At 35.7% G+C, this 72,089-nt stretch overlaps 2 protein-coding genes across 2 annotated transcripts; one reads left to right on the top strand and one right to left on the bottom strand.

Annotated features, from left to right (window-relative positions):
• Positions 1–8,399: 8,399 nt before the first annotated feature.
• LOC123523631 (uncharacterized) lies at positions 8,400–10,104 on the bottom strand. Its single transcript, XM_045301287.2, has 3 exons — positions 9,973–10,104; positions 9,471–9,657; positions 8,400–8,972 (listed from the first exon to the last, which is right to left on the bottom strand). Exons 1-3 carry the CDS (start codon positions 10,082–10,084, stop codon positions 8,492–8,494), a joined length of 780 nt encoding a protein of 259 aa, XP_045157222.2. The 5' UTR covers positions 10,085–10,104; the 3' UTR covers positions 8,400–8,491.
• A 6,475-nt stretch (positions 10,105–16,579) lies between these two features.
• LOC123525343 (transmembrane protein 214-B-like) lies at positions 16,580–48,749 on the top strand. The gene is made up of 15 exons (XM_053539615.1): positions 16,580–16,778; positions 21,868–22,088; positions 23,032–23,155; positions 24,236–24,450; positions 26,337–26,442; positions 29,547–29,628; positions 30,138–30,276; positions 32,058–32,159; positions 32,440–32,531; positions 35,663–35,822; positions 36,229–36,346; positions 38,742–38,838; positions 41,718–41,853; positions 42,309–42,460; positions 44,867–48,749. The coding sequence occupies exons 1-15, from the start codon at positions 16,655–16,657 to the stop codon at positions 44,973–44,975; spliced, it is 1,977 nt and encodes a 658-aa protein (XP_053395590.1). The 5' UTR covers positions 16,580–16,654; the 3' UTR covers positions 44,976–48,749.
• Positions 48,750–72,089: the final 23,340 nt, after the last annotated feature.

Here is a 72,089-nt window from a genome sequence, read left to right as displayed (position 1 = left end):
CGAAATTTTTTTCTACAGTGTCGAATTTGATTAGACTCTGACTTTTCAAAACTTCAGAATATACTTAATAAATTCAGCAAATAAAATGATAGGGTCGTGAGCTTGATTTTTTGCCTGACTGATTTGAAAAAGTTGGACCTCACGCAATTTTTCATAATGAGCGTCTATGGGAAAATCATAACTTTCATAACATTTTCGCGAATAGAATTTTTTTCTACAATGTAGATTTTTTTTATTAAACTTCTCACATTTGTAAATAAACATACGGCCTATACTGTGGTGAAATAAATTGTACAGATCTATGTGCTTATTTTTGAGATATTTGACAATGATTAAAGTTAACCGAACATTTCACACTAATTTTAAGACATTATTTTGATTATTAACGTGTCAGATGTTTTAATATCATATTTAATTTAAGAAAGATAGCAACAGTGCAATTGTAATAAATTTACTCACAGGTTGTCATTAATCTATAAAATGATTTTCATTTCCGTACGCCGAACCCAGGCTTTATTTTACGTTTTCCGGATAAATGACGTTACGCCATCACTTCCTGTTTATCAAACGTGCAGAACTACCTTAACTTAAGGAATCGACAGTGGAAACAATCAAATAAATCTATGGTTGTAATTATCGTGAACACTGACCAAACAGCTGCCATAAATCATAGCAATAGCTATCTTTAAAACTATCTTGAAATACCAAGGAACAAAATCCTTACCTAGTTTTAACCAATGGCCGATGGTCATAATTTAGAATAATAGATCATTGATATATGCAATCATGCTTTAAAAATCTAAAAATATTTGTCCAGTACTATATTAGAAACAAAGGAAAAGCAACAATTCGGATGTATATTACTGTATCCCGGGTAATTGACCTACACTCTATTTTTGTAATAGTCCCAGCAAGCATATCCATTAATTTTCATAGATTTAAGAATCAACAAGAGTTGCTTGATATATAGCATCTTTCAAAATTCAGTTTCAAACTGCTATGGGCTACAACAGTGATCTCACTTCCCGATTGGCACATCGCTGCGTGGGGTCTTTTCACAAATTCTATTAAGTCGAAATACAAATACACCTGCAGCAGGTACTAATCAAATACTCCTATTACTTCCTGGTATTGATAAGTGTACTCTCATATTTGTAAGTGATTAACATAGTATTAAATGTTCTATAACCTTACCTTAAAGTTTTGACCGTTTAGCTTTCTGTGCGATATTGAAAATAGTACTTCTATAACCATATAAATATGCATATTTTCAATTTGGACAAAATATATCGGTGATTAATGAAGAGATTTTCTAATCTCCTTAATTACAGGTATTTAAACACCATGCAAACTCATTGCGTGATGATAACTGACCTTTGTTTTAAACAGTCCATGTTGGTTTTGGCTTTGTAAAATGTATTTTTGTGTGTGTACGTATAATTAAAAACAAATACTTAAAATAAAGAACAAGCAAAATCCACGATCACCAAATCCGTGATCTAGCTATTGTTGTAATTACCCTTTTATTATATACCTTCACCTTTTTGTTTGTTGTTTTGTTAACGAACGAAGTATTTAATGTATGTCGATGTTAAAATAGAAATGAGTGAAGTTTGTGAGTGAACTTTTTATAGAACTGTGCAAGGTCATGCATATTAAATGAAAGTAGTTCGGAAAGGTACACTAAGGAATTTTTTTCTGCCTGTTCATATTTACTGGTGAAATACAAGCCGTATTTTTGACAGAATTTATTTAAGGAAGAAAACAGCTTTTCTGTACATTTTGTACACTTAAAGTGTTTACTATATCACACTGGGTATTCGGCTACCTACTCGTGTGAGCGATACCGTCCTCGTGTGATTTATATACATGTAGGTGTACTGGATATTCACACCTAAAACGTGTATTTATTCCGTATTTTACTGAAGATTTGAAAAGTTTTAGTATTGAATGCGTAAGATCATACCTTAACTATATCCATGTCAAATTTCTATTTCATATATGAATAACTGTGAAAAAATACATTTTTTTTGTCGCGAAAATGAAGACATTTTAAGGCGATGCTGTCTATTATTATAAATAATGGTATTATTTAGGATCAAATTAGGAAATTTTTGTTAAGAAAATGAAAAGCAGGCATTCTGTGTGTTGGCCATTGCTTTCGTTTCACAAAAAAATGGAAGCACAGTATAACTAGAGCGTTTCTTTTGGAAGACGGGATACCTCTGACGATGTACTAGGATACCATCCTCGTTGTTTCTGTCAATCGAGCGGATACCGTCCTCGTTATTGAAATGAATATTACATTGACGCAGACCCCTTTTCTAAAATTTAGCGATAATATGCAAACACCAACCAAGATAAAGATAAAATTTGGGTCTTCTATACCCTTCAGCTACTGGAAGCAGCCTATCCGAAGAAAACTTCTTCTCGCATAATTTTCTTCAAATTTGCTACCAAGATCCATCCACATAGACCCATTCTTGTGTGTACTTACCAATTGAATTGCGACTTCAGAAGCAGCAAAGTCTGTCAGTACGTGTTGTCTTGTCTTGTTTAAAATATTCACGCATCAAGAAGATATGAATTCGGCTGCTCCACTAATATTTTATTGCAGCGGTGTCTACAGATAGAAGTATTGTCTATAGACATGGTGACGCTCCCTTACTGGAGATGTAAATTTGCCTTCCCCTTTGTTAATGTCTGCTACTCGAATTTTGGCCAGGCACATGCACCCTTGCCTCCGCCCCCCATTCCTACGCATCTATAAACCAAAGAGACCCAGGACCGAATTGAAATGGAGACTGACAGTAACAACAATGTTTCATTGTTACCCCCCTCTAGTAGGTTTGCAGGTTTGTCGGAAAAATTCAAGCCTCAAGAAATTTACTAATTCTCAAAATGTTGAAAATCGGACCTAAAATAGTGGGAAATGAAAAAAGTGAAAACGACGAAAACCTTTGGCGAAACTATATACTTTTTGCAGTTTGGCGGGCCCCATTGATAAAAATCCTTGATCCATCCTATATGCTTGTTCTATGTAACCATTTGTATATTATTTCAAAGTTATTACAGCTCGTCTGATACTTAAACTTTATAAAAATAGTATCTTACCTGTTTTGGCGTCTGTCGTCATGTTGTGAATTCATGTATTGCAAATGGTGCTTATGAATCTGAAGTTGGGGAGTAAGTTGAAGTATGAACAAAGCCGAAGCATCTCCCTATACGCATACATGCGCAGATCAGGAGAGGGGGTCCAAATTCCCTTTCAGCAAGGAAAGGGTCTTACCATATGCACAGGTGCACGGTACGTCCACAAGTTTTGTCGTTTTTAGAAAGAAACTGAAGTAGAAAAAGAAGAACTTCAAGAAGACGAGAGAATAGAATGGCGGCTGTTAGGAAAAGCTTAATATTGGTGAAATACTGTCAACACGGTCCACGCTCACTTCTTTACATCGTAAAAGTTAACATTCTGATCATATAGATCTACTAAAGATCGGGCTTCACATGATGTACTTCATCATCTAATTCTTATAAATTACCACGCTCCTCACAGCGGTACCTCCCATTGCGTTCATTTTGTGTACCGTATTGGGAAGTAATCGCTGCGGGGAATTTTATAAATGTTCATTGACATAACGAGGACGGTATCTATGTGCAAACGGGTAGGTATCTTCGTTTATTTTCATCCATCGTCAGAGGTATCATCAAATACAGCGACAGGGTGCATATAACTGAAATTTTATCAACAAAAATAAATTGCAGGTATATAATCAATACGTTTTGTAGTTGAGTATGTATAGTTCTACCAAGGAGAGTGGCATATTCAGTTATCTGAACTTTGAATAGTTGCACGACATAACACATAACAATAAATGTGCATCAATTGATTACACACAAAACTATTTGAAACCTTTGTTTCATAATAATGATCATCAAACAAAGTATTATAAAAGCGAGCTTCTATCTGATTATAAGATAGTAGACATTATTTTTGCAAAGTGATTATTACATGTTATAATAATGTATTAGTTGAGATTACCGTTGTAAAGGTTCTCTGATTATATTTAGGTTCCAATTAGTTCCAGTTTATGTTCAATAACTGTAGATTAGACTTGACAATATTTCTTTAATCCATATGATCAAAAGTATTAATGTAACGTATACATTGGCGAAGAAGGAATCGGCCTAAAATAACGGAGTAGACCGAAAGCTACCGAACAGTGTCGACGGCCAAACTTATAGTGCGGGGGCCAATAACGTCTAACATGCACCCCCTCCCTAGACTTTTTTTATAGGTACCAAAGAAACAACTCTTTCAAAATAAAGAAGTTCCCATGAAAAAACTCTTTTGAACTTTATATGATTTCACTGTTTCCATGGCAACCGTTCAGTTTTGGAAAGGACAACCAGATAGATGATAATCAGTCATGTCTTGGTCAGTTTTGGTGATAAAACAATAAAAATGGTGCCAAAATAGAGCTAAGACATTGGCCTTAAAATAGTAGCATATTTTTTGTTAATTAACTAATTAACATATTCATGAATAGTAATGAGAATGTTACAAAATGACAAAATTTTATTAAAAAATAACATTTTCTAAGTTTCAAATCAAGGGTATAATTGTTCCCATATATAAGAAGGGAGATAATTCAGACCATTCAAATTATAGGCCAGTTTCTCTCATTTGCACAATAGGAAAGATACCTTGTCTTGTTTTACGAAATTGATTCAAAATGAATGGTTTGAAGATGAAAAATGCTTTACGGATACTCAATATGGACTGAGAAATAATAGGAGTACTGTTCAAAGTATATTTCTTTTACATATCATTCAAAAAGTGATTGATAACGGAAATACTCAATACTGTGCGTTTGTTGACTATGGAAAAACTTTCAACACTATTGTATGAGAAGCTCTATGGTACAAACTGTTAGAAATTGGAGTCAGTTCTAGAATGGTTACAATTCTGAAGGCTACTTGCAAGCAAGTATCCGCACCGTATGTGTTACGGTCTCCTTTGACATCTCTGCATTTTTCCGTCCGGGCTGTTATATTTCGATCTTCTCAGATCGTTCAGCACGACTTTTATGTCGTGAAATTGGTATGTTTAGTTCTAAGCTAGACATTTCGCCTGGGTGGGTTCCAATACTCCGCTTCATAGCTTTGGTTATTGTTATTATCACCCCGTTGATATGGTGCCTGCTTTTTAATTTTGTCTTTTGGCAGTTCCTGTGATATGCAGGCTCCGTAACCTCAGGTCCCCTTTCTAAATTCCAGTTTATTTAGTTCTGCTCATTGTTTTCTCGTTTAGGGCAAACCCATTATTTTAACTGGGGACCATATGCCGCTTTTCATGGAATTACATGAAAGCATATCATCGAAGGTTCCATGTGCACCGCCGTATGAACACGTCTGCGGATGTCTAAATTATTTTTGTACTTGTAGCATGTGTAAATGTTGAGTTCTGCTCAACCCGGGGCTAGAGGGCGTGGACGGTAGCATGCATTTCCACTACCGTCCATGAACAGGCTCAATCAAACCGAGCCTGCAACATTTTCGTTTTTGTCGTGTTGAGCGACCTGTGGAGTTTCCACTTTTTCTATTTTAAAAATTCCACAGGTTTTCGAATGGAAATAGATAATGTTTTCTTAAGAGGTGTACATGTGCTCTGAGCTGTATTATTAGACAGTATAATGCAATATTCTTGTGGAAATAGCTTACGTCATAAACCTGAATCACCTGCCAACTCTGCCACTCTGATACGGAGTGATCTCCCGTAAACGATTTACAGTCAACTCGTCCCCTGGGCAACTCGTTCCCTAGTCTACTCGTCCCCATTTTGGTCATTTCGTATCCCTTGACGATTTCAAAAATGTTCATTTCGTTCCAAACTTTTCGGCCCCTTCTTTTTAGTCTTAGTTTTTTGTCAAAGTTTCCTAGATTATGAGTAATATAATTATGATGTAAAATATGTGTCCTGTAAATTTTATCTTAAAAACTACATTTTGTTTTGCTTTATAAATACTCGATCATATGTAAAAGTACAGACTGCATGCAGGTGCATTGACGAATGTGGCCGTACAAGATACTTCTTGTTTAATGTGTAAAAAAAGATACACGGCCGCATTAGTCCATGAGAGTGACTTCAATCAGTTGTGCATATATATGTTATTATTTGCCGATGATATGGTACTATTTACAACAGATCAAGCACAGTTAGATAGTTTGTACGCTTTCTCAATTAAATGGGTATTAAAGATTAACATTAAAAATCGAAAGTCTGTATTGTTCAAGAAAAGAAGGCAAAACGTAAATTTTCAGTGATACATCAATAGTCAACCGTTAGAATTAAACTGTTGACTTGTGTTGATATTTAGGAGTAAAATTCTATTGTGAAATTGTACAAAGAAACCACGCTGTCGAGTGAATGTTTTATGATTCAAGACACGAGTTATTTTTCCCTTTTTTAGCTCTTAGCATTGATAACTCGTAATAAATCAGATTTATTCTTTTACAGAGAGATTAGAATCTTGAAAACGTGTTCTAGCTTAGTTTAATAGCAGTAATTTGCAATTTCATATTATATATGAATCAAACCAGTCTGACTTAGTGTGTTATGAAAATGTCATTTTCTTCTGCAAATATTTTTTCTCTTTTTTTTTTTTTGTTTACTAAGATGGCTGACGAAAAGACACATGTCACAGTGAAAGATTCTGCTAGCAGTGTCGATTCTACGGCAAAAGAGAAGAGTTTTCGACGTCTTCTTACCAGATTTGCAGAGAAAATATCGATGGTAGGTGTATGTCATATATCAGCAGTGCTAAGTTTTGGTGGGCAAAACTGATTTTGAGTTTCATGTTGTTGTAAGTACATGTATTTTGGTATCTAGTGGACTAGTGCCTTGAATGGCCAGTGCAGACACAAAATTCACTGGGATTTAAAACATTTAAATTTCCAGAGGTAACCATAAGCAAAATAAATGAAGCACGGGGGACGTTTTGACAAATATAATCGCGACGTAAAAGACGTTTAAGAGATTTACGTCCCAACACCTCGTACCAGATCAGTATGTGGAATGCGCTACTACACGTATGCAACCAAACCTGTACCACCACCTGATGATGACCAAACGTAAGTTTCCCGCTGATGCATACCAGTTTGCATTAATCTTGTGACCCCAAAGGCAAATAACTGCAAAAGTCAAAACGCTCTGATGGCTACAACAGTTTACATATATCACGTCAAATAAATTTATATGACAGAAAGAAAAACAAACTAAGCTGAAAGGACATAAGGGTATAAGTGTGTGGATACCGCTTCAGTCGAATATAGAAACACATATACTAGCATCACTTATATCACTAACAATGAAATAATGTTAGCGGTTTAGTGACGCGATGATCGTAATACATGTACCAGTGAGTGTATTTTTCTATCTGTAATTTTCAACATCTTGTATCGTGAAATTTGCAGTTTGTTTCTCAATATTGGATGCGGTCGTTATTTGAAGGTTCTAAGTCAAATGGTTCTCCAGTTTTTGATCGGACATGAAATGTGACGGAAGGACGGACGAATGGGACAAAAACAATATGATGTCTCCACCAGGTGTGTGTGTGTGTGTGGCATGGGGGGGGGGGGGGGGGGGGGGGGGGGGGTTGAGATATAACTATCGCATCTGGTGTATCTCGATCTTACACTGAAACAATCAATGCATCGTTACAAAGTATCAAATTGCAAAGTATCTTAACATTTTGAAGTCCCGACTTCTGTTTCCATGTAGGATAAGACCGACACTGTAGACTGTCAGTTAGCTCAAACAGCTTGCTAATCAATGACTCACCAGTGCTGATACATGCTGAATCTAACCCTGTTGAACTTAAATAATTGATAACTATTCTTCATAAATATCATCTACGTTTTGTAAATAAATATCTGAATCAAGGTTAGTTAGCATTCCTCACAACCTATTAATGAAAACTGAACAGTCAAACTTCAAAATCAAGCGCACATATTTAGCCCTTCTAACACTGCCATTTACTGAGATAATCTAACACTGAATATAGTTTCCTTCTACAAAAGTCGGGACACTAAAATAAGAATGTGGAATCTACACAGGTCACTCGACACGACAAAAATGACAATATTGCAGGTTTGGGTTGATTGAGCCTATTCATGGACTAAAGTGGAAGTTCTAGTTTATATGCTAAGCAGAAAGACAGTAACGTATTGCGGGAAGTTGTACGACCAGAAGCGGTTTTAATGATTTAACTATAGCTTCTCATTTATCTTGTTTAAAATATTATTTTCACAAAACTACTAGAACAATCAGTGAATATAAAGATAGTCAAATACTGGCTTATGAACTAATAAAGGTCGATAGAAATGAAGTTGCTAAATGAACTTTCAGATGTATTTCGTATCTGATATTTTATAAGTGTATACAAACACATAATGCTATGACAAACTAATGTCACTTAAATGATAGTGCTTACGCGGTGAAAATTAAACATCCCATGAAGCTTGAAAGGCCATCTCCATATAGGGTACCATCATCATGAACCACATGTTGAACCCAAACCCTGTCGCCAACTCCTAATAACATACTTATGGTGACTGAGCCCTGTTCAGGCGGGCCGCCAATATCATTTACATAGGCCCCGGCCTGGTACACGCCATTTTTCATTATGCCCGCGTGTAACTCTCCATTGGGATTCCAAAAACTCATAATTGACGTTGAGAAAACATAAACACCAGCCTGTGGAGCAACAAACACGCTTGATGTGTTCTGGTATCCTCCACCAATGTTCAGTTTCACATCTGGGAAGGGAATTGTCGAGCCGACACGAACATGTTGTAAACCTGTATAGTGGTCAAGGGTTGCATGGAAAGCAGTTGTTTCTAAGCCATTAGTTAAAAAGCGTTTCCTTTTTTCTCTATCAGCGTATTGACTTTGGTATTGGTTAATCAATCTATAATAGGAATAAAAAATTAATTACCCGCTACATTAGTTCATACGCAAACTGTGTCAACAGTAAATCGTATATCAAGAATATCTGTTTGCACAACATTTATTTATTTCTCCGTCATCTGACTCTAAAGCGATGCCGTACATTAAGAAAAAGCGTACGCTATACAACGACAATCTTCAGTGTATATCAATATATGTATAACATTGATATAATCATTATTCATGCAATGTTAAATTTTCATACGACAAAGTACTAAATTCGTTTTAATAAAACTGTAAATTGAATTTATCACACTGTATTTCAGGATTAGGTGATATTTCTACTTTTAAATGAATAGAATTTATATTGGGACTTCTGGCAAGTGCGTGAAAGACAGAAACAATCCATGGATAATTGACAAGAAGACTGTGTATGGTAAGTAAAAACAACATTCAATCCTATGAGTATGTTGATATAATCATGGGTTTTACTGTTTACTTCTGTAATATGGGTTTTTACCGTTCGATATGTCCATCTTGGTCATCGATACAGCGTTCTAGCTTATCATTTCGTTGCGTTAGTTGGTTGATCCTATTCTCTAATTTAGCCTGTGTGTCTAGACGTTGTGTTCGTTCTTTTTGCAGTTCAAGCTGAAGCCGGCGTATTCGGTTTTCTTGTTCCTCTATAACAACATTTCGTTTTCTAACTACAAAATAAATTTTTCGCGAAGAATTTAATATCAGGTGGATGATGGTTATGGTTCATTAATTATGGTTACCATTATTGGTAATCATGTTCTCTTTTTCTTTTACTTAGTACATTTTATCATAAAAAAACAGCGCAACGATTTTGCTTGTGTCCATGGTGTATGTTGTCTGTTTAACCATTCGTATTCGCATTGTTGACAAATGGAGCATCTTTAACAAGTTTATTAAGAGTTAGATATTTTTTTCTACTCTTTAAAGATATTTGGTATATTGAACTAATTTAAAGCGTGTACTTTAATTAATGTAAAAGTTACCCGCATTTTCTACATTTTCCACTCGCGACAACAACTGTGATATTTGGTTGGTTCCATTTGTTGTAGAAATCCGCCAAATGCTGCAAATGACCAATGCTGTTAATATCCGCATGTTGACTGTTATCAAGTGCAAACTATGTATAATTATAAAAGTCTTATCTAACATTGTCTTATCTATGTCACTATATTAATCTGATTATACTCTTGAAGGATACTAAGGACATAAGCCGATAAAAAATCACAGAAACATGTTGGGGTACAGTTCAGTACAGTACTGGTTTCTTGATTTCGCTTGTGATATGGATATGCTGAAGCAAAACCATGGCATACGTGCTTTCTGCAACATAGCTGCGCCTCGAACTACATAATTTTAAAGCTCGACATAGATAAACAGAAAGAGACAGTTGTCCATTATAATCATGGAGTCCATTCAGATATCTGCATTTTAGTTTTCAACTGAAGCAGTTGCTAGTGGGCGCTAGGGCTGTTCCATTACCTCTCAATATATAATCTGTCAATCTGTGTATGTTATCATTCTTCTTGGTTGTGTTCTATGCTCCAACAAATCTCCTTATAGAAATTTTATTCACTGCCACAACAGCAGTCTTTAATTGCCGTGTGGTATCCCCGTACTTTGACTTGATGCTGTTTAAACATGTATATATTTTGGTCTTTGGGATCAAGGGGACCATTCAGGTAGCTGTTAATATAATTCCGTCAAAGCCGGTGCTCTATGTCTCCAAAATCATTTTGAAAATGATCTACTTGTATAATTTGTTTACTACTACAGTCTTTAAATGCAGTTTCAGGAAGTAAATACGCCTTCACGTGCTTCAACTCAGTGTTGTTATAGAAGTTATTTTGACTTTCTAGATAATACCGATACTATACCATCTTATCCTATTCGGCGCAGTGTCTGTCTTACCTTTCGTATACCGAAACGATAGAAGTAAATACGTGTAGCAACGAAATAGAAATGGGATAGACAATAGAAATAAAATATTTACTTACTTACTTAGGGCTTACTTACTTATATTATAAACCGCCATCGAATTTTCATAAGCTTTATTTCCACCAGACAAAACCATTTCTACGACAAAGAAGTAGAAATATTGTAATATATCCTTAAATGACTCCATGATATATTCAAACAACAGTAATCGTTATAGTTCAAACATACAATATCATCAATATTATCCAGTGGCAACAAACAAAAGACCAACTTAATTTCATATTATATCATAACGGAAACATTTGATCCACTGATTCATGAAGTGGTACAAAAATAATGGAAAGTCATATAGCTCTCCTACTACGGATCACGCACAACCAAGGTGGTGGAGTACCTGTCAAAACTACAGGAACGACTCATTTGGAAATCAAAACAACGGAACAAGTTTGGCACAAGAAGATATAAGGATCATATTTATTTTATTTTTGAAGTTCGAGACAGACAGAATATTTCATTGACGTAAACTGTACAGTTTTTTGTTATACAATATAAACATATACACTTAAATATTGTCATGTGATACAAATAACGTAAACAGTAAGCATATTTGAATGAAATAATTATTTTCATGAAACATAGATTGTTATGGAGGATGAGTCTCATATATTTAACAACTATTCACGGAAGTATCATTTAGATACGTAGAGCTAAAAGTATACCACTATTTACAATAAAGATGTTCTCAGTATGAATACATGATAAATGAATTTAGATAAGTTTCTAATAACAACTTGTTTATCACTATTGAGAAGATCAATAAATTTCATTACATTTGGCTTTCTTTTAAATATGTTTTTTCTTATATTCTCGTACAATGGACACACTATGATAAAATGATATTCGTCTTCTATATCCCTATTCTGATAAGTTTTACTTTTTTCACCCTTTATCACCTCCGCGATCTAAATATTATCGACACAGCAATTTTGAATAGTCCACTACTTCAGTTAGCATAAATCATGTATGACAAATACATTTCAGTATAAAACATTACAATACATGAATGTCACAGAACCCCAATAACTTCATACAGTTAAATGAGATCTTTTCACATACAATTAAAAGCGTGAGTACCCATGTTTAAAGGCTAATATATACATTTTACCATACCAGTCTAATTGTGCTTCCACTATGAGTGGTGGGGCATATAGATTTGGTCTTGCCCGTGCGTACGTGCGTACGTCCGTCCGAAAAATTTGAGACGCGCCTAACTCAAAAATTATTTGATATAAATTAATGAAACCTTGCATGAGTCTTTAGCATGATATGAACATGCGCTTCTCGTATTTTTCGTCTGGCTCCGCCCCTATATTTCCAGAGTTATGGTCCCTGAATGTGCACATTTTCACTTTATGAGGCACCTAGCTCAAAAAGTATTTCATATAAATCTGTTAAACCTAGCATGAGTCTTAATCGTGATATTTTTCATGAACTTGCGCACCTCCTATTTTTCGTCTGGCTCCGTCCCCTACTTCCAGAGTTATGGCCCTTGAAATGGTAAAAAATGCACATTTTCACCTTGTGACGCGCCTACCTCAAAGAGTATTTCATATAAATTAATGAAACCTTGCGTGAGTCTTTATCATGATATGAACTTGTGCACCTCTTATTTTCGTCTGGCTCCACTCCCTATTTCCAGTGTTATGGCCCCTGAAATAGTCGAAAATGCACACTTTCACCTTGTGACGCGAAAAAAGTATTTGATAGAAATTGATGAAAACTGCATGAGTCTTTATCATGATACAAACTTGTGCATTTCCTATTTTTCGTCTGGCTCCATCCCTATTTCTAAAGTTATGGCCCCTGAAATAGTCAAAAAATGCATATTTTCCCCTAATGATGTGCCGAGCTCAGGAAGTATTTGATGTAAATTCATTAAACCTTGCATGAGTCTTTATCATGATATGACCTTGCATAGTTGGCATTCTTCTTGAGATTTTAGCTTTAATTACAGAGTTACGGCCCTTGAAATAGCCAAAATAGTGGATTTCTTGTTTGTAATGCTCATAGCTCAAAAAGTATATATCCTAGAATACTGAATCCTTTATATAAAATGTTTGTTGAGGCTATACCTCTTTAAGACTGCAAGCATTTGAATTTTGTCCCTTGTTTGTGAAAATGTACTAGTGGAGGCACAACCTGTGTCCTACAGACTCATTCTAGTAATATGACTAAGTACTTATATATATTTAGATCACTGAATTAATGTGTATGTTAGACTGTTATATACTGACTGAACAAGTTATGCCAGGAAAGCCCATGGACTCCATCACGAGACTAGACTACATTTTAACAATGTCAAAAAAAAAAAACAACAACAACAAGGTAACAGACAAACTAATAACAAAATGGTGAAGGTCAAGGTCGAGACGGCAGCTAAACATTAATATGATAATGGAAAAGTCATGCACATTTTTCAGTTTCCATTTACTGCCAAAAAGAATGCAATCAGTCCTTCCCAGACGTAGTGAGAGTTTATTATCAATTTGCCATTTGTTACATTTGTTCCGTGCCTAGCTTTCTACCGATCTCACTCAGATTCATATTTGCAAATAGTGATGGAACTATCATCTGCATACTGTAATAGTTTACACTCATTACTAATACGGATCGAGATATCATTTACATAGCATGAAAATAAAAGGGGACCAAGGCGCTATTTTGAGGCACCCTACAAGTTATTTTTAAAAGTACTGTTGACATGCACTTACTGTTTTCTACCAGTTAAATATGAAGTAAACCATTCTACAGATTCTACAGCTATTTTATTCTTTGACATTTTTGAAACTTATGTCATTGTATACAGTATAGAGATATTTTTGTATCACCCCTTCTTCAGATAATTTTATCAGTATGTTGTATTTCATGCAAAGTATGATTTTTCTATTTTTGGCAGGAACATTTTGCTATATGTATCAATATATATTGAATTTTCTCCATATACTTTTGCCAGATCTACAGACGCTCAAGGTAACTTTTACCTGTTGTCGCCAAACTGGTCATTTCTCCCTTTATCCTTCTTTCCTCTCACTAAATTTATAATTCGATCATAATATATTTTTGAGTGTATTCCAATAATTATCATTGATAAAGTGCATTCTAACACGATCGCAGCAATTGCTATATAAACATATAGCGAAATCGCCTATACATGAATCTACGAAATATAGTTGGCTGTTACATTTCACCCCCCTCTGATTGTAACATAAGAGATTCTACTTCAGTATTGTAACATAAGAGATTCTACTTCAGTTCCATTACATACGAATTATTTCAGGGCCAAACGGTTGAATTATTTCAGGGCCAAACGGTTGAAAACAGCATTTCAAAAACATAAATATAATAAAAAGTCACACTGACTTATGCGTAGGTCCGTAACGAGCAAATTCAATTAGCTTAATTATGATTCAGCGGTGACGTCATAAATGTATGACATAAAGTATGACGTCATAATGATGTGACGTCATATAAATGTTATGCTAGTCACTCGTAACACAGGGTCAACTCGCCTAATTTGATGATTCTGTTCATAATTAGTTTGCGAGCTGTTAGATTACTAATTGATGAATACTTCTCAAAATTCTGAAACAAATATCTATACGTTCCATTGGCTAGGCAACACTTTCTAACCATATGGGGGTAAATTGTAACAGCATGTGACCCGAATGGTGTATTACGCTGAAAATGTAGTACTGTAAAATGCGAATTATTTGCGATGTTAGAATCGAAAAAAATAAATATGTTCCGTGATATGCTTCGTGATTTTGGATGTCTGTAAATTAAAGTGAGAGATAATGTTTGTTTATTCTTTAGAAAATTTAAACAGCTGATACATGTAAACTTCTGATGTCAGTTGTAAAACTAACTGCTGCTAGCTTTGTATGAATCGATGAGTCACCTTGGCGTGGGAAATTCAAATCATAGAAGGGTTCCATGCTTGCTGGTTGATACTCCGGAACATTTTTGCTATTTTGTGAAAAAAACGAGATGGATGGGCCCCCATTCCATTATTATCCTGTAGTTCAGTAGGGACTATTACATTGAGAAATGCAATAAAATTGGACATTGTTGTTCCTGCAACGGGATCATTTTAGGTTGTTCAAAAGGTGCAAATTGATGATTTTGGCATGTTATTTTTAATGGATGGTGGAAAACTTTCGTTTTGATAACTTTCTGTATTCTTAACAATTGTATGGGAGTCCTTGTCATTAATTCTAACACGATCCGCAGCAATTGCTATATAAGCATATAGCGAAATCGCCTATACATGAATCTACGATAAAATATGGTTGTCTGTTACATTTCACCCCCTATGATTGTAACATAAGAGATTCTACTTCAGTTCTATTACATACGAATTATTTCAGGGCCAAACGGTTGAAAACAGCATTTCAAAAACGTAAATATAATAAAAAGTCATAATGACTTATGTGTAGGTCCGTAAAACACGTTCTGATCTCTACGAGCGAATTCAATTAGCTTAATTTTGATTCAGCGGTGACGTCATAAATGTATGACATAAAGTGTGACGTCATAATGATGTGACGTCATATAAAAGTTAAGCTCGTCATTCATAACACAGGATCAACTCGCCTAATTTGATGATTCTGTTCATACTTAGTTTGCGAGCTGTTAGATTACTTATTTATGAATACTACTCAAAATTCTGATAAAAAAGAAACAAATATCTATACGTTCCATTGGCTATGCAACACTCTCTAACCATAGGGGGTAAATTGTAACAGCATATGACCCGAATGACGTATTACGCTGAAAATGTAGTACTGTAAAATGCGAATTATTTGCGTTGTTAGAATCGAAATAATAAATATGTTCCAATAATTTTATCAATTAATAAAACATGGGCAGTCGTTTGGATGCGAATAATTAAATCACTCGTGCTACGCACTCGTGATTTAATATTACGCATCCAAACTCCTGCCCATATTTTATTAACTGATAAAATATAGGAACAGATTTATTATTTCTTAATTAAAAGCACAAAACATGCACACAATTTATAAATTGCCACCCAGATTCTGCTCATTAGGGATGTGCACTATTACGAATTGCTACTGGCCGTGCCCAAATTTTTCGAATCTAAGTGTACCCTGCTACCTTTATGCACCTTATGTACCAGTCACTTTATGTACCAGACACTTTATGTACCACTTTGACATTTAATTGTATCTCATTTTGTAGCACTGTCAATATGTGATAATTACCTGTGACAACAACTTTGATTTAATCAGCTTATGTCCATAGAATGTTGTTAACATTTTTGTGTGCATATAATTTACCTTATTAATTATAACAATTAACATTTAAATTTAGTAAAAAAACATTTCAAGTAAAACAAAACAAAACATTTTCATCAAATCAAAACAAAAATGATCATCCACTATATATCATATATTATGTGGTACATAAGGTGTCCAAAGTGGTACATAAAGTGCTGGTACATAAAGTGTCTGGTACATAAAGTGACACATTTAACATATTGTAGGCCCTTTCCGATCATGTTCAGTTCTTTTCGCGGAAAAGGCCCTTTCCGGTAGCCTGGCACCAGTCTAGTCAAACACGTTATCAAACCATCGAGCGTTTTGAAGATCCGGATGAAAACGTAGTCGTCACTTCCTGAAAGAACTTTTGAAAAAAACAAAATTCAACATGGCAAGTGCCGGTAACTGGTCAGTTGTTGGTAAAACAAAGAAAACCAAGGGTCAGAATCAAAATCTGACCAAGGCTCAGAGGAAGCAATTCGTCGATAACATGCCAAGGATTGCTCCACTTGGTAAACTGATTTCATTTTGTTGCGCAACAATGCTACATCTGGATAAGAATGGGTGGGGTTCAGGCCAAGATTATAATAATTAATAAGCTTACTTTGGTCTCTAACTGATCAGTTCATGTAACTAATTCTTTTTTTGTAACCCAGGTTTGAATCCGTATCTAGTCTAAATGAAATTTTCTGATCCCTAGCAGTTCTTGAACAGGTCCCAGAAAAGTCACAAATTAGCTATAATCTAGCTATATATAGCTAGAAATGGCTATAAAACTAATTACAATTGTTCAGAATATGTGAATATCAAATACAAAATAGTTATTATCCCATCCAAATGGTTTATGAGACAAAAGACAATCACAAAGAATGGAGATCTATGCAGTTTCAGTTTCAATACATGTTGCGAATTTCTGCGATTAGTCGCTTATAAATTCGTCATATACACGATGATTGTCACAAGTGATAAATTCAGTGATGATTTATCGCAAAAAATTGCTGCAGTTATTGAAAATGTAACTACAAAGATCTTGGTTTTGTGTTATTGTCTTTCATCTTACAAACCTTTTGGATGTGATTATGACCATTTTACATCTTATTTTGTCCTATTGGTATTGGTTTCATAGCTACTTCTAGCTATATATAGCTAGATTTAGCTATATAGCTAATTTGTGACTTTTCAGGGACCTGTTGAACAGTGTAGTTATAATAGGTTTATAGGCCTAGCTGTACAGTGTAGTAAAAAGTCACTTGCACACAAGTTTTATTTTAAAAAAACGCATTTACAATGCATGTGTAAAAAATCTGACACAAAATACATTGTTTGTCCATAAGGAGCCGAAATTCAAGCAACCTAACTTTATTTTTGATCCACACATGCACGCAAGTTTTAGAAATCTGCGTTTACAATGCATGCATAAAAGTCTGTTGTTCATCCATAAGGTGCCGAAATTCAAGCAACCCAACTTTATTTTTTGATCCACACAATCAGCTGTTAACATTTTGCTAGGTGTCAGAACGAGTCGATATGATAATTTAAGCTCAGCTTACTTCAGGTACTTGTGAGATTTTCGCGAGAACTGAGACAGTGAATAAAAATTATTCGTAAAACTAAATGCGATAGTATTCAGCCAGCGATAGTATTCAGCCAATCAGTGACACGGTTACATCTTTGACACTTTCCGATAATTGTAAACATGTGTAAGTGCAAGAAGACAACATTTTTGAACGTTTTTTCAACAAGTTGTAAGTAAGTAAGTTAGTAACGACTTAATTTATAGTGGATGACATATTTGGCAGAGCCAATTTATAATATGGTCCACTGTATTTAAGCGGTCAGCTGCATCTACTACACAATTATTTGGTCTCCATTGTAAAAGAAAGATTCGTAAGTTGCTTGTTTATAAATACTTACAAAATGACTGGTTGCAGACAGACTTTCAGCTGGCAGTTTTCTACAAATTACATTTCATTTTTATTAGAGGCCGATACTGATTGTGCTCAATTGATGACTATATGCAAATTGCAAAGAGCTATAAAAATAAAAAATGTATTTTATACTTCGTTGCTATATGTAAAATATAGCAGCCAAAAAATGTTGTAAAATCTCTGCGCGTACTACTTACCAGCATTGCCTGAAAATTTTGAAAACAGTTTTTTTTTCAGAATTATGGATTGAAGTAATACTCATTGCATGGGAAATGATGTATATATCTAACAAAATGAATGGTCACATCAATAGTTTTATCCATAAACAAGAACATGATAGCCATCTTTTCAAATCACTTCACAAGTTTGCTTGCAGTTGGGGGTTTTATGCTGAGTGACAGTTAGAAATTATAAATTTGTAGGAAACATTTTCTTCACCTAGAAGTTTCCACACTTTTCTACTTTTATTGGAGGATAAGTGACCTCTAAATTAATATAAGCTCTAGCTGTACCCTGTGGTGCATGTGTACAACAAACAACTTTCATTAACACAGGCTGAATAAAAGTGTCTTTTCTCATATATACTTCTTAATAATTTGTTTCAGTTGGAACATTTTTTTAAAAATTTGTATGGTTTGTACCCAACTTTTTTTTATCTTGTACCAACATTTACTGAAGTATGTGGGTACATGTACCCACTTTTCAAAATGTCAGTGGGAATGCAGACCTTGTTATTTTCTCTCCCAGGGTTTATTTTGAGGCAGTGGCTTACGTTACTAGCCTCCAATTCTAGGACTACGGAAGTTCCTATCCTAGCCACTGCCTTATTTTAATGGCAATGATGTTTGACGATAGGGCTCTTGTTTGCTTTTTGGGACTGGGACCAGGGTCCATTTGACAGTCTGGCACTCTTGTTATGCTTAAAAAAATTTGTGGATTTGTTTCATGCATAAAATTTTTGCTCTGTCTCTGTTATAATTACTTAATGTATTAGGCCACATTAAAAAAAGTCTTTGTTTGCTGTCTCCCGACCCTACTTTTTAAAGTTGGGTAGGTCCATATAGGTAGGCAATTCTTTCTTTTTTTTAGCTCACCTGTCACAAAGTGACAAGGTGAGCTTTTGTGATCGCGCAGTGTCCGTCGTCCGTGCGTGTGTGCGTCCGTCCGTAAACTTTTTGCTTGTGACCACTCTAGAGGTCACATTTTTCATGGGATCTTTATGAAAATTGGTCAGAATGTTCATCTTGATGATATCTAGGTCAAGTTCGAAACTGGGTCACGTGCGGTCAAAAACTAGGTCAGTAGGTCTAAAAATAGAAAAACCTTGTGACCACTCTAGAGGTCACATTTTTCATGGGATCTTCATGAAAGTTGGTCAGAATGTTCATTTTGATGATATCTAGGCCAAGTTCAAAACTGGGTCACGTGCGGTCAAAAACTAGGTCAGTAGGTCTAAAAATAGAAAAACCTTGTGACCACTCTAGAGGTCACATTTTTCATGGGATCTTTATGAAAGTTGGTCAGAATGTTCATCTTGATGATATCTAGGTCAATTTTGAAACTGGGTCACGTGCCTTCAAATAAATCAAAAACTAGGTCAGTAGGTCTAAAAATAGAAAAACCTTGTGACCTCTCTTGAGGCCATATATTTCAAAAGATCTTCATGAAAATTGGTCAGAACGTTCACCTTGATGATATCTAGGCCAAGTTCGAAACTCGGTCACGTGCCGTCAAAAACTAGGTCAGTAGGTCAAATAATAGAAAAACCTTGTGACCTCTCTAAAGGCCATATTTTTCATGGGATCTGTATGAAAGTTGGTCTGAATGTTCATCTTGATGATATCTAGGTCAAGTTCGAAACTGGGTCACGTGCTGTCAAAAACTAGGTCAGTAGGTCTAAAAATAGAAAAACCTTGTGACCTCTCTAGAGGCCATATTTTTCATGACATCTTCATGAAAATTGGTCAGAACGTTCACCTAGATGATGTTTAGGTCAAGTTCGAAAGTGGGTCACGTGCCATCAAAAACTAGGTCAGTAGGTCAAATAATAGAAAAACCTTGTGACCACTCTAGAGGCCAAATTTTTCATGGGATCTGTATGAAAGTTAATCTGAATGTTCATCTTGATGATATCTAGATCAGGTTCGAAAGTGGGTCACGTGCCATCAAAAACTAGGTCAGTAGGTCAGATAATAGAAAAACCTTGTGACCTCTGTAAAGGCCATATTTTTCATTGGATCTGTATGAAAATTGGTCTGAATGTTCATCTTAATAATATCTAGGTCAAGTTCGAAACAGGGTCATGTGCGGTCAAAAACTAGGTCAGTAGGTCTAAAAATAGAAAAACCTTGTGACCTCTCTAGAGGCCATACTTATGAATGGATCTCCATAAAAATTGGTCAGAATGTTCACCTTGATGTTATCTAGTTCAAGTTTGAAACTGGGTCACGTGCCATAAAAAACTAGGTCAGTAGGTCAAATAATAAAAAACCTTGTGACCTCTCTAGAGGCCATACTTTTCATGGGATCTGTATGAAAGTTGGTCTGAATGTTCATCTTGATGATATCTAGCAAGTCAAGTTTGAAACTGAATCAACTGCGGTCAAAAACCAGGTCAGTAGGTCTAAAATTATTAAAATCTTTTGACCTCTCTAGAGGCCATATTTTTCAATGGATCTTCATGAAAATTGATCTGAATGTTCACCTTGATGATATCTAGGTCAGTTTCGAAACTGGGTCATGTGCGGTCAAAAACTAGGCCAGTAGGTATAAAAATAGAAAAACCTTGTGACCTCTCTAGAGGCCATATTTTTCATGAGATCTTCATGAAAATTAGTGAGAATGTTCACCTTGATGATATCTAGGTAAAGTTCAAAACAGGGTCACGTACCTTCGAAAACTAGGTCAATAGGTGAAATAATAGAAAAACCTAGAGACCATATTTTTCAGTGGATCTTCATGAAAATTGGTCAGAATTTTTATCTTGATAATATCTAGGTCAAGTTCAAAACTGGGTCACATGAGCTCAAAAACTAGGTCACTATGTCAAATAATAGAAAAAAACAATGTCATACTCAAAACTGGATCATGTGGGAAGAGGTGAGCGATTCAGGACCATCATGGTCCTCTTGTTTGGTGGGGGGATTATACTTTTACCAGTAGATATATGATCGTTTCTTACAGAATTATTTCTTCTGTAAAAATAAGACAAATCTGTAAATGGTGTATAAAAGGATGAAATTAAATAATACAATTTAAACTTTCTTACTCATTAGTTTGCTTACTTGAAATATATGAGGCAATTTTCATATCGCAACTTTAATAAAATTTGACCAGCATTGCCCATTAAAAACTTTCGGGGCGCATCATTTTAAGCGGGTAGGTAGGGAGACAGCAAACAAACATATTTTTAATTTTGGCCTTAGATTCAAATAAACCATTGCCCCACATCATCATCTACATCATGGTGTTAATCAGTCCAGCAATAGCTCTTGTTTCTTCAGATATTCCCATGTTTACTATCTAACATTCAAATAGTCACATGTGTCAGCTTTGCTGACAGTTTTTGCCGCTTTTGGTGTCAATAGATCTCATAGAAATTGGAATGCATCTGCTGTAAATAATTTTTATGTAAGATTTTGAAGTGTAGACTTTATATTGTTATTATTTTCAGATCCTGTTAAAGAAGATTCTACTATCTACGATGCATTTGTCATCAGAGAGCAACAGCGTTATGAAAGGAAACAGCAGGAAAAGTTTGCAGATAAAATAGAAGCTGGCAAAGAGCCAAATGGCAAGGGCATTTCTGATGGTGCTATGAAAAAGAAGAATGTGCAGAAAAAGAAGACAGAACAAACACCAAAGAAAAAGCCATTTGAAGATGGAATTAAAGAGGTTTGTTCAATATTAATAAGTTTTGTTTTTGGATGGTTATTTCATTTTGGGGATGTAAAACCTTCAAGCTTTTTGAAACTGGTATTGTTAAAGTTGTAACTGAATTTTGTGCAAATACATTGTTAAAAAAATGCAGTAATTAGATCCTTTTAATTATGAACAACATATATACACTGTTACAAATAAGATATTATTTTAGATGGATGTAAAATATTGACCTGTCTGGTATAAGGTTTATAAAAGGAGTGGATTAATCATATCGTTTAGCAGCAGCTTGATATTTATCTGAGTTTTTTTTTCTCTTGAAAAATAGAATACTATTTCAAACAGTTAATTTTAATATTTGATATTGGAGGATAAGAAGGTGTGTAGATGTTTACAGTCTACATACTGATACACCCCTCCTAGAGGAACTTGTAAATAGAACAGTCTTCCTAACTGAGAGATTTTCTGGGAAGTCTACTTGTTTACACACATTATGAATAAGATAATATTTTATGTACAAAAGCTCTTTCATGTACACAGTGCACTAGTCATTCTGTATTGCACATTGCTATGCTAGGATGTTCATTTTCTGTTGGGTACTAAAAGATGCTGCAGAACAGAACAAGGCAGATTCACTGTCATGTTCAGATTTATATATTGCAGGATATTAAGAGCTTGTATTTCAGAAAATACAACTGTTGACACAGTAAGCGATCAGAAAATAGCAAGTACAAAGCAAATCAGAAAATAACTTGTTGAACAAGGTCAACAAATTAACTTAGCTAAACAATTTCAACATGTTAGCTAAAAGCATGCACATGTTATGTCAAATAGACACTGACATTTTTCAAAGTCAGCCCTAAGCTTAATCTGACATTTAAAAAAAATTTGCCCAGAAGAAATAAATAGAATCTCTATTGTTTTGTTTAAGTGCAGAGCAATTGAATAGTAATTCTAGCAGTCTAAGGTCCACTTCCATGAAAACCAACTGTGGCTAAAGGGTCTGGTCACCATATCCAACATAAATTGGGCACTAGTCACGGAACGTAACACTGAAAAATACCTTAAGAAGGAGAGTACTGGTATGAACAAATTTTCAAAAAGTTGTATCGCTGACCATTGTTAATGTTTTTCATTTGTTTTTAGCTTGACTATTCAAAGAATAGGTAAAGCCATTGGACTCACCCGTACATCAGCGTCCAAATTTGGTTAGAGTTTTTAGCACACCAGAGCACAAAGTGCTCAAGTTGAGCTGTTGTGACCTGTCATTGTCCGGCGTGCATCAACATTTGCCTTGTGAACACTCTAGAGGCCACATTTGTGACCCAATCTTTATGAAAGTTGGTCAGAATGTTAGTCTTGATGATCTCTAGGTCAAGTTCGAAACTGGGTCATGTGGGGTCAAAAACTAGGTCACCTGGTCAAATCAAAGGAAAAGCTTGTGAACACTTTAGAGGTTGCAGTTGTGACCCAATCTTTATGAAACTTGGTCAGAAAGTTTGTCTTGATGAGCTCTAGATCAAATTTGAAACTGGGTCGTGTGGGGTCAAAAACTAGGTCAGTAGGCCAGATGAACTCTGGTGAGCAATATAGGGCCATCATGGCCTCTTGTTGTATGTAAGCTTGTATCTCAGTAACCACTTTTGGGAATGGATTGAAACTTCACACACTTACTATGATAAACTGTCTTACATTGCACAGGTTCCATAACTCTGTTTTGCATTTTAGTTCAAGTATATAGTACTACTGTTTTTGTGATAGTTTAATACATATTCAATAACTTGTTTGTGATAGTTTAATAAATAGTCAGTGACTTTTGTTTGTGATAGTATAGTCAATGACTTTTGTTTGTGATAGTTCAGTAAATAAGCCGCACCATGAGAAAAACAACATAGTGCGTTTGTGACCAGCATGGATCCAGACCAGCCTACACATCCGCGCAGTCTGGTCAGGATCCATGCTGTTCGCTAACAGTTCTCTAATTGCAATAGGCTTTGAAAGTGAACAGTATATGAATCCTGACCAGACTGCGTGGATGCGCAGGCTGGTCTGGATTCATGCTGGTCACAAGCGCACTATGTTGTTTTTCTCATGGCGCGGCTCAAATATACAATTTGACTACTCATGATTGTTTTACAAGTATAGATTGTTACTGTTTGTAGATTATCCGGCCTCCTTAATGAAGAAGGGATGTACGAAGGTGTTGACCTCTGTGCTTGCTGACTGTAACGCAGCCACACTGGAACATGTACTGTATTTCTGCATCATGACTATGTTGGATGAAAGTCAGAATGGCAATTCTACATATGGTTACAAGATCTTTCTTCAGCTTCTTGTCAGGGGCAGTCCAGATATTGTCCTGTCAAAACTGCAGCAGGTATGTAGTCTGCAAAATAATGCCAGGCCTTTAAAACGGAGATTTAATGTGATGGTGCATCAGTCTGTTGTAATTCATGTCCGAGCATAACATTTATAACCATTAAATGTATTGACTTTAAACTTGGCATATAGGTAGATGGCGATGAATGGATGTACAGAGCACTTGAACCAGCACAGCAGTACAATGATCAAGGTCATGAAGTGAGTTTAAAGGTCAAATCTGTCCATCATATTTTGTGTCCGGAGCATAACTAAATAACATGCAAGGTATTGACTTCAAACTTGGCATGATAATAGGTGGCAATGAGGTGATGTGCAGAGCATATGAACCCAGTCTGTAGGTCACAGGTCAGGGTCGCAAATTGAGCTCAAAGGTCAAATCTGTCTGTCATATTTCGTGTCTGGAGATAACTTATTAACCATTCAAACTATTGACTTCAAACTTGGCCTGTAGTAGGTCAAAGGTCAAGGTCAAATCTGCCCATCATATCTTGTGTCCAGAGCGTAACTTTAAAAGTATTAAAGATATTGACTTGAAACTTGGAATATAGGCAGGTTATGATGAGACGATATGCAGTCCGAATAAAACATTTTCGTTTATTTCCTTGCCCTTGAGTATTCTGTCACAACCAAAGCCCGCACATTCACACACCCTTCTTCTCCCTCAAAAATGGAAATGGTTTATAAGTGGTTTTTAAGTCCTTGTTCATGCTTATTAATATTGGCTAGATCATAAGCAATCTGATATTTTGAGGATCCTATTCTGCAAACTATTTTATAAAACAAGTAAAGACATCTTTATTTTGGGACAAAGTAACTTGAAGAGCAAAAATATGATAGCTGTTAAAAAATTAGTATATGGCACTTCAAACATAAACATCATCAGTTTTGGATCCAGATAACTTTGCATGTAAGACAGTAAAATAAAGCTGTAAGATGTATTATTTATAATGCCATTCATTTTACTTTTGTTATTCATTACTCTTGTTTTCCATCAGATACCAGGGTTCGAATTTAGCCAGATTTTCTACTTGCATTTTTTTCGCAAGTGGTATTTTTTTTTTTAACTTGCTAAATGAAAAAACAACTTGCATTTTCCGCGACTTGTCATTTTATTAGAACATTAAGACAAACATCCACGTGGCGAGTCCAGCCAATCATATTTGCGCTATATAAATAGTAACTTATTATAGATTACCAAATAACCCACCGGATGCAGTAAACGTCATCAAAATTGGCGCAGGTACTTGTCATCAGTTGAAAAGACATGCGCACGGGACATGTATAGAGTGTAAACTTTCGTTTATGACGACAGATGAAAGAGTGCTCTGAAATTCGTTCTGCAAATGACAATGCGCTGCAATGACCGCGAGTTGTTAAAGAAAGAACAGTGTAAGATCGAGACGACTGTTAGAAATGCACACTATTCGGCCAAAAATTTTCACTCGCAAAAAAATAATGGTGTCTGAAATCTCACCTCGCAGTTTGAAATTTGCACTCGCATTTCGCGAGTATGCAAGCTTAAATTCGAACCCTGGATACATAATTCTTATGAATATGAGATAGACTTTTGCCCATGATATTCTGTCTACATTAACAGCATGCATGTAAAGTAAAACTGATGTTCTTATCAGCTGCATCAGTAGTTAATTTGCATATCTTGGGATGCTGCATCAAAATATAATGACACACTAGATTTAGTAGTTTCTCGTCAATGGTTGCTGAATAAAGTTTGGCTTTTAAATCCCTACCAATAAACAAGATTTGAACAAATTTTCAATAAATTCACTTTTTCCATAAATGTTATATGTATAAATTGTTGCCATCCATGGACAGTAACTTTAAAAGTAAATTTTTGATATATATTCTTGTATAAACTTTTAGTATAAAGAGATAGTGAGAAGTGTGCAGAACCGACCGGAGAGATGTATGTCTGTCATGTGGGCATTAGGACAGGTGGGATATCCAAGTCTTAGAGCTGGTATAAGAGGTATGTACTAGAGCTGGTATAAAAGGTATGTACTGTAAGAGCTGGTATAAGAGGTATGTACTAGAGCTGGTATAAGAGGTATGTACTGTTACAGCTGGTATTAGAGGTATGTACTGTTAAAGCTGGTGGTATAAGAGGTATGTACTGTTACAGCTGGTATAAGAGGTGTGTACTTTTACAGCTGTGGTATAAGAGGTATGTACGTACGCTGTATAAGAGGTATTCTGTTAGAGCTGTATAAAGGTATTATGTAAGACTGGTATAAGAGGTATGTACTGTTACAGCTGGTATAAGAGGTATGTACTGTTACAGCTGGTATAAGAGGTATGTACTCTTAGAGCTGGTATAAGAGGTATGAACTCTTAGAGCTGGTATAAGAGGTATGTACTGTTACAGCTGGTGGTATAAGAGGTATGTACTGTTACAGCTGGTGGTATAAGAGGTATGTACTGTTACAGCTGGTATAAGAGGTATGTTCTGTTAGAGCTGGTATAAGAGGTATGTACTGTTACAGCTGGTATAAGAGGTATGTACTGTTACAGCTGGTATAAGAGGTTTGTACTGTTACAGCTGGTGGTATAAGAGGTATGTACTGTTGGAGCTGGTATAAGAGGTTTGTACTGTTACAGCTGGTATAAGAGGTATGTACTGTTAGAGCTGGTATAAGAGGTATGTACTGTTACAGCTGGTATAAGAGGTATGTACTGTTGGAGCTGGTATAAGAGGTTTGTACTGTTACAGCTGGTATAAGAGGTTTGTACTGTTACAGCTGGTATAAGAGGTTTGTACTGTTACAGCTGGTATAAGAGGTATGTACTGTTAGAGCTGGTATAAGAGGTATGTACTGTTACAGCTGGTATAAGAGGTATGTACTGTTGGAGCTGGTATAAGAGGTTTGTACTGTTACAGCTGGTATAAGAGGTTTGTACTGTTACAGCTGGTATAAGAGGTTTGTACTGTTACAGCTGGTATAAGAGGTATGTACTGTTTTTAGCTCACCTGTCACAAAGTGACAAGGTGAGCTTTTGTGATCGCGCGGTGTCCGTCGTGCGTCCGTCCATAAACTTTTGCTTGTGACCACTCTAGAGGTCACATTTTTCATGGGATCTTTGTGAAAGTTGGTCAGAATGTTCATCTTGATGATATCTAGGTCAAGTTCGAAACTGGGTCACGTGCCATCAAAAACTAGGTCAGTAGGTCTAAAAATAGAAAAACCTTGTGACCTCTCTAGAGGCCATATATTTCACAAGATCTTCATGAAAATTGGTCAGAATGTTCACCTTGATGATATCTAGGTCAAGTTCGAAACTGGGTCCCGTGGGGTCAAAAACTAGGTCAGTAGGTCTAAAAATAGAAAAACCTTGTGACCTCTCTAGAGGCCATATTTTTCATGAGATCTTCATGAATATTGGTCAGAATGTTTATCTTGATGATATCTAGGTCAAGTTCGAAACTGGGTCACGTAGGGTCAAAAACTAGGTCATTAGGTCTAAAAATAGAAAAACCTTGTGACCTCTCTAGAGGCCATATTTCTCAATGCATCTTCATGAAAATTGGTCAGAATGTTCATCTTGATGATATCTAGGTCAGGTTCGAAACTGGGTCACGTGGGGTTAAAAACTAGGTCAGTAGATCTAAAAATAGAAAAACCTTGTGACCTCTCTAGAGGCCATATTTTTCACGAGATCTTCATGAATATTGGTCAGAATGTTCACCTTGATGATATCTAGGTCAAGTTCGAAACTGGGTCATGTGCGGTCAAAAACTAGGTCAGTAGGTCTAAAAATAGGAAAACCTTGTGACCTCTCTAGAGGCCACATTTTTCATGGATCTTAAATTGGTCAGAATGTACTGATATATCTAGGTCAAGTTGAAACTGGTCAATGGTAAAAACTAGTCAGTAGTCTAAATGAAAAACTGTGACTCCTAGAGCAATTTCATGGACTTGAAATGGTCAAAGTTTCTGAAACTAGGTCAGTTCGAACTGTCACGGGTTAAAAACTAGGTCAGTAGATCTAAAAATAGAAAAACCTTGTGACCTCTCTAGAGGCCATATTTTTCATGAGATCTTCATGAATATTGGTCAGAATGTTCATCTTGGTGATATCTAAGTCAGATTCGAAACTGGGTCACGTGGGGTCAAAAACTAGGTCAGTAGGTCTAAAAATAGAAAAAACCTTGTGACCTCTCTAGAGGCCATATTTCTCAATGGATCTTCATGAAAATTGGTGAGAATGTTCAGCTTGATGATATCTAGGTCAGGTTCGTAACTGGGTCATGTGCGGTCAAAAACTAGGTCAGTAGGTCGAAAAATAGAAAAACCTTGTGACCTCTCTAGAGGCCATATTTTTCACGAGATTTTCATGAAAATTAGTGAGAATGTTCACCTTGATGATATCTAGGTCAAGTTTAAAAGTGGGTCACGTGCCTTCAAAAACTAGGTCATTAGGTCAAATAATAGAAAAACCTTGTGACCTCTCTAGAGGCCATATTTTTCATTGGATCTTCATGAAAATTGGTCAGAATTTTTTATCTTGATGATATCTAGGTCACATGTGCTCAAAAACTAGGTCACTATGTCAAATAATAGAAATAACGATGTCATACTCAGTTGAACACTGGGTCATGTGGAGATAGGTGAGCGATTCAGGACCATCATGGTCCTCTTGTTTGCTTGAATGGTTTTCATGTGACTATGGACTTAGTGATTTTGCCAGAATCTGTTTCATTCCTATTTGATTGCCAGCCAAGTTATGGAGTTTTTGAATTCCATTATAGAGGAAACTTGGTTTCAGGTAGTTGATGGTCTTCTAGCTGATGATTTATTGGATGTTCTCATTTACTAGTGAAAATTAAATATAGGTTATAATTGGATGTTCTGATATACTCCAGTGAACAACTAATTGTTTGATTGTTTAATTTTCTTATACCTTTGATATATAATAACTGACCAGAGCAAAGATAATGGATTTTAAGTTTTTGTGAACTTTATTTAATTTTGGATGTTCACCAAAAGTTGATGAATATCATGTAAGCAAAAGATCTTAATTCCTTTTGAAAACCAGGTCTTCATGGTATTTCCATGTTTCTTGTTTTTATTTTAGTTTGGTTAGAGATAATGCAGCCCTGTCTTGGTTCAAAAGCTATTGGGAACTTCTGTCTACAGTATCTGGAGACAATACTCAGGTAAATATCTAGCTTGGACATTTTCAGTTAAAAATTTCAAATTTGTGTTGTGCATACCTCCAAAAATGTATTTGACCTAGAATCATCAAACTTCAAAGGATTGTTACTCAGCATGTGATGTTGTGCACCTTGTGTTTTACTTGCCATTTCACACAGTTTGACTAGAGTTATGGCCCTTGACTTGGTCAAAAGTATGCATACAGTGACCTGAATGGTGGCACCAGTGTCTTACTGACACACATCTAGTTTTAAGAGAATACATTCTTAGCTGCCCATAATACTGGAGTGTTTTGCATTCATTCTTGTCTGTTAAAGTATGTTATATACTGTAGTTTGATGTAAATGAATTATTTCAGTTTAAACAGTTCTTTATAATCAAAATGATAATTAATTTACGTTCTAAACAATATTTAGGATAAGTTTTATTCGTAGATACTTGGTATAGGTAATGATTTATCAGTTAAAAACAGTGCCTGATTTGACCATATTTTCCTGTTCTCTTGCTACAGCTTACACAGTAAAAATTTGGACCAGGCTGGAGGGGAGATCAAACTACGTGAATTTTTTGGGCTTTTTGATGTGTTACATGGTCAAGGCTTGCCAGGTGACGTACGCAAGAGGCTGATGGCTTTATACCCCCAACTCAAGGTAAGTCATACATTGACATGAAATATCAGCAGTTGTGTTGTAGCGCAAGGTCTAATGACAAAGACTGTTTAATGAGTTTTAACTTCTGTGTTAAATGGACTAAGAATTTTATATGTGAAGCAGAGACATTTTGTATAAAGTTATCCTTCATTCATTCTTTTTTATACTATTATATGAACCGGTCTTAAACATTCTGCCATAAGTGAAGTCTTGTGATAAGGCACTCAAAGTAGAATTTGATACAACACCGTAAAGTTTTTGAAATTGAAATGTAAATTTTGGTATTAAGTTCACAAGTTAAAAAGTATTGGAGGTAAATTTTTGAATCATATTTTTAGCTCACCTGTCACAAAGTGACAAGGTGAGCTTTTGTGATCACGCGGTGTCCGCCGTCCGTCCGTGCGTGCGTGCGTCCGTCCGTAAACTTTTGCTTGTGACCACTCTAGAGGTCACATTTTTCATGGGATCTTTATGAAAGTTGGTCAGAATGTTCATCTTGATGATATCTAGGTCAAGTTTGAAACTGGGTCACGTGCCATCAAAAACTAGGTCAGTAGGTCTAAAAATAGAAAAACCTTGTGACCTCTCTAGAGGCCATATATTTCACAAGATCTTCATAAAAATTGGTCAGAATGTTCACCTTGATGATATCTAGGTCAGGTTCCAAACTGGGTCACGTGCCTTAAAAAACTAGGTCAGTAGGTCAAAGAATAAAAAAACCTTGTGACCTCTCTAGAGGCCATACTTTTCATGGGATCTGTATGAAAGTTGGTCTGAATGTTCATCTTGATGATATCTAGGTCAAGTTTGAAACTGGGTCAACTGCGGACAAAAACTAGGTCAGTAGGTCTAAAATTATTAAAATCTTTTGACCTCTCTAGAGGCCATATTTTTCAATGGATCTTCATGAAAATTGATCTGAATGTTCACCTTGATGATATCAAGGTCAGTTTTGAAACTGGGTCACATGCGGTCAAAAATTAGGCCAGTAGGTATAAAAATAGAAAAACCTTGTGACCTCTCTAGAGGCCATATTTTTCATGAGATCTTCATGAAAATTAGTGAGAATGTTCACCTTGATGATATCTAGATAAAGTTCAAAACAGGGTCACGTACCTTCGAAAACTAGGTCAATAGGTCACATAATAGAAAAACCTTGTGACCTCTCTTGAGACCATATTTTTCAATGGATCTTCATGAAAATTGGTCTGAATTTTTATCTTGATAATATCTAGGTCAAGTTCAAAACTGGGTCACATGAGCTCAAAAACTAGGTCACTATGTCAAATAATAGAAAAAACGACGTCATACTCAAAACTGGGTCATGTGGGAAGAGGTGAGCGATTCAGGACCATCATGGTCCTCTTGTTCCTCTAATCACAACACAAATGTTTGTTTACTAATCTGACTCCCGATCAATTACTGTTAACAGTAATTGATCGGGAGTCAGATTACAAGACCAGGGTGATCAAAGAGGCGATACACATACAAGCCCATAGAGAGGTCATGAACGGATTAGGGGGCCCACCAGCTCTCGCGAGTCTATGATTCGGTTTTCGTCACGGAAAGTGACCGAAATCATCGAGCATGACCGATCTCGTGCAGTTTGTCATTCTGATGATGGCCTCAGCTAAGGTCGAAACCGTCAGTTAGTAAGCAGATATTTGTGTTGTGAGAGGAAAAATATTCAAAAATTGGATTATTACCAGTAAGATGAACTCTTTCAAGGATATTGGAGGTAAAATCTCTCCAGTTTACATTTTTCTGTGTTTTGCTTATAGAGAATAGCTCATGGTAAAAATGTGGATTCCTCACTGAGAAACTTCTTCCCATCCTACTTAACAAGAGCCAACCCTGACACCAGCAAAGAGTTGAAACCAGAGGTAAGTTAAGTGAAACTTCATAACATGCTTGATCTGAGCTAATCTCAACAGTGACTGGTTACTTTGGTGTACGACTTTAAGAAGTGTTTCGTATTGTCATATTTTTGTTAAAGTTTAAGTGGCATTGACATTCAGCAAAACAGAAAACAATATAAGGAAACTGAAACCTAACAAACATTCCAACTACACCACAATTTCTGTTGGTGAAATTATTTGCATTGATGATTCATTTGTTTATGTGTTTGGTTCAAGTCCTCTGTTTTATCTACTTGTGTACCAGGTGTTGTCATGCCTAATGGATTGCCTGAGTAAAGATAAACACACTTATGCCCTGTGGTGTCAGCTGTACACTAAACATCTCAGACAGTCTAGGTACGTACCCTGTTTCTTAGAATTTATTTTTCTTTTCATTTATTTGTTAAATTGATGTTTATTCATTTAAAGAATAACAAAGAGAAAGTTCTTCTAACACAACACAGCAATAATTTTTTGTGGCCTCTTTGATTGCGAATAAGTCTATATTTCAGTGTTTAGTTGAAAACTCTATGCATAAATTGAAAGGCAGGTTATTTAACATTATTACATACTGAAATTTTTATGCCCCCGAAGGGAGGCATATAGTTTTTGAACCGTCTGTCGGTTCGTCGGTCTGTCAGTCTGTCCGCAATTTTCGTGTCCGGTCCATATCTTTGTCATCGATGGATGGATTTTCAAATAACTTGGCATGAATGTGTACCACAGTAAGACGACGTGTCGCGCGCAAGACCCAGGTCCGTAGCTCAAAGGTCAAGGTCACACTTAGACATTAAAGGATAGTGCATTGATGGGCGTGTCCGGTCCATATCTTTGTCATCCATGGATGGATTTTCAAATAACTTGGCATGAATGTGTACCACAGTAAGACGACATGTCGCGCGCAAGACCCAGGTCCGTAGCTCAAAGGTCAAGGTCACACTTAGACGTTAAAGGATAGTGCATTGATGGGCGTGTCCGGTCCATATCTTTGTCATCCATGGATGGATTTTAAAATAACTTGGCATGAATGTGTACCACAGTAAGAGGACGTGTCGTGCGCAAGACCCAGGTCTGTAGCTCAAAGGTCAAGGTCACACTTAGACGTTAAAGGTCATTTTTCATGATAGTGCATTGATGGGCGTGTCCGGTCCATATCTTTGTCATTCATGCATGGATTTTAAAATAACTACGCATGAATGTGTGACACAGTAAGACGACGTGTCGCGCGCAAGACCCAGCTCCGTAGGTCAAAGGTCCTAAACTCTAACATCGGCCATAACTATTCATTCAAAGTGCCATCGGGGGCATGTGTCATCCTATGGAGACAGCTCTTGTATTCAGTATGCATCGACATTAAATTAAGTTAATTTGTTTTGAATTATAGTGTAAATTGTTTCATAGTGTTTAAAACTCAGAATTTATGGTTTTATATATTTACTTTAAATGATTCTGAGCAGTATGTCTTGTACTTGCTCTTTTTAGCTCATGTAAACATTATTGCTCATAGTGAGCTTTAAGGACAGTTTGATCTCTGTAGTTTGTCCAATTTCCACAGTATCTTTAAAGAACATATATCCACCTAAGCAACTGAGCCAATTTCAACCAGATTTGTAAAGTTTTTCTTCCATTTATCTCAAAATTTAGATGACCCAGAGTCATAAAATATTAGGATTAATATATAGCATGTGAAGTTGTGCACCTGGTGTTCTCTTTGGGATCACCCAGCAAGGCAAGAGTTACAGTCCTTCAGTTAGTGAAAAATACACATAAAGTGCTTAAAAACTTGTGTTGCATTTATCTTAAAAAATGTTTCACCTAGTCATGAAACCATGTATAGAGACAGAAGTGGGGGACACATGTGGCTTATGGACACACATCTAGTTGTTCAATACTGTAGCTTTAAATATTTATACAATTTTTTGGTCATCAGTAGGTGGGTATGAAGGTCAAGAACCACAACTCTTTTTTTTGCATATTGCCTTAAGTCAAGCACTTATGGGTGAGTATTTGGATTCTTGTGTTTCTTTATACAGTAAAATTCCGCTATTAAGACCACCCATGGTTCTTTGTAAAACTGGTCTTATTAGCGGTCTGGTCTGATTAGTGGACAAGGCTGTACGAGAAAGGTCTGGCAGACTTTCCGTTTTCGTTTTTCCATGACTATGTTAGTATCAGATACGAAAGAAGACTGATAAAGATAAGCATTTCATTAGCCTTTAATACTTGATCACTGTGTTAATCAAAGAATTACGGATCAAACTGTGTATTAATTAAGGACGCACTTCACTGATAATGATTTGAATTTTGACCAATTAAAAACAATTTACAACAATATCAAACCTTTTTAAACTTCATTTTCTGCTGAAATCCCAAACGTATTTACATTAATAATAACAAACAAACACCGTTTACATCTAATTAAATCCGTTTTAATCTGGTCAATTCGATCAGCGGGCGATCAGCGGGCATTCGTCTAATTACAAATGAATTAGTTATTTCAACAATTTCTTAATATGTTAAATAGCGATGCAAAACACCAAACATCTTTAAACAATTTCAGACAATCAAACAGTTTGATACGTTGTTTTGATAACATTTAAAAGACTTGTTAGCAATTAACACAATGTACACGCTTAACGTGTTAACACGATGTCGCACGTGTTAATTCTCGCGGCGATTCGCGGTAACATACAGAAAAATTTGAGTGGTCGTAATTGCGGTGATTAATTAAGTGTGAAAAAGTCAAACAGTTCTGAAATTGGTGGTCGCATTAGTGGATTAGCGGTCTGGTCGCATTTTCGGACAAACGACCATTGGTTTTAAGAAGGAAATATTCCGTTCTTTGCAAAATCGGTCGTATTAGCGGTGCGGTCGTAATTTCGGCGTGGTCGTAAGTAGGAATTTTACTGTATTTAAGAAATATTTATAGCAAAAGAGTGCTTTAACACTGTTTATGCACGATGGGCAGTTATACGTCGAGCATAATAATTTTTTGAAATTATTTGTATGATGTGTTACCGCTCAAGTGTATAAATAGTGTTAAAACACGGTTTTGCTATAAATTATTTTAGTTCTAGTTATGCCTTTAATCTAAAACAGTAGATAAAATATAGTAGCGCTCTTTCTTGGTGGCAACAAAAACTTTGACGTCACCGCACATTATCGTGACTTCTAGCGTAAACGTGTTTTAACATAGACAAGCATATTAGAATGTGTCTTAGTATCATATCATTCTCCCACTGCCTACATTGTCTGCCACATGATTTTCATGCTTCTTATATTGTGTCTTTCTATCTTGTCATCTTTTATTCCACCCCCACATTACCAGTCCATATTTATTGAGTGGAAACTTTAAAAAATCTTCCTACCTGAATATTCCAGAATAATTTCTTAGATGTTTTCATTTTGTGGTCCATTACCAAATCAATCATGCTGTGAAACTAGGGTGAGCAATCTAGGGCCATCATAGCTGTCTTGTCATATTTCAGAGTGCTGCTTCTGCATATCAGTAACAACTGGGAAAGGGCCAGGGGCTTGTTGGATCTGAAGTTACTTCAGCAAACACTGATGACGTTTATGAGAACCAATGAAGAGGGTTCCCAGGGGAAGAATGCAGGGGAATGGGAGAGTATGACCACTGTTTGTGAGGTAAACTGTCCATCAACTTCATTGCTTTCAGTACCTTTTGTCATATATCGCTAACATATATTTTTTAGGCTTAAAACATATGTGAGTGAACATAGTAATTATATGTTAATTTTAATTATTGTTACTTAATATGTAAGTTTGTAAAAATCATGTTGCAACCAAAAGTGGAACTTTTAAACTTTAAACTGAAATATTTCTCAAATGTCTGTTTTCATGAGAAGTTCTAAAAAAACTGATTAACAGTTCAAAGTCTAACATGTAATGAATACATTTTGTTTCTCTCAGATTATCTGTAGGTAAGTTAAGCCAAAAAAGGAAGTTTTGTAAAGGAATGTTATTTTGGAGTGAAAATAAATGGACTGTTTGAAGTGAAACTAGGATTAAAACAGCTTTTTTGGTATTTCAGGATTTATTGAAGAAAATGAGCAAGCCAAGGTTTCCGTGGAGACTGTTGATGTTCTTCCTGATTTCCACGGTGATAGCAGTTGTAGCATATGATGTATACACAAGTAAAACTCTGAAAGGTGATTACAATTTAACTTAATTATACTGTTGTTGTTAGTCCCCAAGTGGCACTGTTTGTCCATTGTATCTTAAAACGTATAAGAAATTTTTCATAAAATACGGGGCATAGATAGAAGGCAATATGGAGAATATGCAAACCATTTGTCAATATTTGTCCATCTGTCCACTGGTGAGTCACATCAGATGGATCCTGTGTCAACTTACAAAGTATAGGAGATTTAGTGTTACTTCTAGAGCTCAAAAAGGGCAGGGTGCTGCCAAAAAGGAGCAGGGTGCTGTTTTTAACAGGACAGTTACCGTAGTTGCATTTCAAGATGTTTATAGTTATGACTATGTATTCGTAACATTTATGATTTATAGTGCACACTTATAAAAGAATAAAGTGGCAAATGATATCTTCCCAAAACCAGTAACAGAGTTTACAAATGGATTTTTACATTAGTCTGTACTTCTGGTCATTACATTCAAGCCTTTTTGCTTAACAATGTCACCAAGGATGCCAAGTTATTCATGTAAACATGAAATAGTGGAGGCCTTTATATGTATATAAGCTTGAAACCATGCAACATGTAAGGTCTGTTTCAGGTCACATTTAATATTGATTAGGTCTTTTGTCAATATTTCATTAACAGAAAAGTGATATTAAACTCTGTAAAAAAATATATCCAAAATGAAATATCTGGATACTGGTACACTTTCAGAATGTCATCTGAAAGTGGTTTTTACTTGTTTTACTTGATGCTTTAGTGTAAACCAGAGATAGGTCCTTAAATTTTCTGTTACTTATCATAAAAAATACGCCTTTTTGAAAGAATTATGGAAAAATTGCATACAACATCTGGTGTAATTAGAATCGTGAACGGACATTCGAAACTTATTTTTGCTTTAGAAATTCATCAGAGTTAGAATTACGGTAGGATCAGACTGCATTGATATACACTTCTTATTATATTAAACAATGGTCTAATTTAAGGCTTGCATGAAGAAATCGTACAGGGTGCTTTTCAAGTGCTCGGTAATCAGCTGGCCACTTACGGACAATTCATTAATTGGCGCCATTTTGACAGCTCTTTATCGATTAATTTTAACACTTCATTGATTCTCATCAAATGTGTGCACACGCCATGACTTAATTTGCTGATCAAAAAATCGGCGAGGCATGTCTACAGGAAGACGGCGGGAATTAGCAGGTGATCAAAGGCAGGAGGACGCATTTTAAGGGCAGTGTGGCGGCAGTTAAAAAGGGCAGGGGGGGCGCCCCGCTGCGTCACTGTAGAAATAACACTAAGATTTTTTCAATTTGGACAGTATCATTAGAATCTAGTTATTCGAAAGTGTGTTTGCTGAAAATTTGCTGAATAAATAGGGTACAGTGCAGACCATGATTGGTCTGCACTGGTCGCAAAGGCAAAATTACTAGCAGGCTAAAAGTTAAGTTTCAATATAAAAAATGTTATTCTTAAGGCAACAAAGATGACAAATGCCCCTCCTGGTTGGGGACTTCTATTACTGGACAAAAGTCATGTACAATTTCTCTAATTTATGAAATCCTGGCAGTCTTTGAATCTGCCCTGTTTGCTCAGAACACAAGACTATGACCAGACAGTTCCTTGCACGATCCCAGTGCAAAGGTGTTCTCCTCGACGATTTGACCAGACAATTTATCTAAATTCATTTGTCCCTCATCTTTGATTTATGTGAGGAAGTTGTCCACAAGCAAATACTGGTACAAATATCCAGAAACATGGTAAGGTTAGGTTATAACCATTTAAGTGTGGCATGCTGTTCAAAAAAGAGAATTGAACCCAACAAACTGAATTAAGTTGACAGTTTATTGGAAAAACAGGGTTAAACGGCAGTCTGTGAATAAAACAGCATTAAACCCAACATATTAGTTGCCAGTCTGTGAGAAAAACAGTGTTAAACCCAACAGTTTAGTTGGCATAGTTGTGAATAAAACAGCATTAAACCCAATATATTAGTTGCCAGTCTGTGAGAAAAACAGTGTTAAACCCAACAAGTAGTTGCCAGTCTGTAAAAAAGGTTACATCCACTTAACTAGTACAGGTAAGCAGTCTTTTAAAAAACAATACTAAACCCCAAAAAAAACTGGTTGACAATCTTTGAGGAAATCAATTCCTGCAGGTTACCAAGCTTGTTAGTTGCATTTTACTTGCCCAAAACAGCATTGTTTTTAAGTATGCCTATGTACTTTATATATTTTGTCTTCAAATATAGATCTAAATGATTTAACTTGGCAATGTTACACAAGTATTTATATTGAAAAGTGTATTTAATCGAGATATATTTGAAGGCTAACAAAAATTTAAGACTTAACTGCGAATGCTTTGTTAAGGTGTGTGTTTTAAAGAAAGTACTGCTTTTATTTTTTAGATTCCAAAATTGTGAGATTTCTTGAAGCATATGGGGTTTTAGGAGTTTTACAGAAGATCTGGACAACACTTGTGTATTATGCTGACATCATATTTGGGTATGTACACTTCCCAGATCATAAGAAACAGAGATACAATTTAGCATACAAACTTTGTTCACTTGAACTCAATGGGACCAGCACAGTTTGTTCAAGGTAACAGTAGTGCGAGCCACCAACAATATACCTTATACAGGGATTTAGCCAGGACCTGATAATGAGTCTGAGCAAAGGGTGGTGCTTGAATTATCCGATTTCAAGCGAACAAAATTTGACTTACTGATATGTATATAACATATTTCTAGATGCTTTTTTTCCAAAATTTAATGTTGATGCCCTCGGCTGTCAGCATTATTAACAGCTTTAAATCACCGGGCTTAACTTTTGTAGTTTAACCTTTTTTTAGTCTACCTAGTGTTCTACCTGAAATAATGTACAGAGGTACATCTAGGATCCCCTCTATCCATTAAGCTACAAAGTTGACATGACAATATCTGTTAGTCTTACATTGAACCCAGCAGTATAGAATGTTTCTCAGATGGTTATTGCCCTTTAATTGTTTAAAAATTCACATATTTGTACATAACAAACTAACCAATTGGTAGAATTTCATTAAACTTCTTTCAGTTTTTTCCATGAACATCTATTATCAACACGTGAAGTTGTGTACCCACTCCCTGTCACTACCCGTCCCCTCCCCCCACCCCACCCTACAATTTTTAGCTCACCTGAGCACGAAGTGCTCAAAGGTGAGCTTTAGTGATCGCCCTGTGTCCGTCGTCCATCCGTCGGCAACAATTTGACTGTTAACACTCTAGAGGTCACATTTTTGGCCCAGTCTTAATGAAACTTGGTCAGAATGTTACCCTCAATAAAATCTTGGACGAGTTCGATATTGGGTCATCTGGGGTCAAAAACTAGGTCACCAGGTCAAATCAAAGGAAAAGCTTGTTAACACTCTAGAGGTCACAATTTTGGCCCAATCTTTATGAAACTTGGTCAGAATGTTACCCTCAATAAAATCTTGGACGAGTTCGTTATTGGGTCATCTGGGGTCAAAAACTAGGTCACCGGATCAAATCAAAGAAAAGCTTGTTTACATTGTAGAGGTCACAATTTTGGCCCAATCTTAATGAAACTTGGTCAGAATGTTACCCTCAATAAAATGTTGGATGAGTTTGATATTGGGTCATCTGGGATCAAAAACTAGGTCACCAGGTCAAATCAAAGAAAAAGCTTGTTTACACTCTAGAGGTCACATTTTTGGCCCAATCTTAATGAAACTTGGTCAGAATGTTACCCTTAATAAAATCTTGGACGTGTTCGATATTGGGTTATCTGGGGTCAAAAACTAGGTCACCAGATCAAATCAAAGGAAAAGCTTGTTAACACTGTAGAGGCCGCATTTATGACTGTATCTTCATGAAACTTGGTCAGAATGTTAATATTGATGATCTTAAGGTCCAATTTGAATCTGGGTCATGTAGGATAAAAAACTAGGTCACCAGGTCAAATCAAAGGAAAAGCTAGTTAACACTGTAGAGGCCACATTTATGACCATATCTTAATGAAACTTGGTCTGAATGTTAATCTTGATGATCTTTAGATCAAGTTTAAATCTGGGTTAAATGGGGTCAAAAACTAGGTCACTAGGTCATATCAAAGGAAAAGCTTGTTAACACTCTAGAGGCCACATTTATGACTGTATCTTCATGAAACTTAGTCAGAATGTTAATCTTGATGATCTTTATGTCAAGTTCGAATCTGGGTCATGTCGGGTCAAAAACTAGGTCATGGGGTCAAATCAAATGAATAGCTAGTTAACACTTTAGAGGCCACATTTATGACCATATCTTAATGAAACTTGGTCAGAATGTTAATCTTGTTGATCTTTAGGTCAATAGGTCAGGTGAGCGATACAGGGCCTTCATGGCCCTCTTGTTTTTTTTCATTTCTTTTAAACAAACCATGAATATTTATCAACATGCAAATTTGTACCCTCCCCCCAACCTCGCTCCTCCATCCAAGCACCACCACCCCGATCATGCACCACCCCCCACCCCCAAGAAATTTTATTAATTTTCCATCAATATTTATTATCAACATATGAAGTTTTGTACCATCACCCGGTCACATGCACACACACACGAACCCCCCCCCCCCCAAAAAAATTTTTTTTTTCCTTCTTTTGCCGGATATATTTCTTTGCCATTCCTTACCACAAACCCATTCGGCGGGGGATACCAATTCATCGAATTTGCTTGTTAAATTAGTGACTACTCCCTACAAAATGGCTCATAATAAAGTTAGTGCCAGTGTGTGCCCTGCTTTCTCCTGTTTTAGCATCTTTGATTTGACTGGAGCATTTGAATCACTTTTTTCCCCAAGTGCCTCCATGGTTAAAGTTAATGACATGAATCAATTTCCCCTCACCACTGAGGGTTCAAAACCTCGCTTGGGTGTAGAGTTCTTATGTGTTGAGAGGCTTCCAGCTGTAGTATTGAGGTGTAATATTCCTAGGACTGACAGTGCTGGAAATAATGTCATACAGGCAGCAGGTAATCTTCCTTCACCATTAACCCTTACACTGCTAAATTTCTATAATGAACTTGTCCATCTTTCAGTTTGGACAGTATCATTAACTGTAAAAAGGGGTGCTTACCATAAAGATACTGACTGACTGGCGCAGAGTGCAGATCTTGATCAGACTGCACAGATGTACAGGCTGATAATGATCTACACTGTTCGCAAAGGCAGAATCAGTTGTATCCAGCATGATAAGGGTTAAAAGCTGGTGTTACTTAAAATATAAAAAAAACTAATTCCCAAAGGATAGTATGTCATGTATTTTGTTCAAGAAGCGAATTTATTGATGAAACAATCACATTCAATGTAACAGCAGATTGTAGATAATGTTAAGAAATATTTTATTCTTTCAGTTGGTTACAGGTAAATGTACCAGTTTATTACGAGAAAGTGTACAACACAGTTGCCCCAGTTGTTGTTAAGGTAGCAGAGGCTCTCGTTCAGTTCTGGGACAACACAAAACAACACAGGACATATGTTGCAGAAAAGGTATTTCCTTTCAAGTTTTTCTGTTAATTCTAATTTGCATGATGTAAAACTGTAACCGTCATTAAATGCAACAAGACGGAAAAAAAAAATACTTTATATTAGTTATGCTTATCTTAATTGTTTTTAGTCAGAAAATTTAAAGCATCGCCAAATTTTTATTTCAAAGTCTTCCCTGTAAAAAAGCACGAATGAAGTTGCATGTTTTTACTTATCGAGGGCTAAGAGCGAAACTGGTCTATCTGCTTCTATTTCTATATACGGATAGACCAGTTTCGCTCTAAGCCCTCGTTATACAGAGTTGCTGTAGCACACCCTAATAAGACATGGGTACTGACATTTCTAAGAAAGCCAAATTTAAAGAAATCGTCAGTATTACAAGTTTAAAAAAAAGCAGCAGAATTTAAGAGCATAATAAGCAGTAACCTTGATTTAAAGATGTTTTTGTACAATTACAGGTGTACTCATTTGCCCCAAGTGTTTGGGATGAAGTTGGGAAGTATCTGGCCCTCTGCTGGGACTTTATCCTAGAATATACATACTGGATACAGGGACACATAGCAATCTGCTATAAACATACCTACCATTGGGTAGAAAAAAATATTATACAGTGAGTATGTTAAATTAAAAGGTTTTTAGCTTGACTATATGAAGTACGGAGAGCTGCCCTTCTCAACCTGGCATTCGGTGTCCTGCGTCCGCACCTTGGTAGAAGTTTTGATGCACTTTCCCTTTATCTCTGTAACGACTTGATGGATTTGTTTCAAACTTAAAATAGTTATTTCTCATCATCATCCACATCATATGGCACAAGGATTATAACTCTTGCATCAAAATTTCATTAATTATCCTCCCTTTTTACTTAGAATTTCAGGTTAAAGTTTAAGTGGACTTCCACTTTATCTCACTTATTACTAAATGGATTTGATTCAAACTTAAAATAGTTGCTCCACATCATATGACACAAGATCCATAACTCTGTCACCAATTTTTCATGCATTCTGCCCCTTTGCACTTAAAATTATGTCTCCCCAAGCGGGGGAGGGGGGAGACATATTGTTTTTCCCCTGTCCATCCATCACTCTTCATTTCCGATCAATAACTGGAGGATGATTTGACCTAGAGCCTTCAAACTTACGTTGGTAAAGCTTATGAAGTAGACGACCCCTATTGTTTTTTGGGTCTCTATCAAAGGTCAAGATCACAGGGGCCTGAACATGGAAAACCATTTTTGATCAATAACTTGAGAATCACATGACCCAGAATGTTGAAACTTAATAGGGTGATGGCACATGCAGAAAAGATGACCCCTATTGATTACTTCTGCAGATATTTTCAATGAATTATGTCATACAACTTTATCTCTATCTCTGGTATTACGTAATACAGTTGACACAGACTTATCTTTATCTCTGTTATTACTTAACATTTTTGACACAGACTCAAGCTATTGTCCAATATCTTCATTCACACTGGAGCCATTAAACATTCCAGTGATAGCTCCAGCTTCCACAGATGTGCCCAGTTTCACTATACAGCTTCGAAATAGTCAAGCGCGCTGTCTCCTGTGGCAGCTCTTGTTTTGCACAGTGGATATTGTAGATATATTTATACAGGAAGATGCAAAGTATATGGAGGCTATTCATCTCCAAACTATTTAGTGGATATTCAAATAACTACCATTATGATATGACAAGATAAACACATGACCAAAGTTGCTAGGTCAAAGGATAAGATAATACTTAGAGGGGCTAATATAGCTATATATTTTGTTCACCCCATTTATTCTAAGCCACTTGAAATATTTTCAAAAAAACCTTATCAAGACAATGTGCAAAGTGCATAAACCAGGTCACTAAGTTCAAGGCCAAGGTCAAGCTTGGAACTTGGCTTCTGTCTGCTGCATTATTATCTTCTTAACTGCTGGAATGATTTTCATAAAAGTAACATCATTTGTTCACTTTTATCAAGGCAACATAAAGGATGCGTGACCCAGGTCTGTAAGTTCAAGGTTAAGTTCATGCTTGAGTCACAGGTCAGATGTTTTTATTTCCAGTCTGCACTCTTCTAATTAAACTGGCATCAGTTGTTTATTAAATCAGCAACATGTGCAGAGTGCGTAATCCAAATCATTAGGTTCAAAGTTATGCTTGGGAGGTCACAGTGTCAGATAGATTTATTTCATGTCTGCTCCATATCATCTAAACTGCTAGAATGGTGTTTGTAAAACTGGCATCAGTTTTAGCTAGTCTGATTGCCCTTTTTGTACTTAGAAAATTTGAGTTTCTTGGTTTTTCGTTTAGGTTCAGCTTTTCTCAGAAACTATAAGAGCTACAGCTTTGAAACTTTGCACACTTGTATATCATCATTAGTTGACTATGTAGGCCAAGAAACATAACTCTAACCTGCATTTTGTCAGAATTATGTACTTAAAAAGTCTGAACTATAAGACTTTTCTTACATACTGACCAGAACTTGGAGACAAGCGATGGCACCCGTAGGTGGTGCTATTGTTTACCCTAGTTGCAACAACACCAAGGTCACTAGGTCCTACCCACTTCAGTCTATCAAAGTGACATCTTTGGGATATTAATCACCTTCATTGATAGCTCTAGTTTTATATATTGAATTTCTCAGATATAAAAGTGAATAAAAGCTGTTATTCATTAGCAGTTTTTGCAGTTATTCATAATTAATGTATGCAATTTTTCCAGGTAATAATTTTGAACTTTGAACTCCAAATATATGTCACACAGCTTAGCATCACACGACTTCAAGAATAATATAGATATATTATCAAGAGCTTTTGTTTGAGTGACAAAAGACATAAAAGCAGTAGACATTATAAGGTTTAAATGATATAGTTGTACAAGTTTCAGATTATTTATTTCTTATAAAATTTATTCTTCTTTCAAGCCTAGTTCAATAACAGTTCATGATTATCTCCTTATTTTGATAATTAAACATCATAATTGAAAAAGTTCTGCAAATAATTATGATTATTTTTCTCTTTCAGGGGTGATTTTTCAACACATTATGTACAACAGACATTGACTTGGTCTGCTAATAAAGTTCAGAATTTTACTTTATCTGCAGTAGAGTGGTGCCGTCAGTTATGGACTTAAAATTTAACATAGCAGTCTTTCCATTTCATGTATTTATTCCAAGCTTTATCAGACTGTCATTCAATTCAGTTTAACCAGATGGAAATTGTTCTTTGTCAGATTTTTGTCTCTTTCTGTGAGTTGTTTCAGGTAAATATTCAATGTGGTGTAAATAAAAGTTTCAGCAATAGAGATTATTTTACATAAAAATTTATTTGTGGTGCCAAAAAAAAGTAATAAGTTATTTTCTTTTTTCATTTGATAGTGATTTTAGATATTTTTTGTATAATTGAGCCATTATGTTACATTTACTGGTCAGTTTTCAGTCAGTTGACTTAGTTTGTTTTTTTGCTTTTTTCAGTCTTGATTTTTTTTTTTGCATACAGAAGCTTAAACAAAGTGTTCAAAATTGCCAGTTATAGCCATTTTTAGCTCATCTGATTTTTTGAAAACAAATGATGAGTTATTGTCATCACTTGAGCGGTTGTCGGCGTCGGCGTCTGCGTCGGCGTTGCCTGGTTAAGTTTTATGTTTAGGTCAGCTTTTCTCCTAAACTATCAAAGCTATTGCTTTGAAACTTGGAATACTTGTTCACCATCATAAGCTGACCCTGTATAGCAAGAAACATAACTCTATCTTGCTTTTTGCAAGATTTATGGCCCCTTTTGTACTTAGAAAATATCAGATTTCTTGGTTAAGTTTTATGTTTAGGTCAACTTTTCTCCTAAACTATCAAAGCTATTGCTTTGAAACTTGGAATACTTGTTCACCATCATAAGCAGACCCTGTACATCAAGAAACATAACCCCATCTTGCTTTTTGCAAGAATTATTGCCCCTTTTGGACTTAGAAAATCAGTTTTCTTGGTTAAGTTTTATGTTTAGGTCAGCTTTTATCCTAAACCATCAAAGCTATTGCTTTAAAACTTGCAACACTTGTTCACCATCATAAGCTGACCCTGTACAGCAAGAAACATAACTCCATCCTGCTTTTTGCAAGATTTATGGCCCCTTTTGGACTTAGAAAATATCAGATTTCTTGGTTAAGTTTTATGTTTAGGTCAACTTTTTCTCTTAAACTATCAAAGCTATTGCTTTGAAACTTGCAACACTTGTTCACCATCATAAGCTGACCCTGTACAGCAAGCAACATAACTCCATCCTGCTTTTTGCAATAATTATTGCCCCTTTTGGACTTAGAAAATCATTTTCTTGGTCGAGTATTATGTTTAAGGTAACTTTTCTCATAAACTATCAAAGCTATTGCTTTAAAACTTGCAACAGTTTTTCACAATCATAAGTGGACACTGTACATCAAGAAACATAACTCTATCCTGCTTTTTGCAAGAATGATGGCCCTTTTTAGACTTAGAAAATCATGGGTAGGACAATATTTCTATTATACAAAAAAAATCAGATGAGCGTCAGCACCCACAAGGCGGTGCTCTTGTTATTTGTAGTTTAGAAGTAGTGTAGTTGAAGTTTGGTTGGCAGGGATTCAGTAATTTGGTGGTGTGGGAGTATTCAGGATTTGTTTTGTACCGTAAATTGGTGCATATCTTATTTTTTTGGCTAATGTATACTTTTGATGATTTCTGTTCACCAGAAATTCGTGATAAAACCCTTGCTAGATATAATGGCTTACAGACTAAAATAAGCAGACACTGGCAAAGTGTTAGGAATACATGATATATGTTCATGAGTGGAAATTTTGACTTGACGTATAATGTAAATTATATCACCTTCATAGCTCAGTCAAGATAAAGACTTGAATTGTTATTTAAAGAAAAATATGTACCATTGTATGGTTAGTACAATTCTACACTGTCTTAATTTGAAAGTTTGATAAGTTTCTGTAGTGCATCATACAGCACCATTTCTTCAAATAACTCGCCATCAGTATGGAATGTTTTAACCCATATCATGCTGGACAGGATCAATTCTGCCTTTGCGACCAGTGTAGATCATGATCAGCCTGCACATCCATGCAGTCTGATCAAGATCTGCACTGTTGGCCATTCAGTTAGTATCTTTTTGGTAAGCACCCCTGTTAACAGTTAATGGTACTGTACACATTGAAAGATTGACAAGTTCATTATAGAAATTTAGCAGGATAAGGGATAAGTACCTTACTTTTATACTAGCATCTCAGAAGATACTGGAATATCTACTTGTATCAGGTTGCTTATCGATCATTTTACCTCATTTCTGTGGAGAAGAATTGAAGATAAAATAACAATTTGGGTAATAATTCTCCATAAATCTGGTTTTCTTGTTCAGTTAATCAAAATATATTTATTGAAACTTAATTTGAAGTTGAAGATCAGCTTTGTGTAAAATATTTTTCATTATTGTTTATGTTAGTTTGCTTATTGATTAGTCAGAATTGTTCAGATCTGCAGTTTGTAACTTTTATAAATCTCAAACTTTCATGTTGTAGTTTTGGCATCATGTTGTATATTATGTTAACAGCAGTAAGCTTAACCATTTCTCTAAACACTATTATCCTGGATGTATTGTTTAAAACAAAGAGTACAGAAGGCTAGACTAAATGTGACAATAAAAAACATCTATTAACGTATAAAGGAAGTTGTAAAAACAATCTGACAAGTCAGAAAAAGTGTTCTGATTTAAAGAAAAAAACTTACAGATTTTGAATGAAAAACTTATTTGGAATATTGATGAAGTTGCCAAAGCTTGTAGTACCTCTGTTTATGTTACAGTTACAAAGTAACAATACTAATATATACTGTTTATACACATGCTTGAGAAGCATTATTTCTGAAATGATAAAGCATTAGTATTTTAATTGGAATTACATAAACTTTTTGTAATTATGCCCCGCTTCGAAGGAAGGGTATATTGTTTTGCAGATGTCGGTCAGTTGGTCTGTATGTAGACCAATCTGTTTCCGGATGATAACTCAAGAACACTTGGGCCTAGGATCATGAAAGTTAATAGGGAGGTTGGTCATGAGCAGCAGATGACCCCTATTGATTTTGAGATCAGTAGGTCAAAGGTCAAGGTCACAGTGGCCTAGAACAGTTGAATGGTTTCCAGATGACGACTCAAGAATGCTTGGGCCTAGGATCATGAAAGTTGATAGGTAGGTTTATCATGACCAGCAGATGACCCCTATTGATTTTGAGGTCAGTAAGTCAAAAGGTCAAGGTCACACTGTCCCGGAAATGTTACATGGTTTCCGGATGAGAACTCAATAATGCTTGGGCCTAGGATCTTGAAATTTGATAGGGAGGTTGGTCATGACCAGCAGATGACCCCTTTTTAATCCCTCGCCACAAGTGGTGGGGGGTGTAGGAATGGTCTCCGTCCGTCCGTCCGTAACACTTTCGTGTCTGCTCCATATCTCCTAAACCCCTTGAAGGATTTTCATGAAACTTGGGTCAAATGATCAGCTCATCAAGACGATGTGCAGAACTCATGAGTCAGCCATGTCGGCTCAAGGTCAAGGTCACAACTCTGGGTCAAAGGTTTCAGCCTTCCATTTCGTGTCCACTCTGTATCTCCTAAACTTGAAGGAATTTTATAAAACTTTGGTCAAATGATCACCTCATCAAAACTATGTGCGGAACTCATGAATCAGCCATGATGGCTCAAGGTCAAGGTCACAACTTAGGGTCAAAGGTTTGAGCCTTCCATTTTGTGTCCACTCTGTATCTCCTGAATCCCTTGAAGGATTTTCATGAAACTTGGGTCAAATGATCACCTCATCAAGACGATGTGCAGAATTCATGAGTCAGCCATGTTGGCTCAAGGTCAAGGTCACAACCCGGGGGTGAAATATTTGAGCCTTCCATTTTGTGTCCGCTCTGTATCTCCTAATCCCTTTGAAGGATACATATGAAACTATGGTCAAATGATCACCTCATCAAGACGATGTGCAGAACTTATGAGTCAGCCATGCCGGCTCAAGGTCAAGGTCACAACTTAGGATCAAAGGTTTGAGCCTTCCATTTTGTCCACTCTGTATATCCTAATCCCTATGAAGGATTTTCATCAAACTTTGGTCAAATGATCACCTCATCAAGAATTCATGATTCAGCTATATCAACTCAAGGTCAAGGTTACAACATAAGGTCAAAGGTTTGAGCTCTGTATCTCCTTAAGCCCTTGAAGGATTTTCATGAAACTTAGGTCAAATGATCACCTCATCAAGATGATGTGCAGAATTTATGAGTCGGCCATGTCAGTTCAAGGTCAAGGTCACAGCTCAAGGTCAAAGGTTTACCCTTTTACTATCCATAACAGTGGCGGGGGATTTAGCTGTCTGTCAGACTGCCTTGTGATTTTGAGGCCAGAAGGTCAAAGGTCAAGGTCACAGCGACCCAGATCAGTAAAACTGTTTCCAGACGATTACTTGGGCCTAGGATCATGAAAATTGATATGGAGGTTGGTCATGACAAGCAGAATAACCCCTATTGATTTAGAGGTCAATAGGTTAAAGTTTAAGGTCGCAGTGACCCAGAACAGTAGAACTTCTGTGTACAGTGACCAAATAATTTCTGTTTCATGTGCAATTACTGAATGCATCAAGGGGGCATTTCGTGTTCTACGAGCTCTTGTTTTCTTATTGATGTTGACATAAAAGACAATGCAATTGTGGATTCAAAGTTTAAATTTATTGAAAGTTCAATAAAATTGATGAAAAATATAGAGTTGTTGTTTATGTACATGTACAAAGCTTTCTTTGACTCAACTGCTTTAACCCTTATCATATTCTGCCTTTGCGGCCAGTGCAGATCATGATCAGCCTGCACTTACATTCAGGCAGATCATGACTATGTACACTGTTTGCTATTCAGTCAGTATCTATATGGTATGCGCCCCTTTAAACAGTAAATGGTACTGTCAACATTAAAAGATGGACACGTTCATTATGAAAACTTAGCAGGGTAAGTGTTCAAGAAGAAACATCTAAAGCCATATTGGCCAGTACATGTCTGTCCAGTCAGAAATGTAGGGGCATGCTTGATTGAACAAATTATTAAATTACCAAAGATCATTACCAGTAGTTAGAAAACCACAGTTACATATTTTTGTGACCCCCGACCCACCCCCCTAAAAAAAATTGGAGTTTCCCTTGTCCGTTATGTTGTGCATATCTAAAAGAACCATTTGAATGTGTCATCAAACCCCAGGATTGTGATGTCACACAGCCAGACCAGAGTTGAGGATCTTTACCTATTCAAAAATATCGTCGTCCAAATTTGTGTTCATACTTGAAAAATATTTGACCAAGAGTCATCAAACCTCGCAGGAATGTCATTTTAATCGGGATTTCCTAAAGCCACACCAGAGTTTTGGCCCTTTACTTGGTCAAAGTATGTATGGAAAGGTTCGTGTCGCATGTATATCAGAACGTATCGGACTAGGATCATGATCCATAGGAATACTATTTGACGTGAAATTGTGCACTTTGGGTTTTGTTTGAGATTTCACTAAGCCCAACCAGAGTCATGGCCCTTGACTTAGTAAAAATATGCATAAAAGTTTATGTCGCACGAATCTTAAAACGTATTTGATCTAGGGTCATGAAACTTAAAAGGAAAAATATTCAGCCTGGCTGAAGTTGTGCACATTGGTTTTGTTTAGGATTTCTGCCGGTCATAAAACAATAGAGGATTGGTATTTGACTTAGTTAAACATACATCTTTAGTGCTTAAACGTTTGTGTTGCATAGATCTTAAAAGATATTTCACCTTCGAGTCATGAAACCATGTACATTGACAGGAAGCGGGAATACAAGTGTCCTATGGAAACACATCTAGTTTGTTTACATTTATTTTTAGAAACCGCTTAGGGGTTTAGAATTCTTTTATATACACATACAAATGAAAGCAATTCTCGGTGATTAATTTAATATAACCTAGTATAAAAATTACGAAGACCTAGATAAATCACATATTGCGTTATCGAGTATTTGTGGTTTCACAACTTCCTCACCACACGGCGGAATACTTCCTTATATATTGTACACGCCAAGGGAAAACCATTTTAAGACTCGCAACATGTATATCACATATTGCGTTCTATGTCGTGTAGCACTATGTTCATATGGTATAGTATTTAGTACACCTAGTTTGTGTATACATGTACGTTCCGTTAATATATCAATTCATCTTTTATCTTATCCCTGACTGTTTTCTTATTAAATACAATACAACGGACATTCGTGAGATCCATAAATAATATGACTCAACATCTTCTTTGAAGAGAAATGCAATATTTTCTGACGTTACGAGTATTTCACCAGTAGATTAATATAACTTGTTAAAGGTTGTTGTGAAAAGAATTGGAAATAATACAACTGTCAAAGAAATTTCCCCTTCTCGTTTTCAGTGTATTTGTAACATATTGTACCTTCAAAAAAAACAACAACTGTATTTTACGCATGCTATTAGAACATATCTACTCATCATTTTGTTTCCATGGTTTCTTCTACTATTTCTGAAAACAAGGGATATTAAGGCAGACTGGCATCAGTCCTTTAAAATACGAGTATCTGCCATACAATCCTCTTTGATAGCATTTTCTGAGAGAAAAAAAAACAACAACAATATCTCTTATCTCTTGACTCTTTGAGATGAGCCTAGAGAGAAAAGGTTTTTTTTTCTAAGAAAATAGCAGTGTCGTCATAAAAAAAGAAATGAAAACTTATTTTAACAGACCTTGTAAGCCTATTTATTATATACCTATATAAATTCTGTTAAAAATCGGCTTGTATTTCACAACTGAATATGAAAAAGCAGAAAAAAAATCCGTATTGTACCTTTTTAATTCCGTATTGTACCTTTTGTATTGTATACTGCCGTACTTCTTTCATTACCTGACACAATTTTATAAATAGCGCGCATAAAACTTTTACTATGATTTCGTTCAATAACAAAACATCAAACAAAAGGTAGAGGTATATAATAAAAGGGTCATTATAACAGTAGCTAGATCTGAGATTTTGTATTCGGTTCTCGTGGATTTTGTAAGGTCGGATCACAATCGGCGCTTGCGCGCCTCGTGAGATCCGATCTGGCAAAAATCCACTCGAGTCGAATACAACATCCCAGGTCGAGCTACTGTTATAATAACCCTTTCATATTTCGGTTTAGCAGTACATCGCCAAAACACAAAATTTAGAATTTATACAAACACAAATATTTAATATTTGGTAAACGAACATCTTCAAAGCATTTATCAGTAAATTGTAGAGAAATATGCATAATTTGTATGCTGTTTAATTTCAATTTTAAACAATTTTTTCTTTGTATGATTTGTTGTTTGATTTTTTTTATGATATGGACCTAACCGTAAAGGCACTATCTGAAAAAGAATGGAAGTAGAGCGATTAAACTGCAGACTTTAAATTGCTTTTGAGCCGTGTAACAGTACAGGGACTATTTCTTTCAGTTCACTTAAATATTTCTCCGTTATTCAAAATAATTCTGTACTCCACTACATGCACAGATAAAATTTGAATGGGAGTAGACCGTTCGTGTTGCAGGTACAAAAATAATAACGTGTTCTCTAGTTGCCACAAGATATAGTGCTGTGTACCACCATATCTAACTAAAGCTATTACTGAAGGTGATGAATGTACCCCACCCCCCGCACGCACTGTCATAGTACATTGCAATTTGGCGCAAACAAGATTGCATAATTATGTGGACTGTATGTGCTTTGGGGGATTAGGCGCGGACAAGACTGCATATGCAGACTATATGTATATAGTATAGTAACAAAAACGAAGTCCCATAACTCTGCAGACTATTTATCTTAAAGAACGTATCACCCACCATGCACAACTAGGGTTGGTACTGATCACTTGTGTGAAGTTTCATTAAATTGTGTGCAAGGGTTCGGGAGATTAGGCGCACACAAGATTGCATATGCAGACTGTATGTTTATAGTATTTTAACAAAAATTAAAGTCCCATAACTGTGGAGATTTTTTTTCTGAAATGACCTAACATGCACCATGCACATCTAGGGTTACTACTGATTACTTGTGTCAGGTTTCATTAAATTGTGTGTTTGGGTTCAGGAGATTAGGCGCGCACAAGATTGCATATGCAGACTCTAGTACATAGTATAGTAACAAAAAAGCAACAAAAAACAAAGTCCCGTAACTCTGCATTTTTTTTTGTCTGAAAGAACCAAACATACACTATGCACAACTACTGTTATTACTAATCACTTGTGTGAAGTTTCATTAAATTGCGTCAAGGGGACAAGATTGTGTCTACAGACAGACGGACAGACAGACAGACAGACAGACAACCTGAAACCAGTATACCCCCTCCCCACTTACAACTTTGTTGTTCGGGGGTTACAATACCACAAATCCAAAACTAAATTATTTGTTTATCTGTGCTCCAATTTGGCTGGTTCAGAACACTGTCTTTATGAAAAAACTAAGATATTGGCCAAATGCACAATATGTACAATGATTATTGCTGTCGTTGAAATTAATTTTAAATTACTGAAATGGACGAAACGTGAAAACATATCTTAATCAAAATGAAAAAGAGCGTAATCTTCCATTTGGTTAGTATTCACAGACTATTACAGTTTAAATGCTTCGTGTTCTCTTGTATTCGCCCCGACACGTCAGGACAGGAAGACACTAAAATCAACAGTTTTTCGTGTCCTCGTGTTTTTTTTTTGTCCCCCCCCCCCCCCCCCCCCAACACCCACACACACACACACACACACACACAAGACACAAAAGGCAGAAATAAGCCTCCATAAAAAATACTATAAAATTGACTTATAAAAAAAAACTCTTATATAACATGGACTTCTGTATTAAAACTAACGGTTTCTCTTATTGCAATTGGCTTTGAAAGCGAACAGTATGGATCCTGACTGGTCTGGATCCATGCTGGCCGCAAACGCACTATGTTGGTTTTCTCATGGTGCGGCTCAGCTTGTGTTTATATGGTCCATTATGCATCTGGTGAAGGGACATGAACTCCATCATAACAAAGCTCGTCCCGTGCAGGCTCGCTTACATGTGTGTTAGTCATGGGTCAGGGTTACACAGTTCATATGTCTTTGCTGATGGCTTTTCAAATGCAGGCCTTATTTATGCCAGCAACATACTGTTGAAACAAATGTTGTCATGGCATTTTGTTGCAAACCCATATGAAGAAATAACGCAATGTTTTATTTTTAAACTCCGCTGAAACTATTCTCTATGCGTCAGGTGTGTATGTTGTTAGTTACATCAGGGTGATAAGAAACTTCAACGTTACAGAAGACGACGTTGTGAATTGCTTTTCATTCAAAGGTCATACAAAATTAAAATTTTGTTCTGTCTGACAGAAAGAAAACGTTTCTGAAAAAGTTAAAAAATTCCAGTGGTATGTATGAAGCATAATCTCAGTAATTATTTCAGAACGAATTATATTTTCGTTCGAGTCAATCAAACCAAAGATTTCGTTACCGAGCATTTCAATATAACGAAATGAAAAAAACTAAAGCAGCCCCGTTCATTCTGCCATGATCCGACATGAAATAAGTTATCGATATAAACTTATGTTTATAATATAAAATAAAATATATTAAAGTTTTCACCAAAACTTTGTGGTCATCGAATATTCATTTCACCGTCTATTTCACTGCTGGTTTGATTTTGAAATATTTTCACGGAAATAAAACATGGCCAGAAGACATAATCGCTTTCTCATGTTTACACATTTCAGAAAAATAGATGTATTTTCCTTTTGTGACATCTTCCAGCATTGTTCAAGCCAGCTTTGAAACTCGGGCCATCGGGGCCCTGTTGTTAAGGTAAACATTTGCTTCAAACTGATATTTTGTAAATGGCATAAGAGGTAATGGCCTCCAATCTGACAATATTTTGGAAGAAAACTAACTCGTCACGGTGCAATTCTGAAACGATGTGTAAAAATAAACAGATGTATATGGTTTACAACGTTTAATTGCCGCATTTTCCTTTTTTTTGTGTTTTCCACTGTCAGAAATACTTTCTGCATCAAAGTATGTTCTTCGTAGCAACCGCAGTACATGCGAGTAGTTTAATGTGCGGCTTCATTTAATGACATAAGGTGTAACACTTACTTTGATAATATGCTCAAAAAGTTTTTTGACATCACAAAATATTGGTGTAAGTGTGTTTCCTGATTGTTTTGTGTTTTTTTTTTTTTTTTTTCTTTTGTCTAAATCTTTCCTGTTAAGAACCAACACATTTGAATTTTTTATTGATATTTTTTATAGGACTTTCACAATATATTAGACAAAAAGTATACTGAATGTTAGAAATGAACTTCGGCACATTTAAGATAATGGCAAAAAGGTGTTGCTTTTGAAATTTTGTAAAGTGTATACATTATAAGATTAAGAGGGAAAATTTCCCGAACGAAATATAGGGAATATTAGGTTACTCTCTGTCTGAACGTGTTTACCCGGCAAGTCAGTGAAAAGTTTGTCTGGCTGAGGCTCTGCCAAACAGCCAATACCGCAAAATCAGCTCCCAAATAAGCATCCCTCCAGTCTCCCATCCACCAACTACCCCCAAAACAATGCCCCTCCCAAAGCGAGAAAACAACGCAAGTTACACAGCCATCCCTCAGGCTGCATAACCAGTCCCAGCCATACATCCAGCGCAATCTCACAACCACCCTCAATTAAACCTCTCTCTACAACCAGTCCAGAATTCCAACGCGCCAGCCCCGTCAAACCAGTCTATCGGAAAGCCCCGTGACCAGTCCCACCAAACCAGTTCCACCTAAACATGCTTCCACTCACACCCCTACGAATCACAAAAAATCTGACCTATCTCCTACTATCTCCATCAACGAGTCCCTTCCCCAAAACAAGCACCCAAGCCCCACCATAAGCAAGCAACACAAATAAGCCACATTGCGACGCGTCATAAAACCCCTTTTTTTCTAGATCACGATACGAAAGGGAAAGTTCATTTTTCTGTCTGGCAGTATTTTTGTTTTTAAAACACTTACAGCTTAGGCGTAAAAAATGTTTGTTTCCGGTATCCCGACCTACCCTTAATTTTTGGCCCGACCTTAAATGTTTTTATTGCCTGCACTTTTTATGTTTAAAGATGGTAAGATATGTTAGTAATCAACTTACTGCTGCTCTAAAGGCATTACCCCCTTATTTCTATTTATTTTTTGATACAAAGTAGCAGATTCATGTCAACACAATTTTATTAAAAAGATTTTTTTTTTCATGGAAAGTAGCAGATTAATGTAAGATTAATGTCAACATAATTTTATCAAACAATATGTTTTTCACGGAAAGTAGCAGATTCATGTCAACACAATTTTATTAAAAAGTTTGTTTTTCATGGAAAGTAGCAGATTAATGTAAGATTAATGTCAACATAATTTTATCAAACAATATGTTTTTCACGGAAAGTAGCAGATTCATGTCAACACAATTTTATTAAAAAGTTTGTTTTTCATGGAAAGTAGCAAATACAACCAATCATATTCAGAATATAAACGGCAACGGTAGATATGGGCGGCGGTTACCGCCAAATTGAGTAAATATACAATACCGATTCATAAACAAGCCAGTCAGTGCAGGGCATTTCAACGTTGTCTAGTCTAAAACCCACTCCCGTCCAATATATTTGCATTCAACGCATTGTATTTGGAAACCATAGACTAGACTTGCTTATGAATGGATTTTATATTTACTCAGTTTGGCGGTAGCCGTCGCCCATAGGTAAACGTATATAAATCTGGTATAATATCTGTGGTAAGATTGCCAAATCGCCGAAATATAAAATATATATGATTAAAGCGATGTGCATAGAAAATTATAAGATAGTTTGATAAAATATTTCTTCGTATTCTGTAAGGTTTACTGCCAAAATGAATGAAACTTCAGGACCAGACTGACTTCAATGTTGATAGCGATATGCCATCTCACAATTATCAATAATTTGGTATTGATGTAAATAAGCAAATTATAAGAAACAAGAGGGCCATGATGGCCCTATATCGCTCACCTGATTACTATTGCTCTTAATGACAAGATCAAGTTTTGACATAGATCACATAGGCATACACATTAAATTTCATCAGGATAAATATTTTCTTGTAACAGTCCCTTTTGACCTATGGGTCACATACTAGTCAGGGCCAATCTCCATACCAAGTCTGAGGGTCCTAGGCTCAAATGCTGCATTTTTGTACCATCATGACTATTCCTTACCCTAGAAGACATAAATAACATTTAAACCCAATCTCATTAGATGCTGCTGAGGTATATTCATTTACATAAAATAAAGGGAGGTAATTTGTCATAAATTAAATCAAAAGTTATCTATCCTGATTGTCCGAGTCCATCTGATGGCATAAATGACATTTCAAATCAGTATCTTCATTGATTACTTAGATACACCCATTTTAATTTGAAAACAAAGGGAGGTAATTTGACATAAAATCAGTCCATAGTTATCTACCTTGATTGTCTCAGTCCAACTAATGACAATAATGAAATTTCAAATGAGTCCTATAAGAACTTACAGATATAAATCCATTTTGATTAAAATCAGAGGAGGTAATCACTTATGATTGGATCTGACAGATTCATCATGGAATCCAAGATTAATTGTTGTTGAAGATATTTTGCAAGTTTGTATCAAATCAAACCATAAATGAATTCTTTATATGGCTGCAAAAGCCAAAACAGCAAATTTTGGACATTTAAAGGGCCATAACTCTGGAACCCATGATGGAAGCTGGCCAGTTTTCGAAAGGAACCAAGATATTATGCCAATACAAGTTGTGTGCAAGTTTGATTAAAGTTGATTGCAAAATGTTGTCTCTCTCGTGTTCACAAGCAAATAAAACTAGCAAATGTTGGCCCTTTAAGGGGCCAAAACTCTAAAACCCATGATGGGATCTAGCCAGTTTTCGAAAGGAACCGAGATATTATGCCAATACAAGTTGTGTGCAAGTTTGGTTAAAGTTGATTGCAAAATGTTGTCTCTATTGTGTTCACAAACCAAAAATAGCAAATGTCTCTTGAACCCATGATGGGATCTAGCCAGGTTTCGAAAGGAACCAATATATTATATAAATTCAAGTTGTGTAAAAGTTTGATTAAAATTGATTGCAGAATGTTGTCTCTATCGTTTTCACAAGCCAAAAATACCAAATTTTGGCCTTTTAAGGGGCCATAACTCGGGAACACATGATGTGATCTGGCCAGTTTTCGAAAGGAACCAAGATATTATGCCAATACAAGTTGTGTGCAAGTTTGATTAAAGTTGATTGCAAAATGTTGTCTCTCTCGTGTTCACAAGCAAAAAAATAGCAAATGTTGGCCCTTTAAGGGGCCAAAACTCTAAAACCCATGATGGGATCTAGCCAGTTTTCGAAAGGAACCGAGATATTATGCCAATACAAGTTGTGTGCAAGTTTGGTTAAAGTTGATTGCAAAATGTTGTCTCTATCGTGTTCACAAACCAAAAATAGCAAATGTTGGCCCTTTAAGGGGCCATAACTCTTGAACCCATGATGGGATCTAACCAGTTTTCAAAAGGAACCAAGATATTATACAAATTCAAGTTGTGTAAAAGTTTGATTAAAATTGATTGCAAAATGTTGTCTCTATCGTGTTCACAAGCCAAAAATAGCAAATTTTGGCCTTTTAAGGGGCCATAACTCTGGAACACATGATGGGATCTGGCCAGTTTTCGAAAGGAACCGAGATATTATGCCCAAACAAGTTGAGTGCAAGTTTGATTAAAATCAAATACAAAATGTGGTCTCTATTGTCTTCACCAGGAAATTGTGGACGGACGACGGACGGACGGACGGACGTTCTCACGAAACGGTATTTATGTGACACCCCCATTGTTCTCTCTATTGTTCTATCAGTCACATAAAAAGAAAAAGGTCACATAAACAGAACGGAATGAATGACATCAAAGAGAAAGTACCGTTATGAAGTCACTTAACCATCATTTCGCGGGCACGGACCGACGGACGACGGACGAAGGACAATCACAAAAGCTGACCCTGTCACTATGTGACAGGTGAGCTGAAAAGATATTTACAGAATCAGTACTAGTTTTCAGGTGATCATCTCAGAATTCAGGTGAACCATTGGTATTACACAGTACGTCATACGGCACACTTATCATTCGACTGTTTATTTAAACAATATCCTCTTCACGTAGCAAAAATCATCTCAACTTGTCGCAGTTTTTAGAGGGGTGGGGATGTCATTCCTAACACTTTACATGTAACATTTATATGTAAGAAGAATTAGGACAAGTGGTCGTCTACTTTTATTACTTTTTTTGCTATTGTTAACTATCAGTATTAAATATAAAGAATTCTGATCCCAAAAGTAACTACCATTTTATATGTACAAAATGTATTCTCAATAGGGTTAGATCAATATTATTAGGGAGATGTATGTGGCGTGGGTGTGTTTATACTTGTGTGTATATATGTGTGTGTATACTTATAACAAAAACACAACCAACATTTACCTTTGCTAGTTAAATCATTGTTATGTTCTTTAGGATTCTATGATGTATGGCTATCGCAAAATGTTGTTAAGCAGAGGCTTCATGATCAATTTGTACAAAACTGGTCTAGCAGATTAGAAGAATCAAGCAGAGCTTTGTTTTATAGACATTTATCAGAATTTAGATTTCAGCCATATCTTAAATATATTACTATTAATAGGCATTGTAGGAATTTACTAAATTGAGAGTTTCTTCTCATCGATTGCATATTGAAACAGGCAGATGGACAAAACCTATTAGTACACCTATCAGTGAAAGAAAATGTTTAGTATGTGGTGTATTGGAAGACGAATATCATTTTATATTTGAATGTCCATTATATTCAGATTTAAGAAAACAATGTATACCTATATATTATTGGAGACGACCATGTATGACAAAATTAATTGAATTAATAAACTCATGCAATGAAAATATTGTACGTAAGCTTTGAAAATTTGTTTATAATGCCTTTCAAATCAGAAGAGAACATATGTTTGGAAACTAATGTATATTTACATTATGCAATGTTTAATTAAAAAAGTTACATGAAATCACAGAATTTGCAATTGTGCTATATATTGTAATATCACTATGCGTAACTGGCTATTAAGTTAACCCGCTCTTGCGTTTTACTTGAACATTTATTATAGATTATGGTAAATGTCGTTTGTTTGTTGTTGCTTATATTTCCAAACAATATGCACTTACTAAATTTTTACAATTATGTTAAGATATTTGAACCTTACCGTTTATTATGACCTTTATGTTTATGTCTGTCAATGTTTCTGACTGCTTATTTACAATATATCGATTTCTAACTGTTTATTTGTCAAAAACCAGTTATACAAAGTTAATATAGTCTATAATCAGTGATTACAATATGATGATTATCATGCGATGACATATTTATAATTTTATGTCTTGTCTGGAGAATAATATTTCACTTTAATCATACTGTTATTGTATTATATTACATGCAATGTTACGTGGCATACTATTTTATTAAGTTACTTGAAAAGTCGTATTCCCAACGTATATTTCATGGATTCCAAACGTTATTCTTGTGCTTCGTTTCGACAAGATCAGCGTTTGTTATATGGATTCAAAATAAAATTGTCTTAATCGTTGTCGTTTTTGACATACGCACTGTGATAATTATTTAAATTAGTTAAATAAGCATTTGACAATAGTATCATGTAAACATGGTATGCTACGTAACACCAGTTGCTAGTTAAGCTATTATTCCGTTTCTGTAATTCAGTAAATCTTCACTAGACAATTTAATACGTAATATTGTATGTATAGTGATTTAGTACCATACAACCTTCTCCGTTTAAATGTTTGTTTCAATGTATTATTTGTCTCGCCATTATATTGATTGTAAATCCTCATGGGCCTATTTGGAATATTTGAAATAAACTTATCAAAATTTAAACTTATATGTGTGTGCATACATTTAACAAAAAACACAACCAACATTTACCTTTGCTCCATATGCATGTTACAAAGATGATCTAATGATTTATATAATTACTGCTTCTGTGCCATTGTTTAATTATGAATTGTGAACTTCAAAATAAACGGGGTTGTCTCTAACGGGCCTCAAATTAAAAAAAAAAAAAACATTACCATTTTTTTTTCAAGGAATATAAAACATTGCAAAAAATCTATCTATAGTCTGATTTGCTATAAATGGGGGTTAAAAATAATAGCAGATACGTTCGTTATTTATCACTTTATGGGTTATATCTGGCGTACGTTTCCCCTTCGTGACCATAACACACATGTACAGATGAATTTATTAATACGTTGAGAGCATAGAAAGAACATGTGCCTGCACTTAACTCTGTTACATGACATCACTATAAGAATTAAAGGGACCTTTAGTGATAGAATGAAGATTGCTCTTTTAGACTACTAGTGAAAAGCCTCTACGAAATGTTTCTTGCGTGTCAAGCTTTTACTGATATCGTATAGCCCAATTTCCATTCAATTTCCTAACGTTCTGACCGTCAGAAATAATTATGTTTGTAATGTATTTCTAACAAAGTTTCCTGATGATTATAAGAATAATTTCACATTCGAAAACGGTTTTATTTGATATAAATTAATGTTTTATAAGAATTATTTGGAAGTTTCTGAAATGCTAAAACCTAATTCGGCAATCAGAATATTCCTTTTGAGCTGACGAGATACATCCCTACCAACAGACTAGCATCAGTCACTAGAGTCCTTTAAAATAAATATCTAAGCCATTAAATCGTCAAAAATAGCACTTTCTAAAAAAAAAAAGATCTCTTATCTCTGACTCCAAGATGAGCCTAGAGAGAAAAGGGTTTTCTTAGAAATTATCAGGGCCATTATGAAAAAATAAACTTTATTACAGATTATTTAATTTCATCAGATTTTAAAAGCCTACCCTACCATCAAATGTCCTCGCTTTCAAAGAAATCAGTTACTGCGAGTTTCAACATCATTGTTTCTTAGTTATACTAGTCTTGATAAATTTGCAGTAAACAAACAAATAATAAAAAGGCAACATTCTATTAAATATTTAATCAGTCATGTAGATAACACTTTATACCCAATGATATATCATCCTTTCATCCTGCTCATATCCATACACACTTCCGTTCTTACGGAAATATATGCCGCAAATCTGGAGAAAGTCATTTCAAATTATTGAATAATGAACCTAAGTTTTTACTATTATCGTCCATTGGTATGTACTGCACCACCATAATTGCTTCCATCACTATATCCCTTCCTTCCTCCAATGCCAAAGTCTCCGCCCGATCCTGTTCCAGATAGAGATCCAGAAAGAACTTGGATGAGTAAAATGAATACGAACACTGAAATAGGAATAAAGCATAATGAAATAATACGTTCTTACAACATGTAGAAAATTAAATGCAATATGAATGACTTTTCTATGCAGAATGAGAACATTGTGGCAGGCAATGGATACAAAAAGCCGTCTGAGCCGTGCCATTTGAAAACCAACATAATGTCTTTGCGACCAGCATGGATCCAGACCAGACTGCGCGGTTCGCTAACAGTTTCTCTAATTGTAATAGGAAATTGAATTGCGAACAGCATGGATCCTGACCAGACTGCGCAGATGCGCTGGCTGGTCTGGATCCATGCCGGTCGCAAAGCGACTATGTTGGTTTTCTCATGGCGCGGCTCATTTGTTATTACATATCTAATGTGATGGATATGAACCACGGAAAAAGCGTAAATGAGCTAAATTTGTATATGTAGTTTTCGTATTTCTAACATTTTATACCATTAAAAAGTAGAATGGATGAAGGTAAATACGTGTATTGTTACCTCTACGCGTGTGCGTGTATGTACACCTGTGCATGTGTGTGCATGTCTGTTTGTGCGTCTGTATGTATGTCTATGTCCGAGAATCTGTCATGCATTGTCGGTAATCAAATTACCTTAGCATGTTCCCTTTAATAAAACATGCCGTACAAAATAAAGCACTTATCTCAAAAGTCAATGTCACACTCAAATGTCATTTTAATGTTTCGTCAGTTAACGTTCTTATTTCTGGATGGGTATTCAAAAAGAATTTTTAATTGGCACAAAACTATACAATGCTTCGTGTACAAGACCCAACCCTCCAGTTGAAAGGTTAAAGTTACACTTAGAGGTCAAAGCTTTTAAAATATTTTTCTTTTTCAGTCCATAACTTTTGTATTCATAAAAAGGTACTTGGCATAAACATTTACCATAAGAAATCAATGTGTCGCATGAAAGACCCAGGTTACTACTATAAAGGTCGAAGTGACAATTACCTCATGTGTCTTATCCATTCTTTCTATTAATTCTGAAGGCATTTATGAATGTTTAAACATTAACAATATCATGGCCTAGACGTCAAGGTATCACTTAGAGGTCATATATTTTATGCGGTCTGTAACTTTTGTACGCATGCTAAGCAATCGAAATGACTTCATGTAAATAGTCGACATAACAACACGATGGCACAAACTCTAAAGGTCAAGGACACACTTAAAGTAAAATATTGGAGGTCAAGTTTCGTGGCCGTTCCTTAACATCAGTATGAATTTTCAAAAAACTTGGCAAGATATTCATCAGTACACGACAAGATGTCAGATTTCTTGATCAAACTTAGAAGTCAAACATTTTGAGTATTTTCTTTGTAAAGTTTTTCATTGATGAATGATAAACTAACTTTACACAAACATTCACTATACAAGCCGACATGTCCCTTCCATGACTTGGTCAGAGTGTGTCACACATTTGAGTAAGCCAATAATCATAAGACATGCACTTCTGTGTCCTAACATCACGCATTCCTATTTTTCAAATAAATGGTAAAGTACCCTCTTTTAAGTATTTTTAAGTATTAAACAATACAACAGAAAACAGTTTATGCAATAAATAACATTTACTAAAGTTTAAGGTATCCGATCCACCATTAAGCAAGTTCTTGTAACAGTGCTATAAAATATATATCCAATATTGATGCTTGGTAAGCTCGTATTATTTTGAAAGTGTATTGTCTACTGAAAAAGAAAATATAAATTAAATGACAAAAATATAAAATAGAATTTTTATTTTTTGACTTTATAGTCTTCAATGACACTTCAACAGAAATCCAGTTATCACAGCGCAATATTTATCATTTCGCACTGTAATGAGTCTTGCAAATTATTTACGGTCATCTTATTTACAAATTCTTGCTCAGCGGACGCAACTATTTCAAATGATACCAGAAAAAAATCGGGTCACCAGGAATCGAAATGATACCTTAAATACAAACGCGAACAGAAATTTTAATTACATACAAGTTCACTGGTATGTTGAAGGTACTCACAGAATATGATCATTTCGAAGAGTCCCCCGAAACCTCCTCCACTTGATCCAAAACCACTGCCGCTATTGCCACCTACCAGTAAATACAACAAATAAATTAATATCGTAAATTATACGTATATCATGCAAAACATATGGACAAACAGTAGCCAATGTTGCAACAGCTTTTATCACAGCAGCGTTGGTAGATTATCACTGATGATAGTTTAAATCTGAGTAACAAACATTATATTGTTTAAAACAATGATATTGGTGTCATACATTCTTCTGATTTAGACTAAGATACACGAAATATGGTGGGAAGTTCTGGACAAACATATTATAACTAGGGTAATATTAAACTGCAGTTGTCCGACATTCTCACTTATTGTACAGACCTTGTGACTAGACATCTGTAGGCCTATATTGTATTAGTAATATGCCGGCGTTTGCCTTAGTGTAACGCTGCGCGTGTTAACGTTAAGTTTCTTTGGGGAATTTTTTAGCTCAAATTCAGTTTTTCGGGTATTTATTATTTTTCGCTCGAGTCCACTTAATTGAGGAATTAGCAAAATCCAGATTCTGTTTCTTCTTTATTCAATTTTCAACAACAATATAATGGATGTCCACATAACAACAACAACAAATTCTAAAACACGACAACATTAATGAAAACTTTGTTATTATCTAGTCAAATATCTCGACATGGAACACAGAAGTATATGAGCCGTGCCATGAGAAAATCAATATAGTGGGTTTGCGACCAGCATGGACCCAGACCAGCCTGCGCATCCGCGCAGTCTGGTCAGGCTCCATGCTGTTCGCTTTTAAAGCCTATTGGAATTGGAGAAACTGTTAGCGAACAGCATGGAGCCTGACCAGAATGCGCGGATGCGCAGGCTGGTCTGGATCCATGCTGGTCGCACACCCACTATGTTGGTTTTCTCATGGCACGGCTCATATATCCTTCTTATTTCGTAGGTAAAATTCTTCTGTCTTCTGTTATCATGACTTTTTATGAGGTTCATGACAACAATAAAATTGACCAATGATATTGCAGGAATCCTACATGTCCCCTAGCAACAAATCTCGCATACCGCGATATCTAGCGAGATTTCACGTGACCAGGGACCTCTGTCCTTGCGTGTCAAAAGATTATTATCTCATAAACAGATATTAAGATTATATAATAAAATGCAATTAGACCATTAACAGACGTATAATAGCAATTAGTTTGACACTGCAAGATCTTATTAATGTTTAGTAAGACATAAAACATTTTTATAATGACGGCATGTAAATTCTTTTTGTTCTTTTAAAATTATCGACAAAGTTCGAGTTTTTACATATACAACCATTTTTAAACATTTTAAAACAAATTATTTGACCGTTGTTAAACACTAATGTCACTGCATGACATTATTGTAAAAAGACCATAAAAAACGAATCTTTCAAAGCCCGTAAGACACTGCAATCATTAAGGAACAAAAAATATTCAATGGTGCGGAAATAAATGAAGAAAGAAGTGTTCAGTGAGATGGCTTCCATTCATGCCTTTCATCTCACTCAAAGAACCAAGCGAGGAGCACACTGGCTTTTTTCAAAAACTATAATAAAAACAGAAAGTTCAGAAGTTTTCTCAAAATCTTTTAGTTTGGGTGACAATAAAACAAATCTTTCAGCAAATAAATTATTAGCTTTCATTTTTCAAGACAAGAGGAAAGGTTTCACAAAAAAAAAACATGACATCGTATACAGTAATGGGCACCAACGTGAAGTACTGATAGTGAGATTGTTACTTAAGTGATTGGAAATACTTTCTCGAAAACGTTCTGGCTTTTGATGAAAATTATTTAATTTGTGGAAATCATCTCAATTTTGATGAAAGGACAATGTTCATTTAAGCCTTATATGGCCTATACAATTCGGAAAAAAAGATTCTTGGAAAAGTATACGCTGTTTGTTATTAGAAAATGATCTATACTGAATCTAGCTTTTTGTAATAAATTAATTACTTTGTTCTAAACATGTCACTGGATATTACTGACTGAACCTTTTTTAGAGAAAATGGGCATTTTTGCCATATTTAGGTCATATAAAAAAAGTAGAGAACAAAAGCACGGACCATGGAAATATTTTGACCATAGGTCCAGCTTCTTTCACAGAATTTATGGCCATTTTTATGTTATTGTCGATTGAAAATTTCAGATTTGTTTTTTACAATCGGTTAAAACTGAACGTTTTCCATACCCATTATGATAAAAGTACATGTATTTTTATTTACGTCAGATATTTTCTTAGTTAATGATTAAATTCTAATGTAAGAATTTAAAATAATAAAATGAAACATTCAACAAAAATATAATTATATATAAACATTTAAAAATAAATGACCAGGCATATAAACAAGAATATACAATTCCGTCATAGGAAACTGTAGGAGCAATATTCTGCCTCTCATATGTTGCTGTAGGAACATTTTTGAATTTGAAAGATATGAAGAAACATTTCGAGTTTATCGCAAAAATGTACTTCACATGAAAACTGTTATGCAATTTATCGAGTGATGATCATTTCGATTATTTCTTGTTTTTGCAATTTTGTATACTGTAAATGTTTACATGTTTCATGTTTTATGCTAATTAAGATGTTTCATGAGCACCCAGTGACAAATGAAGTAAACGATGCATAATTTTTAAATGTTATTGTACGAAATTGTTAAAATACAATTGAAAACTATCAAAATCCTGTTTAATGATAATTCTAAACAAATCTACCAGATATCTCATAGATATCTTTTAAAACTATTTAAAGTTCCTGTTCTACAGAGTTATGTATAATTTCAATAACATTTAATTCTGTTCAAAGAGAAATCATGGAAAACTCATGCTATTAGATTAGATGACTCAAACAGCAGACAAACCGTAATATTGCGGCATTCTATAATTTCCATATCCATATCCATATGATACCGGCCATATTGTGCCAGACACCAGCATGGTGACACTGAACACGGTCAGCACCCCTAACAGGAACAACTTCATCTCGAATAGCTACTTCTGAAAAGCAAAAACAACAACAATACATTAGAATTTAAGAACAGATGGAATTACAAACCAGTATAAACAATGTATAAAATTATTTTTGTTCATCAATGTAAAAAAGTAATGAATATGTAACTTACTCTGTGGAAAGTGAAAAAACATGGTCGATTTCTTTTTAAAGTGAGATGAAACCGAAGAATCCCATAAATTTGTATCTTAACGTGGTATTTCCGGTACTCCCGGTTCATGGCAAACATATTACTTGTAAATACATCTATCATCCGAGAATGCTTAATTTGCTCGATGGAAAAATAGGGGGAATGAGCCCCCGACTAACAGTTGGTTGGTTTATTGTATAAATGAATAATATAATCCAATATGGCGACAGAAAATGACAATGTTAACATTGAATTTGAGATCTCGTCTGAGAATACTGATGTTAAAATTCCGTTTCAACCGAATGATTTCAGAAATGAGAGGTCGCGTATATCAAACAATATAGTATCCAGACTCAGAGGCATAGGGACGATTTGAGCATTGGGGCGGCGGAGGGGGTGGGTTCGGGAGTGGGTGTCCCCCTCCTATGAACGGGGTCCGGGGTAGCCCTGGGAAAATTTTGCATATACAGTAGCTAGAGTAAATGGTGTAATCTGTCGACTTCTTGGACTGCTCAGTATCCGTTGAACATACTCTGTTGCTTTTTTTCGAGTTTTCACCCCTATTTACAGTTTACTATGTTTATAAACACTGTAATGGCGTAACGATGTTAGATACGGACAATGTCTTACCAGGGTAAAACAAGTAATGTCTAAGTAGGGGATCGAGCACAATACCCTGACTTAAAGGGGTAATCCAATCCTTATAGCATTTTAGTCATTAAATGGCATTATAAAGGTAAAACGCAGTTCACTGTTTCTTTGAACCATTGAGGGTTCGGGGTTCTTTTTACCAAATGATCGATTTGGAAATGCAAAATTGCGAGGCTTATTGGCCTTTTATATGTTTATGTAGAAGCTGTAATACTTGTTAATTCAATTAGATCTGTAAAATCTATGAGGATTTTTCTACATTTTATGCGCTGAATTTAATCATTATGATTGGTGCCTTTGATTTTCAAACAATATGTTCAAGTGTCAAAAATAAATATTTAATTTAATATATTTTATGTAAAGACACTCAAGATATTTTCCTTTGTCGGCAGAAATTAAGACACAACATTAATTGCAAGTTTGGCAGTAAGCAATCAAATACGTCATTAATTAATGTATTGCCGAGTCTGCGGGGCGTGAAAATACAGCGACCTTGGTCGTTGCGGATTATTGCTTTTTACAATACCCTGTCACCAAGGTGATCTAGCAAGCTAGGTGTCAGCGTCTGTGTACATATCAGTCGCCTATGCACTTCATGATAAATGGAAGAACACTGTTTTCATTTATATTTTCTAGCCTTTTCAAAAATTTACGAGTGCAGAATTTCGCCGCTCCTCGAAATATTGGGGCGGCGGGCGCCACCCCTGCCGCCCCAGCTCCTACGGCCTTGAGACTCCGATTCTGACTTCTACTGACGATGGAAGTAATTATGACGATGTGAGTGATTTTCACAAGCCTGTTTCATTTTATCGTGAGTACCCAAACTCAAATCTTAAGAAGCTACGCATCTAGTGAGTCTGATCTGGAGAGAATTCGTCAGCAGTATTTTGAGGTAATTAAGCAGGAAACGATTCCAAACGGGCTTAATGTTGAACTGAAACGCACTGTATTTACTCGTAGAGTGGGAGTGGGGGTGGGGGGCCTGTTGTGAATGAACTCGCACAATATATTCACAACATAATAGCAGTAGCTGAAGGCAAAGATTACGGATTACTGCGCGACCTGATTAGTACATCTAAGACACGACCAGCTTCAACAACAACAACAACAACAGCAGCAAGACAACATCAAAGTCGGTTTCAAACAAAACTGTACCGAACCGTAGTTCCAGCGGGTGCCAATGCGCCTGTGATATTGTTCTTCTTAAAGATACTGTCTGAACATTACAAACAGGACTCTTACTTCTAAAGGAGTCTTTGCGTGCAAGCGATAAGCTGCGATCAGAACAAATGAATTATGTTACATCGGCAATGAAAAGTATTAAAATTGATGTACTGGAATGCGGATAAAGTGTTCGAAGATGTATATTAGAGTTAGACACTAAAAGCAGAGATCTTGAAATGACAAAAGGAATAGAAGATCAATTACAGACCTTAGATGATCGTATGTACGGCCTAGAAGCATTGATTCAAATCAGTTGGTTTCTATTTCTGAATACAATGTGACGCCTGTAGAAGAAAATTCGGAGCAATTTTCGTATGGAAATGTTACAACTGAAGAGCCAGGTCTCGAGATCGGCAACACAAATATACAGGGTACTAATAACGTTCAAATTTTATCAGATGGTAAAGATACAGACTTCTTACTGGGTAACAAAACTACTACATGCCATACACCACTCGATAAGAAGCTGTTTAGGTTGCACACCATAGTTCATTCACAGACAACTCTCATATGATACAATACATTGATGCAGAACCACCAACATCACAAACGATAGGAACATCTTGTGTACAGTACCAATGTCGAATTATACCGATGATCTCAAACGTTACTTCAGTGCCAGCAAATCCTGATCAGCACCTAATTTCTGTACGTAACGAGAGCTGATAGGAAGAACAAGAGCTGTCGGAGGACAGCAACGCTCGTCTATTCAATAGCTTTGTCAATTGAATGAATATAAAAGGCCAAAAAGGGCATAATTTTGTAAAAATACAGAATTAAAAAAACAACACAGAATTATGGCACCTGTGCAATGAATGCCAGATCATCACAGTGAACAAGTGTGTGAAGTTTCATTTCATTCCCATTAGTGGGTACTGAGATACCAGCTTACATACGAAACCTTAACAAAAAATTTCTAAGTCGAAAAATGGGCATAATTTTGTAAATAAAGCAATATGAGTTAAGGAACCTGTGCAGTGCATGTCAGATCATCACAGGGTACAAGTGTGTGAAGTTTCAATCCATTCCCAATAATGGGTACTGAGATACCAGGTTACATACAAAAACTTAACCAAAAACTGCTAAGTCGAAAAAGGGGCATAATTTTGTAAACATGCAAAGTAGAGTTATGGGACCTGTGCAATGTATGTTAGATCATCACAGTAAACAAGTGTGTGAAGATTCAATCCATTCCCATCAGTAAATACTAAGATACCAGCTAACATAAAAAAACCTCAAAAAAAAATTTCTAAGTCGAAAAAGGGCCATAATGTTGTAAAAAAGCAAAATAGAGTTATGGAACCTGTGCAATGTAAGTCAGTTTATCACAGTGAATAAGTGTGTGAAGTTTCAATTCATTCCCTTAAGTGGTTACTGAGATACCAGCTTACATACAAAAACTTAACCAAATCGGGACGCGGACGCCGACGCATGGTTGAGTGCAATAGCTGTACCAATTCTTTGAATAGTCGAGCTAAAATGATATAAATGATTTTGAGTATCAAAGACGTAGACGCACGAAACATTTCTGTGTTATTGGGTTCAAGAAATCGCTGGATGTTAATAAGTTAGATACGTTCATCTCAAAAGGTGGTTTCTTTTATCGGGAGGCTGAACGAAATGGCGCACCCAAGATCTCGGCCATGCGACCATTTCCTATGAGATCCACGCCTAACAAAGTCATTGTACGGTTAAATATCGCTTCAGACAATAATACCAATCTAGTTATGAGATAGGGATTCTGGCCGAAACGTATTAAGTGCGTACATTGGATGTCACGTGATGCTCGGGTGAAATCAGCGGGTAGAAGCAGTGAAAATACCGTTTTCTGGTCTTCGTCTCGAACAATCGAACTATACAACAAGCTACCTTTGTTGTATCGATTATTTATCAATGAACAGTATAAGTTCGCATTCTCAAATGGCTATAAACATAATCAAACGTACGCGTATTCCCAGGTTCATACCTTGATATCTCAAAAGCGAACCCTTGAATTGTGGTTATTGAACATTGCCTTTTCATAATTTATTTCTTGATAGCATGCAAATATTTTAGCTCGACTTGTCAAAAAGTAGAGCTATGAACACCCATGCGTCGGCGTCGGCGTTGCGTCGGCGTCCGATTGGTTAAGTTTGTCTGTAAGTGGTTCTCATAACACTGTGGGAATGGATTAACTTCAACATATTCAGTGAAAACTGACCTATTTAACAGGTTCATAACTTGTTGCTTTTGACAAAAATTGTGCCCATTTTGACTTAGAATCTATGGTTAAGGTTTTGTATTAGCTGGTATCCGTAACACTTGGAATGGATGAAACTCAACATGTAACTGTGATATTTGGACCACACTGCACAGGTTCAACTCCTGTTTTGCTTTGGCAATTATCCCCTTTTCAACTGAAATTCTTGGTTAAGGTTTTGTATGTAAGCTGGTATCTCAGTAACCACTTGTGGGAATGGATTGAAACTTCGCACACTTGTTCACTGTGATAAACTGACCTATATTGCACAGGTTCCATAACTCTATTTTGCTTTTTTACAAAATTATGCCCCTTTTTCGACTTAGAAATTCTTGGTTACGGTTTTGTATGTAAGCTGGTATCTCAGTACCCACTAATGGGAATGGATTGAAACTTCACACACTTGTTTACTGTCATGATCTGACATGCACTGTATAGGTCCCATAACTCTAGTTGCA

Source organism: Mercenaria mercenaria, chromosome 3 (genome assembly GCF_021730395.1).
Source record: "Mercenaria mercenaria strain notata chromosome 3, MADL_Memer_1, whole genome shotgun sequence".
NCBI lineage: Eukaryota > Metazoa > Mollusca > Bivalvia > Venerida > Veneridae > Mercenaria > Mercenaria mercenaria.
The sequence above is the reverse complement of the archived record's forward strand: the minus strand, read 5'-3'. Positions and strand labels throughout refer to the sequence as shown.

What these genes read in the sequence shown, in the direction of transcription:
- LOC123525343 (XM_053539615.1), top strand. Translation starts at nt 16,655, where the DNA reads ATGGCAAGTGCCGGTAACTGGTCAGTTGTTGGTAAAACAAAGAAAACC. An exon ending in TCCTGTCAAAACTGCAGCAG is followed by an intron (nt 24,451 to 26,336) that starts GTATGTAGTCTG and finishes ATAAACTTTTAG; the next exon opens with TATAAAGAGATAGTGAGAAG. An exon ending in TATCTGGAGACAATACTCAG is followed by an intron (nt 29,629 to 30,137) that starts GTAAATATCTAG and finishes CTCTTGCTACAG; the next exon opens with CTTACACAGTAAAAATTTGG.
- LOC123523631 (XM_045301287.2), bottom strand. Translation starts at nt 10,084, where the DNA reads ATGCGGATATTAACAGCATTGGTCATTTGCAGCATTTGGCGGATTTCT. An exon ending in GGAAAATGTAGAAAATGCGG is followed by an intron (nt 9,658 to 9,972) that starts GTAACTTTTACA and finishes TTTATTTTGTAG; the next exon opens with TTAGAAAACGAAATGTTGTT. An exon ending in CAAGATGGACATATCGAACG is followed by an intron (nt 8,973 to 9,470) that starts GTAAAAACCCAT and finishes TTCCTATTATAG; the next exon opens with ATTGATTAACCAATACCAAA.